The 54,924-nt window shown below is 40.8% G+C and overlaps 5 protein-coding genes across 9 annotated transcripts; 3 read left to right on the top strand and 2 right to left on the bottom strand.

The window, feature by feature from the left end:
* The first annotated feature begins 6,421 nt into the window (after nt 1-6,421).
* On the top strand, nt 6,422-12,482 carry si:ch211-157c3.4 (Lipopolysaccharide-induced tumor necrosis factor-alpha factor homolog-like). 2 transcript variants are annotated; one of them, XM_063904751.1, is made up of 5 exons: nt 6,422-6,623; nt 10,514-10,563; nt 10,673-10,765; nt 11,240-11,426; nt 11,528-12,482. In XM_063904751.1, the coding sequence occupies exons 2-5, from the start codon at nt 10,518-10,520 to the stop codon at nt 11,646-11,648; spliced, it is 447 nt and encodes a 148-aa protein (XP_063760821.1). In that variant the 5' UTR covers nt 6,422-6,623; nt 10,514-10,517; the 3' UTR covers nt 11,649-12,482. The 2 variants fall into 2 exon arrangements, with proteins under 2 accessions (XP_063760821.1, XP_063760820.1); XM_063904750.1 differs by having other exon boundaries at nt 6,440-6,623; nt 10,670-10,765.
* Nucleotides 12,483-13,766: 1,284 nt separating this feature from the next.
* On the bottom strand, nt 13,767-35,561 carry usp7 (ubiquitin specific peptidase 7 (herpes virus-associated)). 4 transcript variants are annotated; one of them, XM_063904746.1, is made up of 32 exons: nt 34,576-35,561; nt 30,471-30,575; nt 29,860-30,058; nt 29,606-29,744; nt 29,170-29,258; nt 28,967-29,075; nt 28,058-28,188; nt 27,476-27,530; nt 27,282-27,362; nt 26,806-26,896; nt 26,601-26,683; nt 26,254-26,363; nt 25,425-25,602; nt 25,088-25,232; nt 24,468-24,598; nt 23,188-23,322; nt 22,977-23,078; nt 22,367-22,472; nt 22,114-22,206; nt 21,933-22,000; nt 21,624-21,724; nt 21,167-21,223; nt 20,672-20,825; nt 20,270-20,337; nt 19,176-19,284; nt 18,251-18,328; nt 18,052-18,152; nt 17,564-17,663; nt 16,715-16,834; nt 16,532-16,603; nt 16,223-16,310; nt 13,767-15,642 (listed from the first exon to the last, which is right to left on the bottom strand). In XM_063904746.1, exons 1-32 carry the CDS (start codon nt 34,664-34,666, stop codon nt 15,536-15,538), a joined length of 3,396 nt encoding a protein of 1,131 aa, XP_063760816.1. In that variant the 5' UTR covers nt 34,667-35,561; the 3' UTR covers nt 13,767-15,535. The 4 variants fall into 4 exon arrangements, with proteins under 4 accessions (XP_063760816.1, XP_063760817.1, XP_063760818.1 ...); XM_063904747.1 differs by having other exon boundaries at nt 19,176-19,278; XM_063904748.1 differs by lacking the exon at nt 21,167-21,223.
* Nucleotides 35,562-37,367: 1,806 nt separating this feature from the next.
* On the top strand, nt 37,368-45,054 carry hapstr1a (HUWE1 associated protein modifying stress responses a). Its single transcript, XM_063903391.1, has 5 exons — nt 37,368-37,762; nt 38,786-38,866; nt 39,482-39,549; nt 39,734-39,944; nt 41,856-45,054. The coding sequence occupies exons 1-5, from the start codon at nt 37,567-37,569 to the stop codon at nt 42,170-42,172; spliced, it is 873 nt and encodes a 290-aa protein (XP_063759461.1). The 5' UTR covers nt 37,368-37,566; the 3' UTR covers nt 42,173-45,054.
* Nucleotides 44,560-50,079, bottom strand: dctn5 (dynactin 5). Its single transcript, XM_063903392.1, has 6 exons — nt 49,879-50,079; nt 49,663-49,731; nt 49,422-49,540; nt 48,727-48,838; nt 47,800-47,902; nt 44,560-47,712 (listed from the first exon to the last, which is right to left on the bottom strand). Exons 1-6 carry the CDS (start codon nt 49,924-49,926, stop codon nt 47,615-47,617), a joined length of 549 nt encoding a protein of 182 aa, XP_063759462.1. The 5' UTR covers nt 49,927-50,079; the 3' UTR covers nt 44,560-47,614.
* Nucleotides 50,080-50,766: 687 nt separating this feature from the next.
* On the top strand, nt 50,767-53,164 carry ndufab1b (NADH:ubiquinone oxidoreductase subunit AB1b). Its single transcript, XM_063903042.1, has 5 exons — nt 50,767-51,001; nt 52,152-52,271; nt 52,418-52,505; nt 52,710-52,825; nt 52,916-53,164. Exons 1-4 carry the CDS (start codon nt 50,852-50,854, stop codon nt 52,799-52,801), a joined length of 450 nt encoding a protein of 149 aa, XP_063759112.1. The 5' UTR covers nt 50,767-50,851; the 3' UTR covers nt 52,802-52,825; nt 52,916-53,164.
* The last annotated feature ends 1,760 nt before the right edge of the window (nt 53,165-54,924 follow it).

The raw sequence follows: 54,924 nt of genomic DNA, 5'->3' as shown, positions 1-54,924 counted from the left end.
GTTTCCTGTTATAAATGCACTGCAAAAACTTGAATTCTTGCCAAGTATATTTGTCTACTTTCTAGTCAGAATACGTCTTCAACTTGAGATAAGACACAATGACTTAAGAAGTAACAATGCAGTGAGATATAGGGTCTTGTTGTTATTCAATGCATCTTAAATATCTTGGTAAGTCAAATACTCTTGAACACATCCTATTTTCAGTTGTACCTCAGATGGAGTTTCACTAAGGTCTCTTTTAGCTGCTGCTTATCGATGGATCATCTAGTTTCAAATCTAACTCGATTTTCGAAAACACATTTTTATGGAAAATCACCAACTAACATCAGAAAACTGAAACTTGTGAGCATTTCTGACTTATTTTGTTCAGCAACATTTCTTTATTCCAGTAAAATATAGTTCAAAATAAGTTGACCCAGCTAGCTACAAAATCTGGTGTATCTAAATATCCCATCTTACTACAAGAACTGTTACCAAGCAGGCTTTCACTTGTTCTATTGGCAGATTGTTTTACTTATTACAAACGCAAATACCTTATTCTCATTATTTATGTACTTGATTTTGGAGCAGCATATTGGGTTAGAAACCCATTAGCAAAATAAACTACCAAATCGCTGTTAGGATGTATGTTATTCACTTTTACTCTTCTGCATGTTTATTACACCAATAAAATAAACCTTTACAAGACGTTACATGCACTTTGTTGAGCTTGTCCTTGACGTCAGGGTAATGGCCCTGCTAGACTGGACACATTCCTGGAATAATTACTTGCAATAATACCTCAAGGGTGATAATAAACACAGACAGAGCCTGCTGCTAAAGAGGCTCGTTGCCTTGAAAGATATGCATCTCTTAGATGAGAGAGCCATTAAGTAAGCCTGTGTGTTATGCTGGTGCAGTTGAGGTGTTTGCTTCATGAAGTATTAGTCAATTTAGATCAACTTTGCTTCATTTTTGGGTGATATTTCCAACAAGATCCATTGTACAGTGTGATAACGCTCTCTCACAGAGCATATGAGGCTGAGTTACAGAAATCTCATTCACATAAAATATGAAATTAAATCAATAGTGACATTATTGTCGTACATGACATGACATGTCTATTCCAACAAAACAAGAGTGCTCCACGTGAAAGGGTTACACAACTAAAAGACAGACAATAAAATAAAATGTTGTGCAGATTAACAGACAAATCAGTTCGGTCGACGGATCAGCGCTGAGGTAGAGAGAGACATTGACAATCACAGATTCATTTCTCAGTATTTATATACCTGCTGAGTCAGAGGCTATTTTTATGTTTCTGATTATACCCTCCCACTTCCTTCATTCCACCTTGGCAGACCTTTATTAAATTGTTAACTTGAACTATTAAAACGCTGATATGACATCAATACTTTGGGAATAAAAACCAGCAAAAGAAAAACCTAAGTGTTGACATTTTGGATGAATTTAATTACAATCAACAAAGAATCTGCTGATCCGCGAGAAGATCCTACACTGTCTACTAAACATAAACAAATAATTGAAAACAAGAAAATGCAAAATAAATATTCATCTATATAAACAAAAGAAACCCTGACTCTTACCCTAACCTTAAAACCACACTTAATCGCAGTGGTGGCGAATTCCTTAAGGAGTTGGCTTGGGAATCGTAAGACCAAGTGCTACCGAGGTGTCCCTGAGCAAGGCAACGTTCCCTATACTGAACCCTAGGCACCGTATATGGCAGCCCACTGCTCCTAACACTAGGAAGGGTCACATGCAGAATGTAAATGTCCCCTCTGAAGGGTTTCCTTTTCTCTTCTCTAATCGCAGAGTCTATTAAATACTTGGTAAGCAGGTATGGTGTTTAGTTCTGTTGTTATGCAGATGATACTATATATATCTCTAAAGCAGAAAATATAATTGTTGTTTTAGGATTGGAAAGATAGTAGAAACGCCAAGGGCAATGCTCCAAGCTGCATCCCAAATCTTTTAAATTCCTCTTTTTTTATATCTTGGCAAGTCATTTTGACCTCGGGCCTCATTTTTCTGTCTGCTTAAGTCTTTGCATGAAAGATTCAAAGTGATGAATCAGCCCGCTCACACACACAGGGTGTATAGGTTTTGTAATTTACATCCACAACATAAATTACACTATTGTTGGTATTTTAATCCGCAGCTGTGTATTTAAAACGCCCCATTGTATCAAAGCTGAGTAAAGGGATGCACCCTGGGCCTGTAATCACTTAAATATGTCCCAGTTTATACAAAACATCTTAACACACACACACCTCAGTCTGAATACGGAATCTCTGTAGGGATTGGTGTATTCTCTGGAATGTTGTTCATCAGGCCCATCGAAACACACACACACACTCACACATTTTTTATGAGCAGAGGCAACACCCCACACACCTGTAGCTTCTTCAATCGAGGTGTTTCAGGTTGAAGGAAACATTGGGAATGATGTTATTGGGTCATTATAACAGAGCAAGACAAATAAAAAACCTTCATGGTTTAGTCTGCGATTACAAATGGGCTCTGGGTCAGGAGGTCATTGATTCTAATCAGTACACATTATTTACCACAATTCTCTTCCAGCTTCCCTCAACATACATGCATGGGTTTTGGGCATGGCTCTCAACCCCCAGCAGAACTATGTGATCCTGATAAATAACTTACCCAAGATTGTAAACAAAACTCAGTCCTCGAACTCGTTTCCATGGAGTCTTACCGTATACAGTACGGTTTGCGACACTGTCGTAAACCATGCTGCTGGTGTAGGGTCCTCGCTGCCATCATTCTGCATCTCAATGATGATCATCAGCCATCATTATCCATAACATAACCACCACTATGAGGAGATCAAAAGCACCAACTCAAAAGGAAGGAACCAGAAATGACCACTTTGTCCTCACCTGGAAGAGTTTGAGCGCCTTCACTAGTCCTCCCACTTCATTCTTGAGGGAAAAGATGATTGTAGCTCTCCCTTTCTCTGATGTAGCTTAAAATGCAAACCTTCCCAGACATCTTTTGAGTCGGGAATTTAATGATGTGAACATTACAGAAGGAAACTCGGGCAGGTTTCTATCATCCAAATGAAACAAAATATGGTGCTTTCACTAGAAAAAATGCAATCAAAAGACATAATTGTGCATCAATTAGTGCAGTGTGCATCACTTACCCTCCTAACATTGCATTGTTCCCCACCTCCTAGTATTGTATTGCAGACCATTAGCAAAACGACATTTTTGTAATTTACTTTTATTTAAAAAACTGCACAACAATAATAAACAAAAGTTTAAAAAAGAGCAATATTCAATTGTGCCGGTCATCAAATTTTGGAGGAATTACACATGATGGATTATTGGCAGGTGGCTACATTAAGAAGTCTGTCTATCACTCTCAGACTTTATCAAAAATGTGTAAAATAAAACAACATCAGATGAAAGGGCATGCACTAAAAATATCAAATATAAAAACTTTAAAGTCATTTCTGTTAAAGTTACATTCGAAGAGGATTCTACAAATTACACATAGGAGTTATTGCACAACAGTGGAGTCATATTGTTGTTTGGTATATTATTGCACGTTGGTGTAGTTACACAGCGGTGTCTCAGTCTGAAGTTGTGTGGGTGTGAATGTGGGGGTCCACCAGGGGCCCTGCTGGTTGTAAAGTCTAACCGTTGCATCAAATGACAGTTTCTAGCAGAACTTAGCAAAACGACTGGAAACATTTAGATAGAAATGAAGGTGTTGCATTATTTAGATTGTTGTACTCTTTCTTGGTCAGGTTGCCTCCCTACCAGTTCGACAAAAAATCAAAACCTGGCACATACCAGTGGGGCAAAAAAGTATTTAGTCAGCCACCAATTGTGCAAGTTCTCCCATTTGAAAAGATGAGAGAGGCCTGTAATTTTTATCATAGGTATACCTCAACTATGAGAGACAGAATGAGGAAAGCAATCCAGAAATCACATTGTAGGATTTTTAATGAATTCATTTTCAAATGATTGTGGAAAATAAGTATTTGGTCAATAACAAAAGTTCATCTCAATACTTTGTTATATACCCTTTGTTGGCAATGACAGAGGTCAAACGTTTTCTGTAAGTCTTCAAGGTTTTCACACACTGTTGCTGGTATTTTGGCCCATTCCTACATGCAGATCTCCTCTAAAGCAGTGATGTTTTGGGGCTGTCGCTGGGCAACACAGACTTTCAACTCCCTCCAAAGATTTTCTATGGGGTTGAGATCTGGAGACTGGCTAGGCCACTCCAGGACCTTGAAATGCTTCTTACGAAGCCACTCCTTCGTTGCCCTGGCGGTGTGTTTGGGATCATTGTCATGCTGAAAGACCCAGCCACGCTTCATCTTCAGTGCCCTTGCTGATGGAAGGAGGTTTTCACTCAAAATCTCACGATACATGGCCCCATTCATTCTTTCCTTTCCACGGATCAGTCGTCCTGGTCCCTTTGCAGAAAAACAGCCCCAAAGCATGATGTTTCCACCCCCATGCTTCACAGTAGGTATGGTGTTCTTTGGATGCAACTCTGCATTCTTTCTCCTCCAAACACGACGAGTTGAGTTTTTACCAAAAAGTTCTATTTTGGTTTCATCTGACCATATGACATTCTCCCAATCCTCTTCTGGATCATCCAAATGCCCTCTAGCAAACTTCAGACGGGCCTGGACATGTACTGGCTTAAGCAGGGGGACACGTCTGGAACTGCAGGATTTAAGTCCCTGGCGGCGTAGTGTGTTACTGATGGTAGCCTCTGTTACTTTGGTCCCAGCTCTCTGCAGGTCATTCACTAGGTCCCCCCGTGTGGTTCTGGGATTTTTGCTCACCGTTCTTGTGATCATTTTGACCCCACGGGGTGAGATCTTGCTTGGAGCCCCAGATCGAGGGAGATTAGCAGTGGTCTTGTATGTCTTCCATTTTCTAATAATTGCTCCCACAGTTGATTTCTTCACACCAAGCTGCTTACCTATTGCAGATTCAGTTTTCCCAGCCTGGTGCAGGTCTACAATTTTGTCCCTGGTCTCCTTTGACAGCTCTTTGGTCTTGGCCATAGTGGAGTTTGGAGTATGACTGTTTGAGGTTGTGGACAGGTGTCTTTTATACTGATAACGAGTTCAAAAAGGTGCCATTAATACAGGTAACGAGTGGAGGACAGAGGAGCCTCTTAAAGAAGAAGTTACAGGTCTGTGAGAGCCAGAAATCTTGCTTGTTTGTAGGTGACCAAATACTTATTTTACCGAGGAATTTACCAATTAATTCATTAAAAATCCTACAATGTGATTTCCTGGATTGTTTCCCCCATTCTGTCTCTCATAGTTGAAGTGTACCTATGATGAAAATTACAGGCATCTCTCATCTTTTTAAATGGGAGAACTTGCACAATGGGTGGCTGACTAAATACTTTTTTGCCCCACTGTAACCCCGATAATAAACATCTGTTGTACAGGTAAAACAAACAACATATAATGTGTTAACTAGTCAGCTTTACAGGTGCCAGTAAAAGGACATATCAACCTTCCTACAGAGCCAGGCTAGGTGTTTCCTAATGTTCACAGTTTTCTTCTTTCTCACATCATTCTCAGAAAGAAAGGGAATTCTTCTTAAAACAAGCATATTGCTACGCTGGCATAATTTCTCAACACGCATGGTAATTCAACACACTTCCAGATGTGGTAAACGTTGTGGATTCAAAACAAAAAAAATGACGACGTTGGAAAAAAAAAGATCATGGTTTGGGCTTAAATACACTAGCGACCTACAACCAAAGTTACGTTACGTCCGTGATTTAAAAAAGGTACGTGATTAAAGTTATGTGCATTACCTACATAAGTATGTTAGTTTAAATAACTGATGCTGACTTTTTGTTTGACACAGGATACAAACAGCTGTCTTAAAACCGACACTAGAGCGATTTGTGAAGGTTCATCGTTTGTGTTTGAAGTCACTTACCAAGCATCCGTATTCAACACCTGAGAGGGAGAAAGCTCTGACCTTTGCCCTAGAAAACCATTTAGCTTTTCTTCAGGATAAGTCGTGCTTTTTTATGCATAACGTGCATTTGTCTGTGTTCATGTTCAGATTGCTTCGGGTACTCAAAGGATTCTTATTTTCTTGCTTCATCTTATTCAATTAAGTAAACAGTCTTCTCTCATATGCACACAAATGCATTTCATTGTTTTTTTTTCTCTGGAAAATTGTCATTATGTAAGTTTATGCCAACACATGCATACATATCTCTACTAAAAGTTGTCCTAGCCCTTCCGGTCATATTCTAGGACACAAACTATTATTCGCTGCTGAAGGAAAAACGAAGCAGCACGAAGAAAACTGGTTATCCTCACCTAAGTGAGTGACACACACACACTCCCTCAATAATCTCCTTGACACAAAGAACAATTTCAAATGACAACCAGAACAGCCTTTGAAAGTCACACCTAAATCATGGAGTGACTCATTCAAGCTGCAGAGTCAGTCTTTGTCGGTGTGGGCGGAGCTGTGGGCGTGCGAAGAGAAGTAAAGAAGAGGTACAGGTGCATGCTAGATCTAAAATCTGTCTGGACTCTACATCAGCAGCAGCTCACACACAAATCTGCGTACTGACGGCAACACACAGCCAAGGTAAGACTGAGAGACTCATATGGGATGTGTGGGAAAGGGAACACGTTTCATAGTCTTCGGTTTAGCCTGCAGGACCACACTTTAAGACAGGAAGTTATTTTAATTTGGATGCACCTGAGTAGGGTCAAATATGTTCTCCGTACTTGTTGGTTTGATTGATGCTTTCAGATTCAGGGACTAGACCTCAATAGAAAGTCTAGCTTTGTTGTAATATATAAAATGTTGGTACACATAACAGCAATAAGATATGAATGGAACTTTCTGAAATGAGTGCTATGACACGGTAATGTCTTAAGACTTACTGACTGGTTATCAAAGGATGTTAAAGCACAGTTTTGACAGTTACTGAAAAATAAGAGAGACAGTCCAGAAACACTAAACTTCATTGCACCTGAAGGCAAGGCGGTACATAATAAAAAGCTCCTTAAAACAACAGACATATCATACAAGCTGTATTAACTCCATGTCTTTATCTGAATTGATGAGTGATTGACTTGGTAATTTCCACTTCTGAAAAACCCCTCCCAAGCAGCTGATGGGGCAGGTTTGACCAGCACAGATGCAACATACAGTGAGGCCACACCTAAAACTCAGACTGTATCTCGGGGTGTTAACTTGTCTACATGAAACATCATCCAGCGTAACATCAGAAAGACAAGAGAACCCAACATCTGTGATTGGTTCTCTGGGAAACTACCAGCTAAAAGTGTAATATCTGGTGTCCACACTTCTTAAGTTTTCATCAGCATAAGATAATTGGAGTTGTACTTTTATAATTAGCTTATTTACCAGTTGCACCGAATTCCTCCTCCATTGATCCACTCCCACGCCTGCCTCAGTCATGAAGCTGTAGAGAATGCTGTCTGAGCTGAGGTCATGTCTGTTCTCTTCTTTCACAGAGGTTGTAATGTTTTATCACCAGCCTCCAACTTTCCCCGTTTGTTGTTTGAAAGTATCTCCGCAATGTGGCAGATGAATGTTTTTAGAAACCGCACCCAGACCCTACCTCTATCAGCAGCTTTAGGTGACATCTTGATGACAGAAGCTCCATCATCTGTGTCCTACTTATTCAATTGAGCAGATTGTTGCTCATATATTCATTTCAAATGATGTGATTGGACTTTTTCATTCATATTTTATCCAAACAAGGTCTCTTTTTCCTAAGGATCTCCAATGCACCTAACTTTCCTCACCTAACATCATTCATTTTTCCCACTCATGGAGACAGTAAGCATGTCAAACAATAATGAAAAACAAGGACTACAACTATTTACTTGATAAACCTTAACCCAACACTCCCTAACTTTCCAATTAATGTTCCACCAGTTGCTTTGTGGAAAGCAGCCAACACTAGAAAAAGCCACCCTGCCAGTTATCCGCGCCTCCTTCTTAGCTGTTTCTGTAGCACTTATCAAAACAGATACACCTGCCAATACTCACACTGAAAGGCATTATCCGTAAAATGTTGAAGTTTTGGAGGAACAAGAAACACAATATGGAATTGTCATGTTAGTTCAGTCATCACCTTTTAAAAAGGAAAACATTCAGCATGATGTCAAGCAGTTTATTTTTTCCCTGAGATGAGCTCAATCGACAGATTTTTTAGATAGAGTTGTGCGACGCAGCAGTGACACACCCCGTTCTGTGACACACAGGAAAACATGCAGCTCGGTCGCATTCCTGCACCAACACATAGGTGTATGCAGGCTGTGTGTGTGTGTGTGTGTGTGTGTGTGTGTGTGTGTGTGTGTGTGTGTGTGTGTGTGTGTGTGTGTGTGTGTGTGTGTGTGTGTGTGTAGGTGTGTGTGTGAGAGAGAGAGAGAGAAAACAGTCTGTCATCTTCTCAGGTAATGAACTGTGGCTGCACCTCAATCCATGTAATGGCGTAAGGACGGTGTGTGTTAATTTATAGTCATCTTTGAGTTTAGTGTAAACAACCGAAAAAGGTTGGACCCCACATTTGGGTCGAAAGTGTGGGCATCTTTAGGAGGGAACATAAGTATATATGTACTGTATGTGTGTGTGTGTGAGAGAGAGAGAGAGAGAGAGAGAGAGTGTTGAGTGATGAACTAACTACACATGTACTGGAAGGACTTGTACAGGTGTAGAACAACTGGAAAGGGTGGACCCTACAATTGTTTAGGCCTCATTAAGGGGGGACACGTGTGTGTGTGTGTGTGTGTGTGTGTGTGTGTGTGTGTGTGTGTGTATGTGTGTGTGTGTGTGTGTGTGTGTGTGTGTGTGTGTGTGTGTGTGTGTGTGTGTGTGTGTGTGTGTGTGTGCGTGTGTGTGTGTGTGTGTGTGTGTGTGTGTGTGTGTGTGTGTGTGTGTGTGTGTGTGTGTGTGTTAAAGGGAAAAAAGAAAGGTCATGTGTAGTGCTTGGCAGAGACGCTGTGGCCTGATGATAGAACAGGTCTGCTTTCTCTGTGCGGGAGTGTAGATGCTTAGTCATGCTCGATTGTGTTTTTGTGTTTGTTTATATGGAGGAGAAACACAAGAAAAGGGAAACAAAAGAATACAGAGGTGGAGTCGTGGGATTCTGTTAGCCGGGTTTTTCCTGTATGTGACCATTTTATTTAAAAGGTCACATGATTATTATTTTTTTATGGGCCTCAAAAATCAAGTGGAAGAAGTCACGTAGCAGACTGAAAGATTTTGCTCATCTAAGTCCTCAGCTCTAGAGTAATAGCAGTAATTACTGGAGATTAATTTTGTCACATTTTGAGGAGAAAGGGTTTCTAAGTAAGACAGGAAAGGGGGAGAAAGGGTTTCTAAGTAAGCTAAAGTTAGACAGGAAAGGGGGAGAAAGGGGGATGCAAAACATCACCTTGGCGACCAGGAAAGATATGAGTCTTTGGTTTATTCAACCAGTAATTTAGTTTTAAAGTTGTATTCCTGAAAATAGTATTTAAACTAAACCCTGTTCTCTGATAGTATTTTTATTTTGCAGGGTTTAAGCAAAAGCCAAATGAATGCACTGTTAAAATTGAAGTTTCTACTAGCTTTTATTGTAAGTGGCTGAGTCTGACATTTTGCACGTGCAACTACACGCAGGAAAACAATGCATACCATAATCCCATCATCATAGGTGATTTAAAGGTTGTGGCATAATGACTTTTCTGATCAATCATCTAAATAGTACAAATAAAATAAATAAATCCCAGCATCTTTCCAAGCACTTTTTGTGAGTAAGGACCAAAATCTTTTTGAAAAGCCTTCAGGTGAGCAACCACACCTTAAAATCTGTCAGCAATCACACAAAACTGTCCCTCCCGAGGCCTTTCCTGCCAGTAATATAGACAAGAAACATCCCTCCAAAGCACAACATACTGCATAACAGGTGCCAACATAAACATGTCGGTAAGAGGTGACTGTGGAGTTTAGTCACGCTTTGGCTTCATCTGGTGGCAGAAACACCATTGTCTTAAAAGTAGCATTACAGCATTGAGAAAGATATTTGGGATCTATCTTCTGTTGACCAATCACAACAGAGAAGTCAGCTGACCAATCAGAGCGGACTGGGCTCTGGTTTCAGACAGAGGGTGAAAAGAGGGACTGCAGAACAGGCAGTATGAGAAAAATGAAGAGCTTTTTGAACATTAAAGCATGGAGACATGTCAGAGTAGAGGCACTTAATACTAAATATGAACCTGAACATTTGCAGAATATTTCCTCTGACATTATTTTGATGCCGATACGTTTGGACTTTTATTTGAGTAAGATTTCCAATGCAGGACTTTTACTTGTAACATCATTTTACAATGAACTATTACACAATGCGAGTACTTCTCTCACCACTGCCTATCGTTTTGTTGTGTACTGTGTTGTCACTTTAAATTCAAATGAGCAACATTTTAAAGAATTTGTTTTCTTTCTATTCTCTCTTTCAGCACAATGAGTGGAGATGGGAAGACACAACCTCCTCCCTATATCATACCGGGTGAATTTGAACGCACCATGCTCACACATATCGCCATCACAACCAGCATAGCTCATTAATTAACCGGTCTTTCCTGTCTTCCTCTCTTTACTATTTTTTTCCCCAGTAGAAGGGCAGAGTAAGGATGATGTGACGGTCTATCACCTCCACACTCCATTCACCCCTACACATCTACCGGAGAGCGCCTCAAACGACACACCAGGTAAACATGAACTATAATTACGATACGCATGTTCTCAAAGACAAGAACAAATGAACCAAAGAAAGTGAAAACCATAAAGCAGATTCAGGCAGTAGAAGTATAGATTCACACTTGAAGTATTATCCTTCAGAACAGTTGAACTAATACAATCAGATCCTTTTATAAGAAACACTATATTTTTAAGTAACATCCAATTTAATCCACCTCCTGTAGCACTTTCATTATGTCTGCCACTTTTAGGCTTCATGATGCATACTTGTTGTGATTTGTGTGTGATCTGTATGTTGTGTCTGATGAGTGTTGTCTTATACGCCAGTGCCAAAGACACATTTCCATTATATTTAATGGACAATTTTGTAAATACCGAAACTCAAACCTGATTCCCTTGAAAGGCACATCAAAAACAATACTTTCAACTCACTCTAGTACATAATTCTTAACCTTATCCAACCTACATTCTCTTCCATGCTTTAGTGTACAGCGGCGGAGGAGGGATGGGGATTGACGATGGCAAAAGGAGGTATGTGAGCATCGACGGGCGGCTGAGTCGTGACCCTGGCATGACAACCTGCACCTCCTGCCAGCAGCAGGTCATGACCAATGTCACCTACAAAGCAGGGACATATGCCTGGCTGATGTGCTTACTCTTCATCTGCTGCGGGTGAGTCAGAGCCTCAGGGCGGTTCTCAGGGCTTCTGTAGACAAACTGTTTCAAATGTTCCCATACAGTTAATTGACACTAACTCCATGCTTGTGCTGCAGGTTGTTCCTGTGCTGCTGCCTGATTCCTTTCTTCCTTAAGAACTTCAAGGATGCGTACCACACCTGCCCTCGCTGCAACAGAGTGCTGCACGTTGACAAGAAAAAGTGCTGCAAAAAATGACAAACCTGACGGCACAAACAGACCCGTAGAAGTAATAAATAACATCCTGTTACCTTTGTCTAATCAGTTGCACCATTTTTATGGAACAGACAAAAGGTGCAGAACAATGTTTTTCCTTTCTATGGATGAGCCATTGCATTGGCTGAAGCTAAATCCAAAATTATTTTATAAGCAAACGGACTGGGAGTCATTGTGATGTCATAGCTTACATATCACGTGCACACTTTTTAAAGTTCTGGCTAGTGTAATTAGCCTTATTTTTAGTTTAATGTCTTAATGTACAACTTTGACAGTTAAAGATCAAATACAAACAAATCACTTTTGTCAATAGCAATAACTATCAGGATGAGGAGTGCTTATATTGTGTTAGTTGAATGTCTACCCTATGATATGATTATGAACACTGTATATCTGTGCATTACTTTTATATTGAACTTTAATATGTTCATAGATTTTCCTCTCATACTATATTTAGTTTTTGGGCACATGGAACAGCAATTTCTTTCTAAAATAGAAGGAGACAATAGTCCCATGTAAACAATTACTAAATGTATTGTGTTTAGTCAAACAGTTTGACCAATTAAAAAAAGTATTTAGATACGTGGTCCGGCACAGATGGGTTAAGCAGACCCCGATGCACTTTTTGGGAGCCGTTTTGTTTGTCCCATTCCAGCAGGTAAAAAACAATATATAATCCTTTTCAGAAACTTCTGCTTACGATGTGTTGTTTAAATGAAGGGCTTGTAAATAAACTCTTGTACCTTTTCTGTACTTGGGAGAAGCAATAGACACATTTCGACAGATGTGGGCAATAAAGTCAATCTATCTATCAAACACTGTGTTTATTTCAAATTGCATCTGAGCCAGGGACTCCAAATCAATGTAACAATACATTGGAGAAGTAGGACACATCTTTTATTGGATTCAAGCCAACCTTAAAAATGTTTAAGGAATATTTTAATCAAATTCAGGAGTTTACCTTTGGAAAGCTTTATTCTTCAAAATCATTTCACCTTAATTATTCGAAGCAATGCAGAATTGTATACCATACTAATCAAATAGGACACACCTCTCTTTATATTATTTGAGGGCTGCTTATATTTAATTAAATTCAACATGATGTTATTAAAAACTCAATTTCTCAATAGCTTCAAATCAATGCAACACTGGAAACAATACACACACTCTTGATTTGATTCTTTGAATACACCTGCTATTTGATGAATACTATTATAAATGTTAACCTGGATAGACCTCTTTCCATTGTATTTTAGGGCGTCTTCAATTTTAACGGGCAAAAGTAGGCCTGACGTTAACCGAGGCTTGTTGAGGCTAATGATTAAGCTAGCTAGCCGTAACATAAAACGGAACAATTGAAGGGGGGAAAAGGGGATACAAATAAGGCGGATGGGAACGTGAACAATGCTTAGATAGAATATAAAGCTTTACAAAATATGTGTATAACAAAAACCGCAGTATATTAAATTATGGACCCAAAAAAATGTACTTTCATGGCCTTCACCATTTCAGCAAACACTGCGAGCAAGCTTTCACATTTTAATTGAGAAAGAAACCCTTTACTAGGTTATGAATAGAACATTAAGGGGGACATTAATATGGATTCTTAGTGTTAACCTACATTGAAGAGCAATTACAAAGTACTAAACATTAGCTTGTTAGCGCGCTAATTTTAGCATTAAGCTAGCTCAAAGCCAAGCTGCAGAACTGTGTTCGTTTTAATTGAATCATGTCGTCTTGGGAATTGGTGCAGCACGCTAAGCAGTGTCCAGCTAATTATTGCTCAATGGAAAACACAACCGTATGCTGTATGGTACTCAAATAAATGAGAACATGCCACGTGTAGTTCTATAAGGACTCCCAGCCATCTAATAAAATGATATCTACAATTGTGGGCTTAATGAAACTTTAAATATCGAAAGTTTTATTAATAGTTGGAGAAAATATGCTTATTTGCTTTCTAGGCAAAAGATGAGAAGATTGAGTGATATCGATTTTCTTATCCAACTCTACACCAAAAGGTGCATTTCCCAAAATGTTGAATCACTTAACAGTGTTTCAGAGCAAACACTGGTGTGGAAAAGCAGCAGAGTGGTGTGATTTAGTTTTTATAGAAAATTTTATTCAACATACATTTTCCAGCAAAAAGGCAATATACAGGAATAGTTGTCGTACACTGCTGCTACACTGAGGATTTTAAACTGGAAAAGATCAAATTAAGGTGTGATTCTGCAGGTCATCTTTGTACTGCACTTTTTAACAAGACAAAACCAATGCAGTTAGTTTTGAAAAGAAAAAAATAAATCCAAATGTAACAGAAGAAAATCGTCAATGGTACATCAGGAACGCAAAAAAAAAGAAAAGAGAAAACCCTACACAAGAAATATGAACACCTGGCTCCTTCTGTACCCAACAACAAAGGCGTGTGTTTCTCTTTAATTTTACACGTTCATATTTTTAAATATACAATTCTTAAATGTTGTCTTTACAGAGCCAGCTATGCGCTATTAGGGGAGCATTCCATCTGTGCTTTAAAAGAATCAAAAGAGAAATGAATCGTAGGGCTTAAAGTGTTTTTTTCTTACAATGCTGGTTTTGTCTCTACAAATCCTCAAACCTGTTGTGTCTGCAGCTCCCTAGCAAGCACAGCGCAGTTACTGCTACCAACCACCTGGAGGCGACAACCAAGACAGGATGACAAAGCTTGTGTTGGTGTGTTTAGAGGAAAATGAATGAGAGACATTAAAACCCCCTGAAGAAACAAAAGGACAAGAAAGTCAAGGGGGTTAATGTCCGTGCATGTGTGTGTTTGTTCCTTTAAAGGTAGCAGGGCACTCAAAAACCAAAATACACATTTGCCAGTCCTGAGAAACCTCTGACATTAAGTGCCAACGTGCAAGATGAAATACAGACAAATTTCCTCCTTATTTTTTTTACCCCATTTATTTTTAAACAGATGCTGTGGATTTTTATTTTATTATACAAGATCTGCAAGAAAGAGACAAAAGAAAATAATTCTTCCTCCAACAACCAAGAACTAAGTGAGAAAGACTTGCGTGTAAACTTGGAAATACTTGCTTAGTTGCACTAAAAAGGGATGGGAGCAGAAAATATAAAGAACCACATCAGCGCAACTAGTTAGCCTCGGGATGGACGCCATCGGGAAAATAAATGACCATCATGCCCTTTCCTCCTATTTTTCTGTCAGTTAGTCCTCGCCCCCAAATCCTTCCATCAAACTCTCCGCACAGCAGCCTCTTCAAACAACTTTATTTAAAAACAACCCCCCAAAATAATATGAAGGGACAAAAGAAGCTGGTGAGTGAGTTGGGAGAACAAAATCTAAGACTAGAAGATCATTATATATATATAGATATATATATATAGTAACCCATTTCCTCTCTGCTTGTGTTATATTAAAATCAAATTTCATTTCTCCCACTTCTGGACTAAAAGGAAAAAAAAAAACGGAAGTCACAGGTTGAGAAAGCCAGGGGAAAACAACAACAACAACCGAACAGCCTCGAACATGGAGGGAAACGATTAAAAAAGAAATAAATGAAATAAAAAAACAACAAAATCAACAGGAGGTGGTTGGTGCAGTTTATTTTGTGGTTGAAGGATAATCCGTCAGTTGCAGCAAGATCCGAAATCGCTGAAGACATAGTGCCGGTGTAGAGCTGTAGAGGTGTCCAGGCAGGGTGTTAAAGTGATGAACACACACATACGCACGCACACAGTCTCACACAAACAAACACACACACGGTTGGTTACAGTCTGTGGTTATGGTGTGTTAAAGTAGGTAGGGAGGAAGGCGGAGCAGGAGGAGGAAGAGGAGGACAAAGAGGAAGGGCGGGCTGCTTTTTTTTTTAGTTGTGGATCTTGATTGCTTTCTCCAGGTAGGTGTAGCGACCTCTCTTTGGAGCTTTGTTGAAATGATCCAACCCAAGCCAGGGGCGCGGGTGAGACATGTTACCTGGAAGAGAGGTTTTTAAACGTTGAGTCCCCCTTTTAAAGATATAGTTGCTGTGATACTGAGAAATATTTTTCTTAGTTTATTGATAGAAATGGTATTCATATGTGCAGTTAGCATTGTTTTGTTTTCATTAGCTTAAAAATTGGCCTTAATCTGTGCCGTGTTGTGCGTTTATGCAAACTTACAGCTCAGATCCAATAAAGCTTAGATCTGTGTGGTTGCAGTAAAAACTAAGCTTCGTCAGCGAGAACAATAACATTGCTAGCTAGCAAACAGCAGAGATTGTCACTTCCTGTGAGGGCACGGCAGCAGTGTACGGTTTGAAACAACCCTAATTGGTCAAAAAAGTGTTCACAGCGTACGACACGAGAGAAAAGCAAGCGTGGCAGTGAATGACAGCGAAACGCAGTTGGGGCTTTTTCACTGAGGTGAAATTAAAGGAGTTCACATTAATTAAGAAAATATTTGTTCTATTCTTTTTTTCTTTGCAAGAATTGGGAGTCAATGGTATGGCTAAAACCGTTTTAAGTTCAGGAACCACAGCAGCGGTGGTTGTGTGAGCAACAGAAGCAGTAAATACCTGGCTGTTCAAAGTCCTTCAGGTTGACCTCGTACTCGTCTTCAGTGAGGTACTGATGTCGGCCCATCATCACAATCGCAAACTTGAACTGGGGAAAAAACAAACGCACGTTACTTCACAGCTTGACATATTTTACCAGCAGGAAACACTGAATACATTCTGCCACACTAACATATTGAAACGTCCTTTGCATAGTACTCGAACCGCTACGGTGACATTTAAGGGAAATGTATGCACGGTAAAAACACTTCAAATCTAGGAGAAATTGTTATTTTTCTCTGGTTGTGCAAGCAAGGCGTAGGGTTGTACCTTTTCGAACTCTTTCTCCTGAATGTCCAGCATGGTCTGGATCCTCCTCATTACCTCCCGGAAAGACTCACCCTGCAGGGAGGAGCAAACACAGAGCAAAGAGTTAGTAACCGAGTAATAACTTAAGTTGAAATCGACCAGAAACTCTCTTTCACTCGTTTCTAAAAAAATAATAACACACACCTGTCTGATCTTAAGCAAGAAGGGGATCCCGAAGGTGCCGAAGACTTCCTTGTGGAAGTGAGCGACAGGGATGAGCATCTCGCTGTCCTTGTCCAACTCCACCTGGTCCAAAGGAATCTCCTGAGAGAGGGAAGTCAATAGCAAGGGTGAGAAATGTAGACAACGTAGTGCAGACAAGAGATTTTATTGTTGTTGACCTCAGTTGGTTAAAGTTTTAAAGTGTACTCAGGGTATGGTGAGTAAACCAGATATTTATTAAACCTTTATTCTAACTTCATCTATTTTAACAATTGTGATTGCGTTTGAAACGTAAAATACATATATAATTCAGAGTTTTGTAAAAAGGTTAAAGCACTGATCAACTTTAAATTGTTTGAGTATATGCACAGCAATTAAAATATGTAAGCAAATGAATAAACCTAAAACCAAAATAACTGGTAGTGTAAAAGGATGAAATATACATTTAAAAATTGCCCTTAGGATATAGAGAAGCAACATTTAGTATATACTCCCAAGGTGCAGGAGCATGTTGAGAAAAAACCAGCAACACAAGTCAATCATTTGAGCCAGTTTGATAAGGGCCATGTGAAAGGGTGTTAAAAACAACATTAAGGGCCTTAAAATAAACACAAGCGAATCACATAGTTAGTCAGAAGAGTTTCGCACTTCTGATAAAAAAAGAAAATACACATTTAAAAGATTGTTTTGAAAAAGTCAAACCCCGTAAAAGTTGCCTGCTAGCGTCAACAACCCGATCAAAACATAAACAGCGCCTGTGAGATCTTGAGGAGGAAAATGACTGAAATTAAACTTCATTCAAAACGGGCGACGCCTCTCAGACACACGTACCTCTATTCTGAAGGTGCGGCTGGCGGCCGGAGATAAACATTCTAGCAGCTCGTCCTCCTGGTGAACGCCGATGATTTTATAGCTTACTATCTCTAACAGCCTGCAGGGGGAGGAAGAGGAGGATTAAAAAACTCTACTGCAGTTGTTTAGGGCAAACAGATTTAGAATCGAGAGGGATAGTTTTAAATCTTTAAATAAAATAGACGTGTTTTATTTGTGATGATCACACAGCTGCAACAGAAGACAGTAAAGATTTTACTGAGGTGGTAAGATAATTAGTAAACCAGCTGATCTTTCATTTAAAAAGTGGTCTCATTTCTCACTCATAGTTCTTTATATATTTGGGAAACCACAGAACAATTTTGGCTGTTTGGACTCTGGATGTGACCCACCAGCATGTTTGTTTCCTAATATTTTATGTCTAATGTTAATGTAGTGTTGAACTGTAGCACAGAACAGAGTAGAGAATATAAAGGTTGCATGTATACCTGAGCTTCTCAGAGCCTTTCTCAGAGAGCTCCACTGCCTTTTTACATTCTTCCAACAGGTCCCGCACACAGCCGTGCTTGTCAGGGTAGAGGGTGATCTCCTGCAACACACACCGTTCAAATTATTTCCTGGAATCACACAATACATTTCAGTTATGCGTAGTTCCTCTGGGGGAGTGTTAGTTTGTGTGTGTCTTACCTCCTCTCTGAACTGGCTGTTGAGCCATATGGATTTAAAACTCCTCCTATTCTCAAAGTCTGTTATCTTCATCTTTAACTGTGGACAGAGAAACAGACCATCAGAGAGACGTTCTGCCGCATCCAGGGAGTGGCAGCACCCTGTGGTTAAATGTGTTTATCCATCTCAATGTAGATCCCAATGGTTTCAATCAAAATTAAATGTGTGGTGCAACTGTGTGCACATGTTGCATTTTCTATTTTCACGAGGATATCCAGTTCTTGCTTATGTGCACAGCTACAACTGAAAACCTGGAACCGCCAGAGAGACTGGAGGAAACAACGGTATTAATTAGAAAATAAATAACTGATAGAGGATATGCCTGGTTCATCTCCTCAGGTTTTTCCTTTAGCTTTCTTTGTTAGTGAAGCTAGTTCCTTCACTACAATTAAAATCACATCAAAATCAGCATATGGCAGGAGAGGACACCTGCCGGTTGGAATATCTTCTGGTTTGTTATTTGATATAAATGTGTTATCCATTTCGAGTACGATTCACTGCCTGAATGACTTTCAGAAAACGCAGAGGAAATAATGATGAATATTTCCAACTAAATAATTGTTTAATAATTCAAACATATTGTTCTCTGTAAAAGAGACTTATCACAATAATTTGGAGCTAAAGTTAAAGTTGTTACATAAACTACTAGAATGCAAAAAGCAGCTAATTCTTACAAAAACTTTTTAAAAAAAGGTCTGAATGAGTCATGATGAGCAACATGGGAAAGTGTGAAAGGCAACAGCTTTAAAGGGAAAAAGACAGTAAAGAACTTGCTTAATACATTTAAGCTACTTTTTGGCACAATAGCAGCCGTCTTGGGCCAACAGATACTTCCGAGAACATATGGGAAAGAAAACAAGCGTTCCCAGGGTGCAACACTTCCTACCTGCTGATAGTAGAGTTTCTTGGGCTGCCGCGGTTTGAAGAATTGCAGCAGGTCCCGCAGCGTTCCCTCATAGTTGTGTCTGAGAGGATTCCCTGGACCGTCCCTGTACCTAGCCACCACACCACCAGGCAGGGGGGGAGGACAACCCAAGGGGGGAGAGAGGGAAGACAGCAGAGACAGAGGGTACGAACAAAGAAGAGAAGGAGGAGCAGAGAGAAAGGAGGCAAGGAGAGAAAGGTGGGTGAACGGGGAGGGGGAAGACGAAAAAATTCAGAGAAGATGCAGAGAGGCAGAAGAGAGGAGGGAGGGAGGCAGAGTGGGAGGAGTTAGAGGAAAACAACAAAGAAAGGTGGGGGGGGACAGGTTACGCAACATTTCTACTGACAGCCCAAGTAGTCAAATCAAAGGCAAACATCACAAGCTGTGAGGACAACACGGTACACAAGCGCACTCTGTAGTTTCAAAACGTCTCAGTGCAGTTTGCTACGGAGTCAAGTTCTGCTGCTAATATTAGTATTTCAGGAATGTCTAATATTGTTGTGAGAAAACTGTATTGGGATATTTCTGGCGTAGGAATTGTACCATTAATGTTGCACCAGCACATTCCTATTAACCGTAGAGCCACAAGTGAGTTAAGCGTTATTGCTTTGGAAATAGCGATAATTAGCTCACATTTCACACCAAGCATTATTGGTCCATGAGGAAGTAGTGTGCTTTATTTCATTCCCCTAAATCAACAAATGGTAGGAATGACTGATCAGTATTACATTTAAAAAAGGTTACAACAACCCATTACTATGTTGACACAGAGCACCATGTCAGCAATTCTGATTTATTTTTAGAACATTTTAGACTCAGTGGTACCAGGTGTAAATATGGAATATATCATGGATCTCTAATCCCTGAACCATGAGCAAATAGGGAATAAAGATAAGGAGGACCCATCTGCCATGTGGGGGAAAGCATTCAGGCCCCTAACTTGAGACAAATACTTAAACCGACCTAAAAATATATATTTAAATTAAAGTCCTGCCTTCAGAATGTGACCTGAAAGTAAGCCATCTTCAAAAACGTGGATGAGACAAGCCTCCTACCCCTGTGACTTGAAGAACTGCAGCAGCATGGGATCCGTGTTCAGCCTCTGCGCTACCGTCTTGGCCACCTGACAGAGAAAAAAAACAACAACAAACAAAACATTACAAGTGGAAATCAGCACAGCCTGTCAGAAATGCTAACAGACTACAGGAGGAAGGAAAGAGAACATCAAAGATAAACTGAAAACGAGGCAGAATTAACGCCTTCAGAGCATCAGAGTTTTACCTGACACATTATTCATATTCATTTCAGGTGCATTTCTTTACAAAAGCAGCTCTTTGGACACTTATGGTTTCGATAAACAGCATGAAAGAATAAATTAAGCTGATGCAAACAGTCACATCACTTCCTTTTTACCCCCTCACTTCCAACATTCCCTCAAAAGCCTGACTGGCCCGTACCTGGAAGTAGTTCATGCGGTTGGACAGCGTGACGACGAAGCCCGGGTCATTGTGGATGGTCTTGTCACAGAAAATGACGTCCACCCGGTGGTAGAGATCCCGGAAGTAGTCCTTTGCTGTCGGCAGCTCGCTGCTATCGTTCTCGGGGTCGTCCCTTTGGGATTAGAAAAGACGAGAATTGACTGATTGGAGGTTTAGAACGGGCACGGTTACAGGAGAGGGTTGGACAAAAGTAAAAAATGTGACGGGCTGAGAGAGGATATTTAAGAAGGTATAAAACAATAGCAGGACCGAGGAAAAAAAAGACTCTTGAATTAACGGTCCTGTCTAAACAAGAACTTCCTCTTATTACACACACCCCTTTGCTGTGCAATACAGTCACTTTTTGCCTTAAAATCCTTGTAAAAATATTCACTTTTTTTTACCATGGATGTGTCAGTATTTATTTTTATCATCATGTGCTTGCCTCGTCATTTAATATGTCATTCTACTTACTTTACTTCTGCCTTTGTATCTGCACTGTCCCTTTGCTGAACACTGGAAATTTCCCCGCTGTGGGACAAATAAAGGATTTCTGATTCTGCTACATCTCCGGTTTTTCCTATGCATTTTATAACAAGTACCACAGAGTCCAGAGAGAAAGAGTTCCTCTGTCTGTCTCACTGGTAGCATAACACACAGTACTATAATTCATTATATCATAGAAGTTCAGGTTAAAGCTCTTTTTACATTCATTGGAGCTTTCGTCATGCATTTTGACTCTAGCAGCTATCAGTTAACACTACTCGCGGTTAACAACTCCATATGTTTAATTTACATGCTGTAAAGTTTTAAGAAATACCAAAGTAACTCAGTTGTTAAAAATGTAAAACATATATTGTGATTGAATTAGCTCACACTGTACATCATGAATGTAAAACACACATATAATAAAAAAGAGTCACAGTCTTACTTTTGGAAGACAATGATGTCCCCGTCCATGAGCTCATCCAGGGCCTTGTCCAGAGAGACATCGTAGTCCTGTATCCGCTCTGTTAGATTGGGCTTTACTTCCTGTAACACACAAGGCATTGTGGAATGTAGCTAAAAATCTACAGTGAACTAGGGTGTCTGGTTTTGGATGTGTAAACACTTGAATAATAAAGAGATGCTGCATTTGACAGTGTGAACAGCAGAGTGTGAGAGAGAAAATGTGTGTGACATTAAAAGAGCAAGAGTGAGAGAAATGTGCCACAATGTGCACGCTAAATAAATATATCACCTCATAGAGGATAAGGCTAGTTTCCTGCTGAAACCCGGCTCTCTCACACATGACTGGTAGAAGGTCTCCTGAAAGAAAAGGGAGACAAAAATAGAATTTAATAATTCAGTTCAAGGCATTGTTACTTACATTATGACAGCCTGTACAGCTTAAAATACACTTGGACGTTGCCACCACTTACTTATTTTGCAGGATATAGGTGTGTAGATATGTCCACAATAATTTAAGCTTCTGGTTTTGGGGTCGTACATCTTCAGGAACAACATGACATCATCTAGAATGAAAAGAGGCAAGGACATTGCAATAAACGCACAAAAACAAGTTCAGAACTTTTTACGGCTACTGAAGTCCTTTTGAAACGGATGAAACTAAAGTCAGGGAGCTTGCTCAAGAAAATGAAGTGCATCAATGTGTCGGGGACGAGTGTGACTTACGGTCTTTGTCGAACTTAGGTAATGTGGCCCCACTGGCCGCCATCTCTGGATCCACCGTCTCCAGGAATATTGTCCAGGGATTCTCGTTGTCGCTCAAGTCGATCATCTGAAACGAAACATTACAAAAACGCATATTGAACACTCAAGTGGAACCAAGTATTTCATGTTTTCATAAAGTATTGTACGCACAAAAGCTAACTTCACAATAGACCGTAGGTTCATAATCATGGTTCTGTCTGACTGTGGGATCGGCCCCCTCTCGTATCCATAGACCCAGATTCCGCAGAGTTAAGCCAAATTAAAAATCCTGAAACTACCAATGATGATTTGATGACGTGTACACTTTGGCAGTGGTAGAGTTTCACATCAAAAACATCCTGGTGCCGTTTAGGACAACATTTCTGTCATTTAAAAGTGAATGTTTGATTGGAAATTGACACAATAAAAGTGCATATCTACTTCTACGTTTATCTGTAAGGGATGCAAAAGAAAAGATACAGTGGTAACCTGTAGTGGTATAACAAGCAGATTACCAAAACAGTTCCAAGACCAGAACAAATACCTTGACACGTTACAGCCAGAAACCGGTCTTCCCGACACTAACACTTACCGACTTGTTGCAGTCGGCCTCGTAGTCGAGCATGGCGGGTCGCTTGGTCCCGTTGCTCCGGGCCTGCATGGGCCACAGCCTCATCTGGTCCTGTGGGAAACCCTGCAGCAAACAGATAGTTGAGTTTAATATAACTTGCACTTACAAAAAGGTGGAAATAGTTGTTGCTTCGAAGATATACAACATCCAGTATTGTGTTTGAGTGTCTCACCATGGTCTGGGAGAGGGTCTGGACAAACTCCTGCAGCGTGGAGCTCTTCAGGACTTTGAAGACCGTGTACTTGACCTTCTCCTCGTCGTACATGTCGTTACCCTGATGACCACAGAACTGGTCCTCTGTTACTATCTGTGCACAGGAAGAAGACGATGGGAAGAAAAACAACGTTAATCAACAAGGAAACAAAGCCAGAAAATGAAAACACAGAAGCAAAAATCCTGCTGGGAAAATGTACCACAATATCATTTATCCTGGGACACATTTTCAAATGCAAGAGGACGTACATATGTTGCAAATCCGTTACGACAAATGAGGAACTGAGTCTCTTCCTATTGCGTCTCCGGAGGAAAGTAATAAAGAGAGAAATCCCTTTTGTCCTGACATAATACTTGGACAAATAATAAAAAGCAGAGCAGCTGAAATCTTTGAACAGGATGAACCTCTTATCTTCAACAAGCCGTTTCCTGACATCACTCACTACTCTTTCACACTCTAACCACACTGAATGTCACATCTTGCCTTTAAAAGTCATCGAAAAAAACCAATCCACTCTGCAGTAAAGCAAGGTGCAGAATTTGAAACATGATAAAACATAAAACGGTCACATGGTTGTGGTTTATTTAGAGATAGTGAAGCTGTAGTTGTGGAGTCCTAATGCACAACCATAATAGAACAAGTCGGACACAATTAAAGCAGCACACTTATCAGATTCATTCTTTGTGGACTCTGCTCAGAAAAATATCTGGCAATACATAAGGACCTTGGTATGGACGTCACATTAAGTCACCCTAAAAGTACTGTTTTTAAAAAGTATTATATCATTAAAACATGCAACAGAGAATCACAGTAGAGGCTATGCCAATAAATCCATTCATTTTACATAACAAGCTAGCAGTCACAGCAGTACAGAAAGAGGACGGGGTGAGGCAATTGATTTTCTTCAGTGTTGATGTCTCTAAAATGCGTTCAATAAACTGTGCAAGGTTTGTTCTCTCATATCTTAGCAGTTGTGAGCTCTTGCAGACTGAATGTGATGCGCAGCACATCCCTCACATCCCAGTGTGTTAGACCCCGCCTGTAGGGCCCCCATCTGCTGGTTTGGCAGCGGCAGATTTACAGCACTGCAGCAACAATGTGAGGAAAGCTTCCAAGCTCCGTTCAGTCTGGGAAACTCTAACAATCCAAACCCGCAGACGTATTCTCTAAACACTTTTTATTGACACCTCTGGCACCACTGGTCTGCGAATTGAATAGAAGCGGCTCTGGTTTCCTACCTGGACCTGCATGTAGAGGTGAGCCTCTTGGCGCTCCTTCCTCTTCTGCGCCTCCACCCTCTTCTCCTCCTGCAGACGCTCCACCAGCTGCTGGGGGATGTCCACGTCGGTCATCGGAAGGAGCACCTCGCCTGGGGACGAGGAGAGACGTAGGTGAGGATCACAGAGCAGACAGACTGCAGCACCGTAGCATTTGAGTGTTAACTATAGTCATTAAGAGAGAAATCTCAGGCTGCTGTTGTGAAGCACTCAGTTATCAAAGGACAAAGAGGAAACACGAATTATAACTCCAGTTAAATATGCCTCGTGTTGGCTATGGCTGCACGATGTGAAAAAAATCCTCTATTTGCGTTTAATTTTATTGGAATGAAAATTGCTAAATGATTCACGATATTTGAAGCAGTGATTCAAATGGCATCCTTATTCTCCTTGAAAAGTCTTATAAAACAATCATGGTGTGTTATTTTAAAAAGGATCAGCACAAACAAAAGTTGTTTTCCTAGGCTGTGTGATATGTGCAAGGCCTCAATACTTAAGGGGGCCATTGGAGTTTCTCATATGTATTAGCTAATCTTTTTGTTCTACATTAGCCATAAAGGCATGAGGGTTGTGTGACTTACTGAGCTTGGACTCGCGGATGTACACCAGCATGTAGGCGTTGGTGCAGTGGCGCACTGAGAGGTCGTCATCGTGCCCTCCGTAGTTGTGCTCTATGGCCTCCTCCTTGGTGCACCGCGACACCACGTCGTCATCAAACTTACACCACTGCAGGGAGGAGATGTTTGGTCAAATGTTGACATAATGTCATGCATAAACAGAATAAATACAGCATTTCTATTTAACGTTCTCAGTCATTTCTTATCCGGTGTAGATGTGATACCAATGGTATTTCAAGTGCAGGAACCCCAACCCTGCCCAAAGAATCTTTGGTGTATGAAACTAAACCATTGAACTTACTATTGGCTCCTTGACACTGACTTTGCCGTCTCCTTTGGGGTTCAGGTAGACGACGTAGTGACCGCCGTGGTTGTCGCCGCTGTGCACCAGCACGGCGTGCAGGATGTAGTTGGCCGGGTCCTTTGAGTCGGGCTTCTGAAGGAACTCATCCAGCGGTAACTGATCCGGAAACTCAAACCTAAGAGAAGAGAAGAGAAGATGAAAAAAGAATTTGGAAAGAAAGGGGAGGAAAGATTGACGAAGAAAAGAAGTGATAGGGAGGAGAATATAGGAAAGTAAAAGGGGAGGGGGGGGAGTGAAATAATAAATGATGAACATGTTTTTGCATTACAGTTCAACTTCCTCTGTGTCTGTGTCTGTGTGTGTGTGTGTGTGTATACATAGACCTCAGGCCCAGGTGCTGGTGGCAACGTCACAAGGATGACTCAGAGCTTGTTGAGACGCTTGAGAGGAAAATTAGCTATGCTAGATGGCTGCATATGTGTGTGTGTGTGTGTGCTGAAAGTGTCACATCGTCAGATTATTAAAACACCATTAGCTCCGACAAAGCGTTACACCAAATGATACGGCCTGCAGGAAAACCTCGAAATGACTCACTTTCTCGCCTGTTTTAGTGCAGCAGGTCAGAGACTGTTAGGAGAGTGCGGGCTCAAGCGCCATTTCTGGAAATAGATTGCCCCTTTACCTCGTGTTAATATGAAGTGTCTCTAAACTTATGTCCACCGCTTACGCATTATGCGACAGGGAGAGATCTGATAGAGGCAGTGTGTGCGTCTGTAAAGTAATATATAAAAGAGACAGCGTAATTACAGCGTTTTTTTTCTCTTACCTGTCGTTAATCTTGATGTTTTGGTCGGTCTGTGGGTCATACATGAACCTCATCAGCTGCAGGTGGAGGATCGGAGGGAAGGTGAGGAACTTCACTCCCTTCTCTGCTTCCTGGGGAATACAAAAAGATACAACATTTCAGTACATGACATTAAAATTCTCTAGCCCTTTAAGTAACTCATTTGACCCAATATTATATGTGTATTGTCCTTAAAATCATCAGGACCCTGCTTTGACGAAGATGTGGGTTTTATATTAGCTTTATTTCCGATACAGTAAGACTAAATCCAATGAATACCATAAACTTGACACATTAACGGTTCAGATGCAGTCACAGTGGAGCCTCACCTGCAGGCCGTGCTCTCCTGCGTCGTATTTGTTGTCTCCATCTAACTGTTCAGTTGCGACATAATCTTTGAATGACTCGAAGACTGGAAATAAGAAGAAAGCATAGATGAGATCAAGAAGTTAAACGTATCAGAAAAACAAAAGTCAGGTGCAGCCCGTCTTTTCCAACGTTTTAGAACAGCCGTGTTGTTGTGTTGCTACTTACTGTTCTTCTTTCCTTTTATGCTAAGCTGGATGTCATAGTAGTCCTCTATCCGCTCTGACCGGTAGTCCACATGCTTACACTGGATATATGACTGCAGAGGAACACACATACACACAGGGTCAGACTGTATGATACAAGGTCAAAGATATTATTTCTAAGGAGCGTTACTTTACCTCATTCTACTGTAAAGCTGACCGTGTTACAGGATACATGCTATGCAAAGTTAAACTCCTTTATTTTACATCCTACATGTTGAGCTACATTTCTGCTTCGGCATCTTAGAACCACTTTAGATAAGTAAGATATTTCCAAGTTTAAAGTTGTGAATTTACAGGTTTGGGTCTGACCTACGATGGCATCGCTGTGCACTCTAACTTCAACAATAACCACCCCATAAATCTCACTAAAACGATACTTGTCTTTTTGAAATGCAACTCAAATGTATTGTCTGATAATAGAAGACAGAGAGAACTTACCACCATCTTTCCTCTGAAGAGCTTAGGGATCGTTCCCTCAACACAAGTGCCTTTCATTTTGTTCTCCACATTGTCTAGGAGCTGAACACACACACACACACACACACACACACACACGCACAGTGAGTCAGTAATTAATCAGCATGCCTACATATACAGATCCACATTCTTGAGGAGCTGATGTAAGAACTCACCACTCTGCACAGCTCCTGAACATCATGCTGCATGAAGCTGTCTAGTGTCTCCCATCTTCACACAGGAAAAAGAAAATGTCAGTTAGATAAAATACTTAAGTGTTTTTGGCTCAGAGCATAAACCTAAGTGCTGTTTTTCTACTGGTGGTGCAGGAATGAGTCCTCAAACAAAATGTTAGCACTTCCGGGCTCCCTCATCTCGCATTCATTGGCAGTTGCTAACAAGCTATTAAATAACACTACAGAACATAACCACATGTAAAGTTAGTCACCTTTAGCTTAGCGGTGGCGAAGTGCAGTCTGCAGCCCCGATGTTGTTTGTTTATAGCCTAGCATTTGCTATTTACTTCTAGGCGATTACATTTACACTTCAAACGTAGGGTTGTTTCCATCTTGAGACTATCCTGCCTTTGAGTATCCTAACCATGCGTTTCCACAGATCTTATTTTCTACAATATTGCAAAATGATAAAATCCCAATGGCTTTAGTTGAGGGAGTCCTGGCGATGCTGGCCTACATAAACACAACCTTCCAGCACCACACAAAGAATAGCCGGACTTCTGTAGAGAAAGTGTACACTACCCGAAGGACTTGGTGAGTTTCTTGGTGCCGACGGGTTTGTCGCTGTGTTGCAGCTCGTAGAAAACCCTCTGCAGAGCCAGGGGAACGCTCTTGGACGAGTCATCTCCCTCTGTGGGCATCATGTACACCGCCTGGGGAGAGAGTCAGGAGGATTTCAGACATCAATACTCTAAGATGGAGGTTTTAAAAAAGCATTGCCACTCCTGCCTGAAGCAAGAGGAGTAGAATTTAAAATGTTGAATGAACCCGCCCTCCAACCACTATTGAGACTGTAGATCTCCTACAGTGTGAACAGGTGCAGGGATTCTGAGGACTTTCTGATTTTCAACCTGATTTTGTTTCGTAAACACTTTCTTCGTAAAAAAAGGGAAAATCCCTTCAGTACATATGCAGAAAACACCCTGTATTTTCTGGAATATTTATATATGTTGCTTCAATTCACAAACACTCTTTGATAAAAGGCAAGACATTATTGTTTGAAGTTTTATTTTTGTTTGATGTATGCCGTTTATTTATAATGTATCACCACCATTTGATGTTTTTCACTACAGAGATGAGCCTTGGAGGTTTGTAATTGAATCTTGTTCAATTCATTTAAAAAAAAGCTCTTGCTGGATTAAGACTGTTACTTTAAGGGAATGTGCTGACAAAGGTACATGAAGAGTTGTAGAGGAGCAGTAATGACCCATTAGTACAGGAAAGGCAGCAACACATAAAAGAAGCATACAACACACATGCAAGCTGTGAATTTATATTCAAGTTACTGCCCTCAACATGTGTCACAATGTGGACAAAAGGTAGACAAACATACAACCAAGGCTTTGGTCGGCACATTTAGACCGGCAATAACACATGAAATGCAAAGTGTAGCTGATATGAAGGACACAGATGAAAATAATAAACCCATACCCGTCGTAGCTGGTTGGTGAAGAAGAGCGTCTGTAGCAGGCTGTTCATGTAGCAGGTAGCTCCCTGGTTCTTCAGTCCAACGTAGCCTGTGTGTTTCTTTGAGTCCCATCTGCAACAGAGAGAAGTGGATGTTATTGCTATGATCCTAGACATCTGGGAGTATTGTAGAAAATCCAACACAGCGCGAATTGAGAGCTACGTACGCCACTCCGTGTGGGGCATCTGCCTGGACGTAAACTTCAAATGTGACTTTGTCATCATCAACGAAGCCCCTCTCTGGATCAGTCACATCCTGAAACGACACCAAAAAAACTGTTAAGATCAATAGGAGTGGGTAGAAGAACAAGCACTGACTTACATGTTTACATAGATAGATAGATAGATCTATATACCCAAAAAAAGAGGAAAATATATTTATTACACGCCTTACAAGTTGTACTTGATTCTGATTGGTCAATTTGGAAATGCATGAGGTTGTTAATTCTCACTCACAGACCATTGCTAAGGAGAACAGACTGTTGATAATGAGGATCCAAATACTACGTGCATTCATATCAGTCCGCGAAAAGAAATCGGGTAAATTTAACATCAGCTGAACACAAACATTAGTTTCTCAAATCAGAGAAAATGTCTACTTACACTCCAGGACATGAAGTTGGAGAAGCCCCAGTCATTCTCTTTGTGGAAGAACAGGTGACTGATCCTGCGGCTGAAAGACTTCTCGTCGTCTTTGTAGTTGATGATTTTCAGCATGGCCTGAGCGTGGCATGACCATGACCTGAAATAGAACGCAGGAACATTTTAAGGATTTCTTAAGTGCCAATTAGTGGTTTTTAGGTGTGTGCATGCGTGTCTATGTTCCCCACAATCCCCGGTCCCACCAAGACACCTACGTGGAATCGGACTCTGCGTTGCACTGCAGGAAGAAGCCCACGCTCTTCTGGTGTGGCCGGTCGGGGTAGAAGCGCGGCATCACCATGATCTTCCACGGCAGGTTCCGGACGAAGCAGGACGGGCTGAGCACAGACTCACTCAGACGGCTGAAGCGTTCCACCACGAAACGGAAAGTCGCCTCTGACCGCCAACTGGTGTCTGTGGGAAGATGGAGGAAAAAGGAAGGCGCATGTTAGGTGGTGAACGGGTTTTCTCCAGCAACATCACCAGATGTAACTGGTTTAGGGTGAAACGTAACGTGAGACTAAGGGTAATTCACAGGACAGTTTTAACATGGATCATTATTTGTAACGATTACTCTCACAGCCCTGGCTTTAAAACAAGCAAAATGGTGAAGTGACTGAATATACATAGTAATTCTTCAATCTATGAAACTCCTAAAAGGGCGTTTACATATACAAGTCAGTATTCACCCTTTCAGAGAGCCATAAGATTCAAACAAGGAGTCATTCGGATAAGTCTTTTGGTACCTTCTTCCTACTAAGCCAAGGCCGCTCATTAAAACGGGTTTGTAATTGTGTTTGTTAGTGAAAATGCACATCGTCCTCACCATCCTCCATGTCTTCCTCTGTGTTGTTGTGTCCTTCTGCCATGGCAACGTTACCATTGATCACCGGGTTGGCCGGGATTCTTGGAGGGTCGTCTGTGTCTCCAGCTGTAAGAGAGACAGTATGATAAGACTGAATGTGTGTAGCCCAGATAAGTTGGTACTCCTAACTATGCAACTTCAGCAGTTCAGAAACGAGGGGTCAAAAATGTCAGATCATCCGACAAAGATTCATTCAATTGGGCAACAAGACCTAAAGACTTCACGTGGATTTCTGTGAGATTTCTATCATTTTCACCCATGTTAAACATTGAAATCAAGAAACAGCCATTTCAAACTACAGTATATGCTGCAATTACAACAGACAACCTGCTAGATTACTTTTTTGCTATATTTTTATAATCGTTAAATACTTTAGCTAATGAAGGGTCATTGGGTTGTGGAAATCATGGGAACTAATTAAGGGGGATTATTCAAGTTCTTTAAATGTTTTTTGCTAGGTTTCTGTGCACCCTTTTAAGAAAGAGGCAGATGTAAAATCTTATGATTTTAGCTGCAATCTAAGAAATAAAAAAAAGCTTGTACCGACTTCGGATGGCTTTCAAATTACAACTACTATCTCCATCTTTATCCCCCTTGAAAGTCATCCTTCTTTCCTCTTTTATACATTTCACTGGGAAAACCCTACTGAGCCCACATGACAAGTCTTCTTTCCCAGTCTGTGAATCAGAGTGAGAGAGCGAGAACGTGTGTGACAAAGACCGTGCGACATTACAGTAGGCTGGGTAATTATGGACACAATGCAGGATTAGGCTGCAAGTCATCGCTCAAACAAAAACACACGCGCACACAGAGGACAACAGCTATCCCGGCTGAATAATGAGCCTCGTCCATCAGAATGCACTGATGAAAGGGAGAGCTTAGAGTAAGGAGGGAGGGAGGTCTGCCTGTATCCTGTGATGATGGCAGTGATGCAACAGGAGCCAGCGTTGATATGAGCATTTAGGCATACGTCTCCAAATGTGTTGATGTCCGTCTCTTACACCAGATTTAATGTGATCCTTGTCTTCCTCCCAGCTGAGAGACGCAATGGTGTCAGTCGTGTGCGTCTTCAGGTAACGTTACTGACGAAGTCCTCCTGGGAAACTGACCTCATTTCCACAAGTGGATTACACCCTGCTAATGTGGCCTGTCAGTCAACTCATGGCAATTTCTTGTCCCGCCTTCTGAGGAGTACTAGACCAATCATTTCATATTGGATGAAAAACAAAAAACACCACAAAGGCCTACAGTCATCCAAACCATGATGGAAGAGGAATATCAGAAGCATCTCAACAAAGTGAATTAATATTTATAAATATATATTTCCAAGTAGCATAACAGTCATGTAACAACGTACATGCTGTGGTTGCGCTACAACAGTAATAGCTAATAAAAAAGCACACATTTCACGAGAGAAGTGTAATTATTATTAGTATAACTATGTATTATAATTCTTCCTCATTTTTTAAAGTCCACAGCTTCTAGACTAAAAACAGCAAATAAAAGTCATCACCAAGACAAACTGTATGCTGGGAAAATAGAGAAAACTAACCCCAGATGTGTGTTTAACCTACAGCAACAAGGTTATAACAGCACAGCAGATCCTTTAACTCTTTCTTCGCACTTGATGCATCGGACCACTAAGTGGTGTTTCTTCATTGTCTTAATGTCCGCCACTGCAGTACACCACTAAAACAATATCATGAAATACAATTATATCACTAAATCAAACTTTGACTCCTAAGGTTATTTATTAGAATCTTAATCATGTGCTATTAGAGAAATTGGATTTTAGAAATGTATTAGAAATTATTTTTGTTTACCAATAATTTAACACAGGATTGAAAAGCCGCAACACAAAACATATCAACACTAGAATGATTTTGTGGCAGCAACAGCCTGGCATACCAGTAAGATTGCAGTAGCAAAACAGATAAAAATGACTGAGATATGCAGAGAATAATATGGATTAACCCCACTGAAACTGTATGGAGCATCAACCCATAAGGAAAATGTGGCATGTGTTGCTATAGGCAGCCAAAAAAAAGCGAGGAGTTTATTATGTCAACTTGTTTTCACTGTCCTTGTAAGGCTGCAGTGCAATTGGAATTCATCCAACTGGGGTGAACCAGCAACTAAGGTGTGAGTGCACCTGCTACTAGTAAGAAAAGTAACAAAATGACTTAAATGAAAAATTGAAAAAGCACATGGGACTGTGTGTACTTGCTAAATTCTGTAATTAAATAAAATAAGATATACAGTAAGTAGTCTTATAACAAGCAACAATGTGGTTTGTAAACAGATCATAAAATCACTAGGACCAAATGACGCAGTGATGCTGAAGTCTGTCCCAAGCCTCCTCTCAGTCCAAAATTGACATTAATAAAAAAGAAAACTTTGTAAAATGGTGATAGGGCGTGTGTTCTGTGTGACCGAAGTGCCTATAAGACGCTAACATAGGTGGCCCTTGCTACAAAGCTGTATAACAAAAACACAGATCATTAAAAATGGCGAGCTCCATGCCGTTTGGTCGTCCATACAATGAAGCAGCAAATCCCCGCGCGGGCCTGGCTTACCGCAGCGGCGACTACCGTTACTTGCCAGCACTGCCACTCGCTTCATATAACACACTGTCAAACGTCAATCTATAATTTAACACATTTCCAAACCACCACATAATTTAAAATATGTCTTCCAGATTGTCATATGCTCTATTGGCAAGGCTAAAGTAGTTAAACCACGAAGCCAATTTAGCAAATCACGATCGACGCATCTGCGTTAGCCACTTAGCTACATAGCAAACACTAGCCTCATATTAATCTGCAGGCCGTTATTAGCCGACATTAGCTGAATTCAGAATACCGGCAGCAAGATAGAATTACTGCTAGCTAAAAAGTATGACACAGGGTAATTTTTTTTACATCGTTCAACAGCAAATAGAAACAACTGGAAACTCTAGATTACTAAAGGCAAATATTCAAGGCCTAACAACCAAATCGAACATTGCAAAATACAAGCCACCATTTTGGATCACCACACACCCCCTCCGTTAGTGTTTGCCGATCAGCTAACTAGCATGCTAGCCCGCAAATCACAGAAAAGAAATGGGGGTTGGAGCTAATTGGCTAGCTCATTTTAAGCTATCTCGCTAGCAATGTACATTGCCTTTTGCCAGCTTAATGAAAACATTGAGCACTAAAACAAATACGCAGCGGTGTCCGTATTAGACGTATGGTCAAAACATATTAGCAAGCCGAATGTACTGAAATAGCATTTTAAAAAACATATTTGAAATAATCATTTACTCAGAATGCGCTTTCGTTAGTTTGCAGGCCCGCAATTAACGCCATCAGACACGATGCTAACACTGTCATTTAGAAAAACGGGCTTAACGTTTAACGCCTAACGGTTATTAACGGCCTGTATTTTTAAAGTAATGTAAGCATTGAAAAGGACATTTTGTTCACGTAGTAAACAACTTGGATGAGAAATGCAGGTGCCGATATCTGTCAAAATCAACCACAATAAGTCAAAGTAGCAAGATTTAATTTACCTAGCGATGGTTCCGGTTTAATTGCGATGTTTACAAACATTAAACGTTAAGTTATCAACAATCAACGGGCCTGTTGTTCTATGACTGCATGTGGATTCTAAACTGCGATGATTTGGCAAACCGCATCTGAGAGAACTTGTTATAGCGACCGATCGTGAACAAAACAATTCTTACAGATGCAAATTGATTATTTGTGTGTAGGTTATGTTTAACAGTGTGTGGACAGCTAATTAGGGGTTATCGACAAGCATGTGAATATTGCAATCGTATACGGAGAGGAAAAACAAGCTCCGTTAGCTTATAACGCAAAATGAGGTCAGCTCCACACAAGTATGCTGCAACGGACGCACAATCAGCAAAAAATGCAGCCGGCTATCGTAGCTAGCATCGGGCCTTCGTGTTTACTGTAAAGTTGAGCTCCGCTAGCACAATCTCTACTTCATGCATTTGTCGTGCAACAGTTAAATTAAGGGTTTAAAGTGTTCGTTGACCCTTCTATGGACCATAACTCACCTTCCATCTCCATGTCCTCGGGTTCGCTGAGCTGCTGCTCGCCGGCTTTCTGTTGCTGCTGCTGCTGCGTGTGGTGATGGTGGTGGTTCATGTTGGCAGCTGTTGTTGTTGTGGTGGTGGTGATGCGGTGCTCCCTGCTATCTCTGTTACCCTCGACCTTGTCCAGGGTCGGTTCGGCGGGGAACCTGGTTCTGGACTGCTGGTGAGGTGTGGTAGGATGCAGAGGTGGTGTGGACAGGTCGAGTCTCGGCGCCCGGGCCTGCTCTGTCGCGACCTCGGCCTTGTCCGCTGTCAGCGCCGGGGAGTGAGGAGGGGAGGTCGGCGGGGGAGCGGGTAGAGAAACGCGGACGTATTTGCTCGCTATTCGCCCAATCTCGGCGCCTTTGGTGGGTGCGAGTCGCTGTGGGTTGACGGGGATGGATGGGCCGGGGGCTCCAAGGAGGGGAGGCCCGTTAAATTAGCTAAATCAATCCTGCTTTACCCCGGGAAATGTGGGGACAACGCACAGCACGACCTGCACTGTGAGGAACAAATACCCTGTTTATTGCTAAGCTACCTGACACTAGGCAGCCAACTGGTGATATAGGTACAACAACAATGAAAACAACGGTTCATTTGCTATTAACACACATTCAACAACTTTATCTGCGATATCCCCAGTCCGTGTGCTCCTCCGATTGTCCCTCGTCTGGGGAAGTGCGGAGGAAAGAGCTATCCATTCAAACCAGTTTCCAATACTAGTGTTGATTTGGAAGTTCGCGGAGACGATAGTTGCCTGCACGGCCCGACATAAACCAAATCCACGCGAACCGCCCCTTAACCTAACACAATGCACGACAAAACGCGGCACCTGTTTGCATTTTCTAAGCTAACCCTTTCTTGGAGGAATGTGCCCGGTCATACAACGTTAGCCTGAGTGGCTCTCTTCTAACCCGCTCCTCCTGTGGTTTGTGATGTGTTGAGTCTGAGGTAAATCTCAAAATGGCGGTCGCGCTCTTCTCTGTAATGTCACATCCGCATGGAGATCCAAACACCATGGCCCATCCCCGGCCAGGTTCACATCCATGTTATAAATGGACGGGATCAGGATCAGTGCATCTGGTACAAGGGAATAAAATATAAGGGCAAACCACAATTTTCAAATTACATGAAGTTAGAAGAATAACAACTCAGGGTTTAGCATATTTGTGACTTGCAACGGAGCCCAAATCAGTGATTTAGAATGAGTAGAACGGAAAGCAATAGTTGAATAGTAATTAAATAAAAACAATTTAAACTAATATTAATATTAGTAGTTCAAAACAACTTTAAAGTAAAAAAAAAACATATTTGTTTGCATTTTCTTAGACGGTGTTTAATAATAGTTATTTCCTTTTATTTACATTTACAACAACATACTGAACTGGACCATTTGTTGATGAGTTAGTTTGATTAAACTAAACAGGGTTGGATGTTAGATAAGTTTCATTAAACTAACAAACTAATCTCACATCCATCCTCGCTTAGTTAGTTTGATTAAACTAACTAATAAAAAGCACACTTTATCAATTCATAGCAGACTTTTCGAAAAAATGCATTAGTTAATGCTACAGCATTTCAATCAGCAACTTTCCACTCTAGGGGCCCTGCACTCTGCATGTTTTAACTCAAGGATGCCTGAAATCAACAAGAAATAGCCGGAGGGGGAGGAACCATAATAGAAATATATCACAAATAACCATTCTCACTTATTTTACAGAGGACCAAGTGCGCCAATATTACAGTACTTGGGTGCAGAGTCATTTTACTGTCGAAAAGTTTACTATTTTTATTTTAACTAAATTGCCCACACAAACTTACAAAGAATACAGCAATACAAGGTGCGTACAACGGTTAAACAATTAAGCTATATGTAGGGGAACCATGCAAATGTGTATATAATTGGGTGTGACCATTGTGGAGGACAACCTACCGCCTATCATGAAATATCACTTAAGTCTGTGTTCATCATTTTAATTATATTTAGCTGATCATATTCACTGCTGTTAACAGAAAGTGTTTCGCTGTTATTTACAAGCCTTCTCATATTTGAGTAAATGGCACCATGCAGTGGAGGACAATAATATTACACCAGGTCATAAAACCCGTCGCAGTAGAGGCTTTTTCTGATCACTGATTTATTTTTGTAATCTGTTTAGTTGGTTTGCATTAGATTTGAAATATTTTTCTTAACATTTGTTTTCATTTGAGCAGGTAAAAAATAAATAAAATGGTTAAAGTATCATGAGAGTCATATATGGACTTTGTAGAGTGTTCATGTGTGTCGCCCATATAGTGTATATATATATAACTGTATATATAAGGTATCACCTAATATTAGAATCCTTCAATTTGCTGTTGTCAGAAAAAGTTGATATGGTTAATATAATGGTCCTTTCCTAGGTTGTGGGTTCTGAATTAATTAGAAACTGAAAAAAAATACACTTAGAGAAGGTTATAATAATACAGTTGATAATTAACAGTATTTATAAAGCACTTTTCAAAACATAATATGATATATTTTGTTTTTATTTAAACAGCGCAGATTTTTCACGACACAACTTGCTCTCTCTCGCAAGCTAAAGAGGAATTTTCACTGTGGTTCTTTTGTGTCAATGCTTTGAGCGTCGTGCCCATGAGCCAATAAGATTCGAAATAAAGCTTTCGAGCCCACCCTGCAGTGTACATGTGGCCAATCATAGTCGAGATGTGACATAATTGGGCGGGCTGAAGCGCACAACAGGATAGTCTGCGTTGTATATATCTCAACGTCGGCTACCAGGAAAAATAGTTAGCTAAGCTTATCTTCACAGATGGTAGTGGGGCCAGGGAGCAACGCTGTATTGTAGGGGCAAACTATACAAAAAATCAAGCTGCATTCATGAATTTACTCACATAATTATTCATATAGGGCCCGATATTTATCGTTTAACATATAAAAAGGAGCAACTAACTCCTGTTTTGGCGTATTAAATGGAGGAGAAGAAGGAAGACGGAGACTCGGAGATACAGGAACACGGACCCGAGCACTGGTTCTCAAAATGGGAGCGGCAGTGTTTGGCCGAAGCGGAGCAGAGGGAGCCGAGCGAGGAGGAGGCCGACAACGACCAGGATAAACTGTGGCACCTCTTCCAGAACTCCGCCACCGCCGTGGCACAGTTATACAAAGGTGCACACCAGCGCTTTCTTTTTGCCTGTTGTTGGTTCAACTAGGCTAGCATTGCTAGTTAGCCTTTAGCTTGTTGGTTAGCATCCTGGCTAATAACGCGTTACTGTAAACTAACGTAGAATGCTAACTAGCATGCTAGCAAACTCTCTGGTCACTACTGGGTGGCGTTTACAGCTGATTTTGCAATGCTAAATTTAGCTAGCTGTTAGCCAGTGACATATAATAGTTACGAAACCTAATTATATTGTCAAAAAACTTTCATTTTACTGGCATAATTATAGTATTTTAACATGAATATATTTTACTATTCGACGGTTTGTTGAAGTTTTGTCACCAGAAGAAAGCTAACGTAAGCCAGGCTAGTTACAAAATGGCGATGGTAACAACAATCGTAGCTACGCGACATTCCCAGATGACAGTCTCTGGTTTACTGTCAGTGTTACCATCTGTTACACCGGACATGACTTGCTGTTGAAATGTGCTATTATACTATATAGAGTTAACGGCACTTGTATGTACTCTTGTTCTTAAACGCTCCGTTTGCTGCTGATCGTGCAGTTTGTTTTGCAACGGGTAATAATCACAAAATGGCGAAGATTGTATTCTGTGGAAATATTGGTTTGTGAGCAATATGCTATCGTTAAGGTACCATCAAACATACTACATTCATGTCCATAATGTCAGAGCTTGTTAAGTGAATCCGTGTTTGACATGTATGTTTGACATAGCAACTTTAGTGCTGATGGTGCAGTTAAGTTTGTGTGTCGGTGCTTTCTTGCTAAATACGCTGCTGCCAAGCTGGCCATCTAGCGCTGGCTGACAGTTATTTTTATGCCAAACCATGTCCCTGCAATTGTAGAAGCAGGACAAAATGGCGAATGAAAAGGATCTCCACTTCAACCCTGTAATCACCAAGCCTCTCAGATGTTTTGTTGTCCCTTTTGGTCACATTTATCAAGCGTGCTTTCCTTCACATGTGTGTTGTGTATAGAAACTAAACATATTTCCCCTTTCTGTCCACAGACAGAGTATGCCATCAGCAGGGCCTGTCATTGTGGGTGCCATTTCAGAACTCTGCCACAGCAGTCACCAACCTCTACAAAGGTACCTATATAACCATATCATAATCCATACTTTTGCTACTTCTTTTTGTGCTTTCATTTGATCAAAACAGAGTGTTGCTGACTATCATTGTACTTGTAAATGCAGACAAGTTTTATTGAGAGGTTCATCCAACATGTGGTAAACAGACCTGCCACTGTCATTATCAATCTCATCCGCTCTATTGATCTGTCCGTCACAGGGCTTGTAGGTCTTCAATATGTCTGTGAAATTCATGTTCACCATATTGATAGATGAACAATAGAATGGTTTAACAATGTAAGGAAATTACCAGTGAAAGGGAGGCGCTCTGTTGTCGTAAGAAAGAGATTGTACTGGACTTGGATCCCAATTTGGCCTGTTTACCTTCCAAAACCTGGCAGAGGGTAGAATTAGCTTTAGCGAGTGAGCAACTTCCAGAAGTAAATGCTGTTTCTTTCAGAAGCTGTCAGTCATGTGATTTTCTTATTATGTTTTCCCAAAAAACATGCATAACTGAAAGTATTAACACCATAACCCATGACACTAAGATTTCTGTATGTATGTTTTCAAAGGTATCTGCTTGGCATTTTGAACACATCATAATGAAAAATGCTATATCTTTTTTTACCATCTCAGAGAGTGTGGAGGCCCATCAGAGAACCTTTGATCGGGGCATCCAGACAGGTCACCAGCGCCGTAATAAGGTGGGCTGCTCCTGCATCTGGAGAAATTGTGATGTTACACCTTCCTTTCACATTTGTATGAAATTCCAAACCATTGCTTCTAGATTATTTTAGGTGTACATAGCAGGCCTGTCAAGAGGGTTACAAATTGCGTCATAAAATAGAACCTTGCCTAAGGACGGATTCCGCTTGTATTGGATTGCAGGACATGCTGGCTTGGGTGAAGAAGCGACGGAGAACCATCCGCAGGGAGGATCTTATCAGCTTTCTGTGCGGCAAAGCACCCCCGCACAGGAGTAGCAGAGCCAACACCCGACTTGCCATAGTTGCCCCGAGTCGGGCTAACTCACCAGCGGAGACCGGCTCATCCGTGGAAGCAGACCTACAGCCCTTCAGGGAGGCCATAGCACTGCACGGTGAGTGAAGAGCACGCCATTCTGTCCATCTAATCAGACATGGGATTTACAACCCAGGTGGTAGTTGCATAGGGATCTAACTGCTGGTCTTTAAGGCCCGTATATGATAAAAAAACAGCCTTTGTACACTAAGGTTCTTCTACGTGTTTGTGGGACCTCCTGATTCCACAGCTCCATTCTAGATTGAAAGGCTTTATTGTCGCATGCACAATTGCTACATGTAATTTGTCAATTTAAATAAAAATAAAAGTCCTAGGCTCCTTCAACAATGCAAGATACAATATAGTTAAGACATCAAAAAATAGCCTAAGAGGAAATACATTTAAATTAAAACGCAGCAAGACAAGATTACTGAATGTATAATTAACTTCTGTACTGGGGCGTACACTTCTGCATGTTTTTTATAATATATATATAACAAGCAGACTGTAACTGGATGTCTGTGTTCTAAACATAAGTAAATGAAAATGCTTAAGAGCTTTCTTCAAATGTTTTGTAACAAGGGGAATTTATTTCCTTTCATTATTGACGCTTTTACTGATTTACATCTTCTAAGGTAAACCAAATAACTGTTTTGGTATGTGTGTGTCTGTGTGTGTGCGTGCCTGTCCCCCGTCATGGTGCTCAGCCACATGTGTGCCAGAGATAAGGGCATGTTGTGTACAGGCGTGTTTGTTTTGGACTTCTTGAGCCTGCCTGTGAGAGGGGAAACATACTCTCTTTATCATTTATAAATATGCAGATGTTGGTATTTCTGATGTGCTGTCAGTACAGATAAAGATTCAGAACTTTTATCTGAAGGTCCTCTCTTTGAAAGGGTAGCTCAGGTCAGGGCGTAAGGCATTCGGTGGTGTAGGTTACAGAAACAGGTCTCACTGTCAGGAGGTTTGTACGCGTCTCCTTACTCAGTTATCAGATAGCTTTTGCTTTCACCACCACTGCCTCTGTGTTGGGACAGACATCAGTTTTGATTTACATAAACAAATTGCACGACAATAGGATTCACTATTTTGTTGTTACAGACAACTTAGTATCTTGAACAAATGTGAAAAACCAAAGCAGTTGCAGATTTGATTTAAATCTCCTGACTCCTGTTCTCTTCTGAAATACAAATGGGAGACTGAAACGGACTCTCGAATAACAGCCTGACTTTGACAAATGAAGTCCCGTCACAGAGCTGTTTACTTTATGTGTCCTTTCCCGTCACAAGGACCTACCTGTTTATATCCCAGAGACAAAAGGGACATGCCCTTGAGATTAATACTTAAATGGTAAGGCAATGCCCAATACTAAACTTATTCGTCCCGAAATATATCTTTCTGGTCATGTGTGTCCAGTGTACTTTCCCCAGACAGTTGATATTTGGGTTCAAACTAATGCTATGTTATGGTGTGCATGGTTGGTTGTTGGTAAAGGTTGGGTCGATCGAGGCAAATTGCAGCTGCAACTAAAATGTTGTTCAGACTAATGCCATCAAGATTGCTCATCCGGGCCCCGGCTGTGGCGCAACTGGCTGGGGCACCTGCACCGTATGCCGGCGACCCGGGTTCGATTCCCGACTCTCTCCCACTTTCCTGTCACTCTCCACCGTCCTATCCGATTAAAAGCAAAAAGCCCCCAAAAATATCTAAAAAATTAATAAAGATTGCTCATCTGTCTGAATTTTCCAAAGAATGCCTTTTTTGTTGTTGTGCTATTTCATGATTTTGTCGTTTTGATTGTCTGTTTTCTAATTTTATACACCCAACATCTATTGCACGTCTGTCTGTCCTGAGACGGTTGCTCAGCTGTTGCTACAGTTTTTCCTCTCGTGCTGTATCACTGTAAAGCAATGTGAGGCAAATGTGTCATTAGTGATAGTGGACTATATAACTCAGATTTGATTTATGATCCCGTCTCCTCCCCCCACAGGTCTGAGTGGGGCCATGGCAAGCATTAGCGTTCGCTCCGGTGCTCCGGGGTCTCCCACACATGTGAGTGGGAGCAGCAGTAACGGAAGCGGCGCCGGCGTAGGTGCTTCCTCCGGATCGGGGCCGGTGTGCCGCAGCCGGCGCAACGGGCTCCAGGACGTCGACCTGAACACTTTCATCTCGGAAGAGATGGCGCTGCATCTGGACTCTACAGGCGCCGCCTCTGCCGGAGGGGGAGGAACCAGGAAACGAAACTCCACCCAGTGCAGCGACGTCATCACAGACTCCCCTACGCACAAACGCAACAGGATGATCTGATCTGCTGCCTGCCTCTGTGAGGGGGGGAAGCCTTCAGAGACAAGGCTAGGAGAGGGGGGAGTTGGAGGGGATGACGTGGGACCGATGCACAAACGGATGGACAGACATTCAGCTGCCTGGCTGTGCAGAAGAACGTGTGAAAATGAAAACGCAGACAGAAGTTCCCAGTCTGCTCTTTCCAGATGTTGAATGAACTCCATTCCTTGTCTCCTTTCCCTGCACTATTACTACAAATCACTGCAATCAGAACTGTGTGTGTGTGTGTGTGTGTGTGTGTGTGTGTGTGTGTGTGTGTGTGTGTGTGTGTGTGTGTGTGTGTGTGTGTGTGTGTGTGTGTGTGTGTGTGTGTGTGTGTGTGTGTGTGTGTGTGTGTGTGTCAGTCAGAGAGGTCCGGACGCCATCGCCGCCCCGGAAAGGAGACAATGACGGAGAACTCATTATGGGATACAGACAGTTCTCAAACGCGCACTGTGCTGCTTCGACGAGTAAAAGCCACTTTGATCCTCGACACATTTGTGCCCTTCCCTCCCTGAACCCCACTCATCCTCACCCGCCACCTTAATAAGGAAGTGAGGGCCATGATCGTCTCGCTCAGTGAACCGAGTTGCTCGCCAAACGTTGGAGCCCACACTCTGTCAGAGACTCGCAACCCTCTGCGACAAACACGTGATCTTTCTGTTGCTTCACCGTCGTCGGTGGGGGAGCCGAATCGCAGTCGGACACATGTGGCATCATCCAGCTCAGTTACATTTCTCCAGGTCAATGGCACGTCACTTTACTCTCCTAACGGCTTCTTTGTGGCTCCATTTAGCAAAGCCAGTTGCCATGTTCCTTAGTTGAAACCACCAGTGTTAAAGTTGTAGGTGTGTTGCCTCTGTTAGCAGCATTGATAGCCAAGTTAAATCTTTCTCCACCTTTTTTTCTGTTGATTTAAAAAGGAAAGTATATTTTTATTTTGTTTGTGAATACAGCTTGTCATAAAGCTTGCCCCTTTACCCTAGTCTTATACAAAAAGCAACTGCTCTTTTACGTGATCTTGTGATTGTCCTGAGCTGCAATAAGGATTTCTTTGCACTTAATTCTCACCACGAACTCATGCAAACAAATCGGCTCTTCCATTGTATCCCAGTTGTAGCCTCGATTAGCACATCACTCACTGCTTAGAGGAAGTCAACACTCTGTAGGACTAGAAACACATCTTTGGTCCAATAACTCTTCAGACATTTCGCACTTGGGCTCCACATGTATTCAAAGAGTCTTTTTCCGCCTGACAAATGATTTATCGGAATGTAATCGGTGCTGTAAAGAAAGCGTAAATCATAGAAATGTTTACAGAGGTAGCGTTTCTAAATCGACCCACCAAACACGCCAGTCAGTGCACACACTACAGCATTATCTGGCTGGAGTTGCTCTGCTTTTTGTATCAGGGCCGTGTGCATCAATGAGGCGTGGACATTTTTTTAAACAGAAGGTTGAAACTCCTCGCTGGTTTCATTCAAACTGTTGTTGCCTTCAAACATTTTGTAACAGTGAAGAGTCGGAGACGCTGATATCGCATGAGCCCAACATTTAAGTGTATTCACAGTTTAAGTAAAAGGAACTGGGCTGAATTTTTTTTAGGATGTTTTGAAAGATATTTGAATCTTAAGTTGTTTTTTTTGTGTGAACTCAATTGGCCTTATTTAGCATAGGATGCTAACAAAAGCTAAATTATTATGAATTCTTGAGTTATTTAGTAATTAAATATCCCCAGTGATGCCCTGCCATAGAAGTGATCGAGTACATTTTGCCTTCAATTCACCTGTAGCTGACCGGTGGGACTTCACTGTTTCCTTCTCCTCTTCCCATCGTTCACGCCCCTTCAACTTGTACGACTTGGAAAAGTGGCTTTCCTTTTAGTTGTATAAAGCATGCCAGTTTTTTAACTTCTGTTACAGTTTGGTCACAGATTTTCAATTTTCTTTTGCGTTTTAGGTTGGCTTTTAGATTCATACATCATATCTGGCTTGTCTGTGGAAAAGAAAAGGCTGCAAGTTGTTGCAACTGTTAAAATTAAGAGTTTATTCTTGCATACAAGGGAAACCACTGAGTGAGAGGGATTAAAACAAGTAGCTCATAATGGAGATTTGGTTTGCATACAGAAAAAGTATTTCATGGTGAGGATTCGTGGTTTACATCTTTCAAAAAAGCTAGAAATGTATGTCCTGGTTAGCTTCAGCTAGCCTGAGGCTGGTTAATAATGTAACATAGGAAGGGTCAATGTTGATGAAATAGGAACCTCAGCCCTTAAAGCCCCCTGCACGAGCCAGTGTATGGAGATTATGTGAATCTGACCTGTCAACACGCTCTTTATTTAATCAGACGAAGCATTTAGAATATTTTTGTTCTCTTTCTCCAGGCACAGTTTCTGTGCCTAGCACTCCACACCGACTGAAACCAAATGGTGCGTGATGTTACAAATGAGTGGTTATAACCTCCCTAGTGTTTCTGCTGCGTGACAACAAAGGGAAGATGTGAAGTGGCTGCTAACAGGAAAAATGAATTAAGTCTCCCCCCCCCCCCCCCCAAAAAGGCTCGACTACAGAGAGTTGGTGGCGTCTTTCTAATTGACCTGCATTGATTAGCTGGGTTATAATAGAGGGAGGGGGGCACTTTGTGTTTTTCTTTCTTCCCCCGGTCCAATCACCGGCCTTCATCCACATTGTTCTCAAAAAGGCTGAGTCATGCCACATGTCTCTGGAGCCAACACTATTATCAGCTGTTTCTTGATACTTATTTGTTTTAAAAAGTAATAAATGGCTAATCTATATACTTAACATTTAATTGTTGGTATGATATATATGTGGTTCACATTGTAAGATAAATAAAAACATTGAATTGAATATGGATGGACTGTTTCATTAAAGACAAGAAAATGGAGTTCTATTTTTGTTATTTAATTAAGGGTTTGTACAGAAGCATTTTATTTGTGCGCTTGCACCTCTTGAGCTTCTGGAAAAGAAAGTGCAAGTTGCATTTGATCAAAGTGTACTTAACATAAAGCTAACCTTTGTAGGCTAAGTAAGGAAGCTTATTTTTACTCTTGGTTTTTACACTATAAGCAGATATATTTTGAGAAGTCAAAAACTTGCACCACAGGTTCCCCTATAAACCGGATACATCTGGTTGCTGTTAGACCTGGCATGCAAATGAGCAGCAGTTGGCACATAGAATAATTTGCATGTCTATTGTATCATCATTATTAAAAGTAATAATATTATTAATAATATATCTTACTCAATTGGCAAGAGATGATGCACAAGCAAGGAAGAGTCAACTGAGGGATCTGTTTGGTAGTTAGTGGCATTTTGTGTAAAAGAAAAACCCCGAACAATATTCCTGTCGTTAATTTAGATGAGAATACCTGGGTGATATACCTGAAGTAATGACGGTCACTAAAGCATTAAAATGTGTTTGTTGGGAGTTGTTGTTCCTTAGTTATTTGTGACTTTATCTCTGGACTGGGTTATTGAAGGGTCACATACACTACACTTATCTCGGCCCTGCTTAAGAACACTAGATGGTGTCAAAGGACAGCATTGGAAAAACTCACTTTTCCAAATGTCATCGGTCTGTGATGGGGAAATGTCAAATACAGGCCTACAGTGTGTGATGCTGCTCTGATAGTGTAGCAACTATCTTTAATAGCGACAGTAAATACATGAATTCAAATACAAAAACTGCAGAGTCGAATCCTTTCTATCTTAAAGTCTCCTGTTGGAGTTTTCAAACTCTAGTAGCTATATGATTATTATTATTATTATTATTATTTTCAAAACTTGCATACAGACAGGTGACTCTAAAAGGTGTCCAGCCACTGGCCTGTATCAACTGTACCGGGGTGTTACACTATTCCAGTCGCCCAACAGGTGGCAGTAGCGCGCCGAAATACACAGCAGTAGATCGATGCAGTAAAAAGAAGAAGCTAGCAATAAAACGTGGATGCTAACAACTTTGCAAACATTTTAAGGGAAGGAAATGTATGACCTCTAATCAACATGGTTTTTTGAGGAAAAAACATGAACGTAAACACACATGTTGTTTCCAACAAAACTCTTCCTTTACAGCTTAGTTAGCTTAAAGTAGCACTGAGCAATGTTCATATAGACAACACGTCTTCTTTCTAAAACATGAAACAACAATCCCATTCTTGAATAGTTTATATATGTAATTACTTGTTTAGTCTTCATCCCATCCTTTGATGGCATGCTGCTATGCTTCGTTGCGAATTACAACCAAATGACGAGGAAACCAGTGTGCCCTAGCGCGTGCAGACTACACACTTACACCACGAGGTACCTTACAAGAAATCTATGAGAAATGGTCAGCTGGCTTTACATCCAATAGGATAAAAGATTTTTAAAAGCTCTGGGTTTGGTATTAGGAATCACATATTTAAACATTTGTGTAGTTGCTGGAGGAAAAACACAAAGTGGTTAATAGATTTTAAAGCAGAAAGCTGAGTCCATGTGAGGCAGATTTTCAAGCATTTCTATTTATTTAATTGCTGTACTATTTTAAATGTTGGCTACTGTATAGTCACTGAGTATAACAAAGGCAAAGCACAGGGGGCTGTCCTGCACAAATCAACAAATTAAAATGAACATTGCAGTTGATCATTTGAAGAAAACAGAAATAAAACACATTAAATAAAACAAAATATAAGCCAGTGGTGGAGAATGCAAACAAGTCCTTCAACATTAAAAATAAAACAACATAAGAGCATCCAAAAAGCGCTTATATGAGTGTACTAAAATGTGGAAATGAATAAAGCACATGTACAGCAAACATCCTTAATCACCACTGTTGTTGCTAGTGTTTTGGTCCATAGGTGTCTAACAGTGTACAGTACAGGCACCGCCTTCCTTTCAAAGCTCCTCCACCTCCTCATCCTCATCTACAGCTGCTACCGTAGAGTGAAGATTGTGGTTATATGCAGCTACACAGAGATCCTTGAGTATCTCCACAGCAAAATGACCAGTAAACATGAACATACTGCAATAGAAAACCAAATTAATCATCTGGAAAATGTACTAGTGCCTGTATGTTGTGCCCCTTGTAGGCATCTCAAACTGCTTTGTTGTGTGTAGTTTAATGACCACACCTCATAGGATTTCTGGATTTTTGAAGACCTTTCTATATTTGGAGCTTGAAAACTGCCTCTTGCAGCTATATCTGATTTTATTCTTCATGTGCTTTTCCCATTCTCAAACACTACAATCTCATAAGGGTTTTATACAGGACCAAGTGTTTGTGAATAGCAGAGAAATGTATGGTATTTTGGGAGGTGGAGGAATAGACGGTGAGCTCTCAGAGTCCATATGTGATGGGAGACCCCCACCCTGACCTGACACTGGCATCTGGTAAGGGTGTGGATCCTGCTGACGGTTTTTGGTGCAGGATTCAGATCTGGCTGAGAGGCAGGAACTTCTGGTAGTAGCTCTTGGTTACGTCTATCATCAGGTCCTGCGTGCATTCTGGGAGCTCTCCTGAAAACAGACCTGAGGGAGAGAAGACATGGTGGATAAACAGAAGGTAAAGGAGTCAGGTGTGTGTGTGTGCGTGCGTGTGTGTGTGGTGGAGCTGACCTGGGCATCCAGAGAACACGGTAAAAGGCGGCACCACGGTCTCAGGTGGGAGCACTGTATTGTCTAAGATCTTGCAGCAGTCCTTCAGCACACAGCGCCGACCCTGCACACAAAACCAGTTAACACAATGGATTGAGACAATTCAGAAAAATCTAGGAGAAAGCAGGTTTATAGTCAAAAGAAAACTGGATTAGAGTCTGCTTTGTTTTTGGTCTCCACATTGTTTCTTGTGTTGGGACTGTATGTATAGAATAACATCTGTACAAACCCTCATAGTCAAAAAATACACATAAATGTATATAAATGTACAAAATACCTCAAACGTACATGATGCTTTACTTATAAAAAGATGAAGACAAGAAGAATCATTTTAATATAGGGGAAATTCATGCCAGAATGTACTTTTCCAGGGTCTCAAGGCTCATTTATTTTCAATAGCTTTCATGTCATGGGACCTTATTACTCCAAATAAGGGCAGCATTTTATTGCTGCACAGGATCAGTAGAACACAGATATTTTTGGTGATATTATATGATTATTTTATTTTAAATTCTGCAGTTTCTTTGATTCAATCAACAGAATTCTTTGTTTATTAAAAACAAACATAATTTAAATGTTCTCTGTTTCAATCGTGGAATATAGTAAGGCAATTGTTATAACATGAAATCTCATCCTGCAAAACTGAACACTAGCAATAATGTCATTTTTTTAATATTTAAATGTGTTCCTTTCATCCCAGGTCTGCGCCTGCTCAAAGCAGCCTGCCTGCACTCAGTTCATCTGAACATGACTACCATGTGACTGTTTCACCAGAGGCTAGAGGAGACACTGCTTCTGTTTATATCCCCTCTCACCAGGGCAGCACTTTCTCTCCCTTAACATTTTTCTGCTTAGTTTAGTGTGTATGAGTGCTTTCATCCCACTCACTATGACACAGTTCTTCCCAATATGGACATAGGAACCGATCTGTGCTGCATTGACCACACAGTCCTCCTCGATGAAGACGTGGTCTCCAATGTGCAGCGGGAAGAAAGCCACTCTGGAGGGAGAGATGGCGGGTGGGAGCAGAAAGAGAATGAAGTCAGATGTTTGTTTAGTGGTCATATAGCAATCAGAAATTAAAGGGACCGTTCCCCCAAAACATAAATTTATGAGGAGCTGGAATCAGGGTTTAGATTCTCTTTGGAGCGCTGCAGGAGACGAGCTTCTGTTTCACAGTTTAATTGAAACTGATAAATCATAAACAAGGCGAAACCTTCTGTATCTCCATTTATTTATTTTTTCAATGAAGTGTTTTTTGTCTAGATATTTTAAATGCAAGATGCCAAGACAAGTGGTTACTCTCAAATACAGGAGGGTTTATCCTGAGTAACCGGGTCATGATTTGTAGAAAGAGATGTACATTTTTTAGGCTTTTTAGCACCACAAGCTGCCACCTAGTTCCATTACCCTGGAAAAAGTTTAGTATTTATCATATCTGTGACATAAAAAGCACCAATGAGAGGATAAATATGTCTTTTTGATGTCAGGGAGAAGTGTCCATTAGGTTAAAATAATATATCTGTAATTCTGCCTGTTACCTGTTGTATGTAAGCATGTAATGACAGAAAAAGACGCGTTACCCTTTGCTGAACTTTTTGAAAGGTGGTCGGATTACACTGCGGCTCTTCACCACACAGTGTCTGCCCACCCTGACATTAGCAAGGTCCCCTCGGATGATGCAGTCATTCATTACTATAGTCTGGAAGAGACAACACACACTCAATAAACCACTCGTCACAGCCTAATAAAGTTGACTGATAACAACATAACTGCGCTGACAGAAAGCGGTATAATTCACATCAAGCAGACTGTTTTCCTTACTTTTCCATTGAGAACGATGTTTTGACTCCCACACAGCACTGACTGTCTGCTCACTTTGTTACCGGAAGCCTGGAAATCAACAAACAACAATTAAAAACACTGCATAAAAGTGAATTTCTGTCTAACAATGATTTCAGTTCTCCAAACGCCCAACGCCCAGATCAGCTTCGGTTAGCAACTAGCTAGCTAGCAACGGATTAAAATCAAACATATTACCGTTTCAATGTACTCCGCTTTGTTGTACAGTATTTCAGACAACTCCATGGCTGGGAATAAATAGAATATAGTATATATTTAGTGAAATATGAAGCACAGTGGGGATGATTTAGTGATAATAATCCTCTGTGTTGCTGCTCTGCTGTCAGGTCTCTTCTTCTGCCGACTGTGAGGGCTTCTCAGACTAAACCAGTTGAGTGCCAAATCATCGATATATTTCGTTAAATTTAACCATTTAAACCATAATCTTGTGTACATTTCATTTGAGGTGTAACTTCCTGACTGATAATTGATAAATTCTAGAATTATTCTACTCATTTGCGTCAAGTGGTAAGGTAATTCATCCGTTGTGTTATCGATTAGTCCTCACTGAGATTAATCATATTTCTTGTGAAAGTTTGTATATTTCATTCTTATAAAATTCGGTACTTATAATCATCTTTTTTTAAGGATATTTGTATTTAAGTAACATATAAATCTGTACAAATACAATAAAATATTCCAAATAACGACAGTTTGTGTTGCTACTCTGCTGTCAGACAATACTAGTTGAGTGCCTAATCATCGATACATTACGTTAAACCAAGCACTTAAACTATCCACCGTTGTTTGATATATTTGAGCTGTATCGTGCTGACAATTGAGCCATTTTTAATGTGTAGAAATATTCTATTTATTTGTGTTATGTGGTAAGGTAATTATGAAACAACTAATCCGTAGCATTATTCTGTTATCAATCCTATCACCTTTGCAATTCTGTTTACTTTTTTTATGAAATCCAATGTTAATAGACATAGATCTTTAGAATGTGTTATAATTACATTCTAAACTGCACAACCACACAACCTAATAGCTGAAATAATACAACAAGAATGAACACAGTTGGAGTTGTGCGCATGCGTACTGGGTAGCTCATGACCCTGTCTCTTCTTCGCGTTGCACGCTGGGATCCTTCAGTCACTGTTTCTCCGTCATGGCGGCCCGTGTCCTGCAGCACTGTGTCCGCACGCTGAGGCTCTCCTCCGGTCACCTGGCCCTCAGAGCCGCCGTGGTCCCGGCAGCTCCTCTCCACCGAGCCCTCTCCTTCTACTCGGCCGACCGGAGAACGCGGTGTGTGAACCGGGTGAGTCTCCGGTAACATTGAGCCGTCGGGGCCTAAGCAGCGGTGACCTACCGACGCCTTTCAAACATGTCAGGCTAAACCGGCGTGCCAAAAGTTCTTAACGCCATGCAAGTAGTTTAATTTAACACCAAGGAACATGTGTGTGCGACACATCCTTACTGAAGTCCACTGAATATTGACACGTTTTATTTTGGGTTGCACAACAGCCATATTTTGCTTGTTGCGCAGCTAGCCTGTTAGCTAATGGACACACATTTGTGTTGTTGTCCCTGTTTCACCTTCAATTTACAGCCATGTGGAGACTTACAGCTAAACCTAATCGCCTTTTAACACTACACAGCTAGTTGTAGTTATATGGTTAATAGGTAATCGTGCTTGTCAGAAAGACGTAGCGCTTGTGTGTGATGTTAGCTTGATCAATTTCTGTTATCTAAAGCGTGGGAAGCATGATCACTTATTTGATGATACTTTAATGCATGTTGTCCAAAATAAGGGTGATATAAAGCAATAACTGATTCCAAAAGTCAAGCATCACTTTAATTAGTTAGAACATTTAGAAAGAAGGTAGTATTGGTTGTATAGCTCATTCATTCAGTCTATCAACCTTTATGACAGATTCAGGGATGAAAGATAACATACTAGACATAATATAGGAGGAATACAAAGGCATGATAGTATAAAGAGAATATACGTCAGTGTCATATTGAGACAGTTATACCCTTATCTGTCTCAGCTGGGATTAGTATGTTGCACTAAACCATGTTTCAAGTCCAGGATGATTTTATTTTTAGAAGTCATTTAGCCTGTAATAAAACATCAGATTTGTTAGTGCTGATAACACAAACATTTCACATCCCTTCTACACCCATCTCTTCAGTAATATTCTCCGAGCATTGTTATTCATAAACTACTTTAAGTCGATTTAAATTGTAGTTTGACCAGTGTGCACTATTGATCATTAGGAAATCAATAGTGGGTTAAAGCCTGCTATCATTTTGCGCCCGTAACATTTTGACCCACAGATTGTAAGTGAGCATGAACGGCTTTAAACTAATTCAGTAGTTTGTATCTTCGCCCTCTGTCCATTTCCATGACCTTCATCCAACTCATTGTCCCTGCTCCTGACACCTCTCCTCCGCCTCCTCCTCAGATCCCCTCATTGGACGTGTTGTGCCGGCAGTATGGTCACCTGCCCCCACTCACCCTAGAATCCATCGAAGAACGCGTCCTGTACGTCCTGAAGCTTTACGACAAGATCAACCCCGAGAAGGTGAGAGCCAGCGCCGAATAGCGAGGAAACCGCCAAGTCAAAAGAATAAAATTGAATGAGTAGTGATAATCCAGTTCTTATTTTAAATATCCATGATGCATATCCAGACCATGAGCTGAGCACGTCTGTTACTGTGTGCTCCACAGCTGCAGGCCACCTCCCACTTTATGAAAGACCTGGGGCTGGACAGTTTGGACCAGGTGGAGATCATCATGGCCATGGAGGACGAGTTCGGTGAGTCTGCACGTCATGAAATATCACAAAACAATATGCGAACAAGTTTTTGGTAAGAAGCCTGAATTAAGAACTGAAGAGAGTTTCACATTTTGTTCTACTACAGTAAATACCCTACTTATGAACAGTAGCCCCCAGCTGATGTCTAAAGCCTCAACTAAGAACAAAAAAACATATTTTAAAGGATCTTTTTTTTCTCTGTAGGCTTTGAGATCCCTGACGGAGAAGCAGAGAAGCTGATGTCTCCTGACGACATTGTACAGTACATCGCAGACAAGAAGGACATTTACGAATAATCTGCTCTCTAGTTCACTGCAGAGGTACGTTTCCCGTCTCCTCACACACCTCGCCTACATGTATTCATTCTGCCGTTCCCGTGTACTCACTCGCTGCTGTTCTCTTCCACGCAGGTTGGCCCCAGCGTGACCCCCACTGGAAGTCCACTTCCCACTTCCTCCCGCTCTTCTGTCCGTTACGGCAGCGTCAACGTCAGCTGCCGTGTCTCGTGTTTGACTGTATTTAAATGAACATGTACTTTCGGAGCTCGGAGATAAACAAAATATTGCGTAAGGTTATAACAGGTTGGGGTTTTTTTCTTCCTCTCCCAGCTCCACAATGTTTAATTTCTCTTGGATCAATAAATACACCTGATGTATAGATCTGTGCTTCTCATGTCCTATTCATTTCCATAATGCAGGTACATCAACATGTCTGAGTTAAATGAAGATCGAAATATTTAGAAGGTTATATGCTGTGCAGTAGATTATAAAATAAGCACGGCTCAGTTTGAAGTCAAAATATCATTTATCACTCCCAACAGTTTTTACCTTACAGATGTTTAAGCGGTTTCTGTGCTAATGACATTTTTTCATAAGATCTTCAATTTACTGCCACACTGAACTAAATGCAGTGGTTTCCAACTTCTGGTTTGGGACCCCAAATGAGGGTTGCAAAGGTTTCTGGGGGTGGGTCGGGGTTAAGGGTCCAGACATCAGGACAACTCAAAAGCCAATTAAGTATAATTTTTCAAATTGAAATAAGATTAAAACCAGGAAAACTGATGATGCAATATTCACGGGAAATAATCCGCTCCAAATTCTTAATATATCATAATATTTTGGGTTATTGTACCATTTATCAGTTCGGTTATCAAATCATTGAATATATTAAATATCCTTAAAATATGTCTCTCGTCAGTCGGGTTATCAGTTTAGAAACAGTGATAGAATAGGGCTCCTTTAAATCACAAGGGTCATTACTTTCTACAGAACCTGTATTGTTTGTGACACTTTGGTGTATTTATCAGAAGATCAGAAAATATTGATCATACTCCGGCTTCTCTCAATATCTACTAATAATTATGTAGGTTTACTCCCAACAGAAGCTTGAAGGACATTTGCTCAAAGGGATACACATTTTTTTAACCAAGGATCAGAATACTTGTTCCACCACTCGGTCAAACAAATATTGCTGTTTTTAATCTACCTCCAAGTCAGTAGTTTAACCTGAGATCTAACAAGAGATTTGAAAATATGAACAACTAGAGGAACCTGGAGACAGCTGCATTATTTGATCTACATTACCCAAATCTTTATATTTTGAACATCTTTTTGCTTATTATTAATATTGTTCAAAATACTTCCGTTTCACAAATTAATGACAATGTGGTTTTTTTGTAATTGTATATTAATTACTTCATTTGTTGTACCAAACTTCCACCATTTAAGGAATATTTTTGTCACTGAAGTGAACATCCCAAAATGTCACAGCTGATTTGCTGAGCTAAAAACAATTTCATTATTGGCTTAAAAGCATTACAGTTATACAACAAATACATGATTTGAACAGTTACACATCACAGTGTTGTATCGATGAGCAGACGAGGAGAAATGACGAGTCGAGGAGAAAAGTGCTGAGTCATTGTTAGTCTTTTATTGAGGGTTGTACCCAAGTTTTACAGCTTTGTATGATGGCTGCAGGAGCCAGAGGGTTACAAACAGTAATCAGTATACGAGTACAGCCAACAGAAGACCTACTACTCACTACTCTACACCTTAGTACAGATTCTCTTAAGAGCACTAAAATCCAGAAAAAAATAAAGGAGAAAAAAATACAGAACAAACCAAGCAACAAAGGAAGGAGAATAAAAGGATTAAATGAAACCAAACGAATAGACAGCATCAGAGGAGACATTCATTATTAGAGCACACTGGAGTTGGTTTTCTATACCTTGTAATATCAGGCGACTTCGTTTTTGTCAATTTTTATACCCATACAAATAAAGATTGTCCTTCAAAAAGTGCAGTTTCCCCCGAAGTTTAAGATAAAATCCTTTTGATGACCCGAGGAAGACATTTGAAAATAAAAAGGTACTTCCTGTTTTTGTTTGTAAAAAGAGGAAGACGTCCCCTCGTTGATT

This window comes from Eleginops maclovinus, chromosome 16 (assembly GCF_036324505.1).
Source record: "Eleginops maclovinus isolate JMC-PN-2008 ecotype Puerto Natales chromosome 16, JC_Emac_rtc_rv5, whole genome shotgun sequence".
In the NCBI taxonomy this organism is placed as follows: Eukaryota; Metazoa; Chordata; class Actinopteri; order Perciformes; family Eleginopidae; genus Eleginops; species Eleginops maclovinus.
The sequence above is the reverse complement of the archived record's forward strand: the minus strand, read 5'-3'. Positions and strand labels throughout refer to the sequence as shown.

What these genes read in the sequence shown, in the direction of transcription:
- usp7 (XM_063904746.1), bottom strand. Translation starts at nt 34,666, where the DNA reads ATGAACCACCACCATCACCACACGCAGCAGCAGCAGCAACAGAAAGCC. An exon ending in CATAAAAGGAAAGAAGAACA is followed by an intron (nt 26,684 to 26,805) that starts GTAAGTAGCAAC and finishes TCTTATTTCCAG; the next exon opens with TCTTCGAGTCATTCAAAGAT. An exon ending in AGGAGAAAGAGTTCGAAAAG is followed by an intron (nt 16,311 to 16,531) that starts GTACAACCCTAC and finishes TTTTTTCCCCAG; the next exon opens with TTCAAGTTTGCGATTGTGAT.
- dctn5 (XM_063903392.1), bottom strand. Translation starts at nt 49,926, where the DNA reads ATGGAGTTGTCTGAAATACTGTACAACAAAGCGGAGTACATTGAAACG. An exon ending in TTGGGAAGAACTGTGTCATA is followed by an intron (nt 47,903 to 48,726) that starts GTGAGTGGGATG and finishes TTTTGTGTGCAG; the next exon opens with GGTCGGCGCTGTGTGCTGAA. An exon ending in CGTGTTCTCTGGATGCCCAG is followed by an intron (nt 47,713 to 47,799) that starts GTCAGCTCCACC and finishes TCTCTCCCTCAG; the next exon opens with GTCTGTTTTCAGGAGAGCTC.
- si:ch211-157c3.4 (XM_063904750.1), top strand. Translation starts at nt 10,518, where the DNA reads ATGAGTGGAGATGGGAAGACACAACCTCCTCCCTATATCATACCGG. An exon ending in CGCCTCAAACGACACACCAG is followed by an intron (nt 10,766 to 11,239) that starts GTAAACATGAAC and finishes TCCATGCTTTAG; the next exon opens with TGTACAGCGGCGGAGGAGGG. An exon ending in TTACTCTTCATCTGCTGCGG is followed by an intron (nt 11,427 to 11,527) that starts GTGAGTCAGAGC and finishes CTTGTGCTGCAG; the next exon opens with GTTGTTCCTGTGCTGCTGCC.
- hapstr1a (XM_063903391.1), top strand. Translation starts at nt 37,567, where the DNA reads ATGGAGGAGAAGAAGGAAGACGGAGACTCGGAGATACAGGAACACGGA. An exon ending in AGTCACCAACCTCTACAAAG is followed by an intron (nt 38,867 to 39,481) that starts GTACCTATATAA and finishes TTACCATCTCAG; the next exon opens with AGAGTGTGGAGGCCCATCAG. An exon ending in GGAGGCCATAGCACTGCACG is followed by an intron (nt 39,945 to 41,855) that starts GTGAGTGAAGAG and finishes CTCCCCCCACAG; the next exon opens with GTCTGAGTGGGGCCATGGCA.
- ndufab1b (XM_063903042.1), top strand. Translation starts at nt 50,852, where the DNA reads ATGGCGGCCCGTGTCCTGCAGCACTGTGTCCGCACGCTGAGGCTCTCC. An exon ending in GAACGCGGTGTGTGAACCGG is followed by an intron (nt 51,002 to 52,151) that starts GTGAGTCTCCGG and finishes CCTCCTCCTCAG; the next exon opens with ATCCCCTCATTGGACGTGTT. An exon ending in GGCCATGGAGGACGAGTTCG is followed by an intron (nt 52,506 to 52,709) that starts GTGAGTCTGCAC and finishes TTTTCTCTGTAG; the next exon opens with GCTTTGAGATCCCTGACGGA.